The sequence below is a fragment of the Eupeodes corollae genome, chromosome 1 (genome assembly GCF_945859685.1).
Source record: "Eupeodes corollae chromosome 1, idEupCoro1.1, whole genome shotgun sequence".
NCBI classification, from domain to species: domain Eukaryota; kingdom Metazoa; phylum Arthropoda; class Insecta; order Diptera; family Syrphidae; genus Eupeodes; species Eupeodes corollae.
This window is the reverse complement of record NC_079147.1, coordinates 43,238,720-43,310,808: the sequence shown is the minus strand read 5'-3', so window position 1 is coordinate 43,310,808 and position 72,089 is coordinate 43,238,720. Positions and strand designations below refer to the sequence as shown.

The 72,089-nt window shown below is 34.3% G+C and overlaps 4 protein-coding genes across 6 annotated transcripts in view; 3 read left to right on the top strand and 1 right to left on the bottom strand.

Moving 5' to 3' along the window:
• The window catches only part of LOC129938743 (probable phosphoserine aminotransferase), a 1,604-nt gene extending 537 nt beyond the window's left edge, over positions 1-1,067 (top strand). Inside the window, exons 2-3 of the mRNA XM_056046472.1 lie at positions 1-513; positions 573-1,067. The exon at positions 1-513 is cut by the window's left edge and continues 158 nt beyond it. Coding sequence (XP_055902447.1) covers positions 1-513; positions 573-951 — 892 coding nt within the window. The 3' untranslated portion in view covers positions 952-1,067. The remainder of the gene's footprint in view (positions 514-572) is intronic.
• A 19,984-nt stretch (positions 1,068-21,051) lies between these two features.
• Positions 21,052-33,342, top strand: LOC129939531 (probable phosphoserine aminotransferase). The gene is made up of 3 exons (XM_056047573.1): positions 21,052-21,207; positions 21,289-21,962; positions 32,840-33,342. The coding sequence occupies exons 1-3, from the start codon at positions 21,154-21,156 to the stop codon at positions 33,213-33,215; spliced, it is 1,104 nt and encodes a 367-aa protein (XP_055903548.1). The 5' UTR covers positions 21,052-21,153; the 3' UTR covers positions 33,216-33,342.
• LOC129939532 (guanosine-3',5'-bis(diphosphate) 3'-pyrophosphohydrolase MESH1) lies at positions 33,257-34,173 on the bottom strand. The gene is made up of 3 exons (XM_056047574.1): positions 34,015-34,173; positions 33,507-33,931; positions 33,257-33,449 (listed from the first exon to the last, which is right to left on the bottom strand). Exons 2-3 carry the CDS (start codon positions 33,927-33,929, stop codon positions 33,330-33,332), a joined length of 543 nt encoding a protein of 180 aa, XP_055903549.1. The 5' UTR covers positions 33,930-33,931; positions 34,015-34,173; the 3' UTR covers positions 33,257-33,329.
• A 4,047-nt stretch (positions 34,174-38,220) lies between these two features.
• LOC129953704 (pyruvate kinase-like) lies at positions 38,221-67,401 on the top strand. 3 transcript variants are annotated; one of them, XM_056067070.1, is made up of 5 exons: positions 38,229-38,378; positions 44,597-44,691; positions 65,178-66,570; positions 66,639-66,795; positions 66,964-67,401. In XM_056067070.1, the coding sequence occupies exons 3-5, from the start codon at positions 65,178-65,180 to the stop codon at positions 66,974-66,976; spliced, it is 1,563 nt and encodes a 520-aa protein (XP_055923045.1). In that variant the 5' UTR covers positions 38,229-38,378; positions 44,597-44,691; the 3' UTR covers positions 66,977-67,401. The 3 variants fall into 3 exon arrangements, with proteins under 3 accessions (XP_055923044.1, XP_055923045.1, XP_055923043.1); XM_056067069.1 differs by lacking the exon at positions 44,597-44,691 and having other exon boundaries at positions 38,221-38,378; XM_056067068.1 differs by lacking the exons at positions 38,229-38,378; positions 44,597-44,691 and adding an exon at positions 50,953-51,361.
• The last annotated feature ends 4,688 nt before the right edge of the window (positions 67,402-72,089 follow it).

Here is a 72,089-nt window from a genome sequence, read left to right as displayed (position 1 = left end):
CTTTATGCTCGGTGGTGGAACTGGAGTATTTTCGTCTGCCTGCTTGAATCTAATGAATCGAACTGGCACAGCTGATTACCTTGTTACGGGTGCTTGGTCTGAGAAAGCGGCTAAAGAAGCTGCCCATTATGGGACGGTTAATTTGGTTCTACCGAAATTTGAAAAATACACCACAATTCCCAGTCCGGACACTTGGAATCTAAATCCCAACGCATCATTTGTCTATTATTGTGACAATGAGACAGCTGATGGGGTTGAGTTTAGTTTTGTGCCAGAAACCAATGGTGTTCCATTGGTCTGTGATATGTCATCGAATTTTCTATCTCGACCCATTGATGTGACGAAGTTTGGAATAATCTTTGCAGCTCAGAAAAACATTGTTCCAGCAGGTGTGACAGTGGTCATTGTCAGGGAAGATCTGCTGGGCAATCCAATGAAGGTCACACCATCGATCCTGGATTACAATATCGTTGACAAAAATAACTCTATCTACAATACTCCACCGACTTTTATGTGAGTACATGGAACTTATCCTCAATTTATTCTAAATGATGATTTAATGTTGATTTCAGAATTTATGTCATGTGTCTTATATTCAAATGGATTAAACGCAACGGTGGCTTAAAAGAAATGGCCAATAACTCAGCAATTAAATCAAAATTGATCTACGATATTATTGATAAGTCTGACGGGTTTTATGTGTGTCCAGTCGATGAGAAAGACAGATCTCGAATGAATGTATGTTTCAGAATTGGAAGTCGTAGTGGCGATGAAGATTTGGAGAAAGAATTCCTGAGTTTATGCGAGAGTAAACATTTGGTGCAGTTAAATGGACATCGATTAGTTGGAGGTGTTCGAGCATCGATTTACAATGCCATTACCATAGCTGAGGCTCAAATTCTTGCCGATTTAATGGTTAGCTTTATGGAGGAAAAGAAAAATAAAAGTTAAAAGCTAATATTTTATAGGAAAGGAATCAATTGCGAACAAATTAGCAACAAACGCAATTTTGTGTGTGTGCGCTTTTGATTTTTAAACTTTAAATATATTAGTTTCTTAATATATTATGTTTCATTTTCTTAACTTGAATGAAATAATAATTTCTTGAGTGATTTTTATGAAAAAAGTTACAAATATGCCATTTATTTTTAAATTTATTTAATTGTATTACAATTTATTGTTTTGATACTTAAACTAAATCAACTCATTTTTAATTTGTTTTTGTATAACATATATTTTTTTTATTGTTATTTAATTATAATTATTTTTAATTTACAAAAACAAATAAAAACCACACATTGTTTAGAATTTCCTATAATTTGGTAGCGCTGGTATTTGACACCTTCCAAACTCAGCTGTCATTTAAAGAGTTCTAATTACAATACATTTCTGAATCACTTAACAATCGCACAGGTTATTTAAAGAAATTAAAGCTTAGCATTGGCCATTTGGTTTTTACTACTCAAACTTAACGCCTTACATATATCTCGAAAACTATAAATCTTAGCAGTACGTTGTTCATGACTTTTTTGTAGGAAATAGAACTTCCTATAAAATTGTTTCCGACATTTTTTGTGTGACACAAGTAATTTTTGAGATAAAACTAAAAAATTAAAATTTATGATAGAAACGGTTTAGTGACTTATACTACCACGTTGGTGCGAGTTGAGGATAAATATAAGGTATAAGAATTTGCAGGAAAATATCAAATTGTACGTGTATTTTATGGTATTTTGAAAAAAAACTAATTCTTATAAAAGTATTAGGGGAGATCTGCTTAAGATGACATACTTTTTCTATAGAGCTGAAAATAAAAAAATCTAGGACCAATAGCAAATAAAATAAAGTCAATTAAGTTTATTTATTTATTTATAACAAAAAAAAACTTAAAATTATAGAATTCAAACATGTATTAGTATTTTTAAAAAATATTTTAAATTTGGTTCACAGCCCTGTATAAGATGACATATCTTTGGGTAAGATGACATATTACCTTTGGATAAGACGACATACTCTTTTTATTAGCCTTCATTGCAGAGCTCGCAAATGAATTGTTTAATTTTGTGATCGACACCGGCACACAATGCATGACACCATTTAGTGCATGCCTGGCAACATAGCCAATGCTCTCCTGGACGTGAAATGCTGAACAGCTCATTGCAGTTAATGCAAGACACATCGTCATCATCTTCTGAAAAGTCCTGCGGAACATCATCGTCTTGTAATATGGGCCGTTTTGTTACTTTTCGAGCTCTAAGACTCTTCCGATTTTCTTTTTCATTTTTTGCCTGGACCTGGGCTTTAACTTCACTCATATATGGGCTTGAAGTGAGAACTTGAGATCCTGTAGCTGTAGCCTTCCTTTTTTTTCTGGCACTTCCTTGCGAAATAGATTTTGGCAATGGCGAAATAGACTTTAGCATCTGTTCAACGAACGGATAAGATGACAATGTTGTAGGACTTGAAATGTTGGGATGCAATGTTGATGACGATGGAGCTGGAGCTGGAACGTCACATGATTCTGTCGGTCCGGATAATGCTGAAGTAGCTGCGATGGTAAATGATTCTAATTCTTTAGTTGGTGTTGAAGATTTTTGAATTTGAACTGAGTCCACAAGGCCTGTTGATGTTGAAGGTCCTGGCTCATCTGTTGCAGATTGAAGGGGATGTTGTGGACTTGCAACTTCATCCATGTTTAATTCATTTTCTGTTACATCGCTAGGCAAAAACAAATGATCGGGAAAAAATGTTCGGGTTGAATGGATAAATTCCACATTTTTCGAAGCCACTTGTAATGTTGCCCACTGAAGCAGCGCATCCATATGCCTTACCAAACAAAGCGCTAATTTGGTAGAGGCCAACAGTTCTGCCGGGGTGGTTTTAAAGCCATGTTGTCAATTCCCGATTATAGTAACTGTAAAGTGGACCAAAAAATGATACGTCCAGAGGCTGAATTCTATGTGTGCAATGGGGCGCAAGCACAACATGACAACACCATTTGCTTTGGCATATTCCAATGCCTGGAGATTTTTGTGGCTTCCATGGCCATCAAGAATAAGGAAAACTTTATTTTGAAGGCTGCAACCAGTGAACTTTACAAAATTTTCCATCCACTTGCAAAATAGTTCACCCACCATATATCCGCTTTCATAGCACAGCTCTAGTGATCCAACTGGTGCACCATCAAAATATTCCAGTTTGTGATTTTTACTAGGGAATATCAAAGCTGGAGGAACAAAGTTTCCAGTTGCACTTGCGCAGGCTACGCCAGTGACATGTTGGCCTCTTTCGGCACTGGTTAAGACACCAACTTGTTTTTTTCCCTTGAGCGCAAAGATTTTGGGTGGCCTTTGAACTGTGCTTAGTCCAGATTCATCCATATTATATATTCGTTGGGGCGGTATTTCAGTGATTAACGAACTTAGTATTTCAAAAAACTTCATCACCTGTGGCTTATTAAAAGCCTTTGCCCTCGCAGCAGAAGTTGGCTCAGGTGATCTTAAAGTCAGTTTTGGGTTCCGGGATCTAAAACCATCCAGCCAGTCCCAACCAGCCATTTGGGACCTCTTATCAATGTGTATTTAATTTTAAGTTTTTCAGCAAATTCAAATGCTAATTTTCTGACAGTTGTCGTAAAACCGATGAAACGACTCTCGAAATCCAATAAGTGTTGAACCAACTGTTTTTCTATTTCTTCGTTAAACGTTGGTTTGAAGCGCCCCATGTTTTTTGGAATGGCTTTAAAGTGGCTTGTGGCACTTCATACTTTTTAGCGGCAAAAAGCCAGCCACACTTTTTGTTTTTGACATCTTCAATGGCCTTATCCATGTTTTCTTTTGACCAAGAAAGCCTGGTTGATTTCCTTTTGTAATTTGCTGGCATACTGAAATATAAAAAATTCTAAATTAATTTTGAATTTGTTTTTTACTACCTTCCGGGTAAGATGACATATGTCAACTTGGACAGCCGAGCGCCATGTCATCTTGCCCGACACGATCGGAAATGGTTTCAATGTTAAAGGCACAAAAACTACACAATCTGGCACTTAAATAACACAAAAACTTCATAAAACACAAATAACTGTATTCATAAAACACTTCAGACACAACATTGTACTTACTTTAACGGGAATTATACTCGATAGAACTTTTTAGTAAAAAAAAATTTTCGTGAGCAAAATTCTTCTGTCTGCTCCTGTAGAAACACTCTTGCCAACTGAAGAAAGCAACAATAATTGAGAAACTGACATTTTATAACTGCATGTTTTGGCGTGTTTAAAAGAACAGTTAGACTTATGGTTGCTAAGAAAATGCGACTATTTCGTCTTGTCGACTATGTCATCTTAAGCAGATCTCCCCTATTATATTTAATACCACACTTATAAAAAAAACAAAGATTTCGAATAATTTTACAACGCAGGAACAGCCAGAGATAAATAGTGCGTATAGAACAGCTTTTTAGGGGCCACATTGAGCATCAACGGAAATCATTGAAATCAATGTCAATTTTTGATATGGTTATTTGACTTTGTTTCCTTTTGATTAGAAATGAAAATTATACATTCATTGATCGGAAATCATGCAATCATTTTTTGTAATAAGTGGCCCATTATAGCTTTTATTGGTTTTCATCATTGAAACCAGTTGTTGGAATTTCTTTGGCAGGTCGTTTAAAGCGATATTAAAAATATCTCTAGTTGAAATAATATCTAGCAAGAGGATTAAAAAGCGTCAACTAAATTCAAATTCTAAGTCGTGCGATAATATTTCTAGTAATATTCTGAAAAGAATATCTTTTCTAGTTGCAGATATTTTAACTCACATTTTCAATTTAAGCTTACAAAAAGGTATCTTTCCTGATTTTTTGAAAACTGCAGTCTTTATCCCTTTACATAAAAAAGGCGATGCTACTAATTTAAATAATTATCGACCTATATCTCTTTTATCGTCTTTTCTAAAGTTTTCGAAAAGGGGATCAAGTCTAGGATGGTGTCTTTTCTAGACAAAACGAATTTTTTCAGTGACTCAGAGTTTAGCTTTGGAAGTGGTAGATCTACTGAAGACGCTTTGTTAAAGTTATGCAGTGAAATTTATAAAAGTCTTAATGAATCTGTTATACCAGCTACACTATTTATAAACATTACCAAAGCTTTTGAAATGGTTGACCATTATGAAATTATATAATGCTGGATTTAGAGGTTATATACATTAATGGTTTGTATCCTATCTGCATAATCGTAGTCAAACAGTTAACATTAAAAATATCTTAAGTGCTAAAAACTTTATTAACGTTGGTGTACCACAAGGCTCTGTATTAGGATTTGATTGATTTTTGTTAATTCACTTTTCTTGCAACCTTTGAAGGGCACAATAACAGCGTTTGCCGATGACACTGCTTGGACGTCCAACAGTAAATGTTACTTCAACCTTTATTCGACCGTTAACCACGATTTAGAACTGTTGCGAAATTACGAGTAGTTTAATCTTTATAAACTGGTTATTAGCGAAAAAACGAAATTCATGATCTATAATATTATGGGTAATATCATTCTCCTGATTCCGAAAGATTCCGTATGATGCATTCCTTTTTTTTATCATAATTTTATAACTTTTAATTCTAATCCACGGATTGTTTTCCAATTGAGCGAGTAGACATTTTTAAGTATTTGGGTGTAACTTTAGGCTATAGGTTAAAGGGTGATTTTTTTTAAGTTAGGATTTTCATGCATTAGTATTTGACAGATCACGCGAGATTTCAGACATGGTGTCAAAGAGTAAGATGCTCAGTATGCTTTGACATTTCATCATGAATAGACTTACTAACGAGCAATGCTTGCAAATCATTGAATTTTATTACCAAAATCAGTGTTCGGTTCGGTTTTTTATCGACAAATTTTGTTCAGCGATGAGGCTCATTTCTGGTTGAATGGCTACGTAAATAAGCAAAATTGCCGCATTTGGAGTGAAGAGCAACCAGAAGCCGTTCAAGAACTGCCCATGCATCCCGAAAAATGTACTGTTTGGGGTGGTTTGTACGCTGGTGGAATCATTGGACCGTATTTTTTCAAAGATGCTGTTAGACGCAACGTTACGGTGAATGGCGATCGCTATCGTTCAATGCTAACAAACTTTGCCAAAAATAGAAGAACTGAACTTGGTTGACATGTGGTTTCAACAAGATGGCGCTACATGCCACACAGCTCGCGATTCTATGGCCATTTTGAGGGAAAACTTCGGAGAACAATTTATCTCAAGGAATGGACAGGTAAGTTGGCCACCAAGATCATGCGATTTGATGCCTTTAGACTATTTTTTGTGGGGCTACGTCAAGTCTAAAGTCTACACAAATAAGCCAGCAACTATTCCAGCTTTGGAAGACAACATTTCCGAAGAAATTCGGGCTATTCCGGCTGAAATGCTCGAAAGAGTTTCCCAAAATTGGACTTTCCGAATGGACCACCTAAGACGCAGCCGCGGTCAACATTTAAATGAAATTATCTTCAAAAAGTAAATGTCATGGACCAATCTAACGTTTCAAATAAAGAATCGATGAGATTTTGCAAATTTTATGCGTTTTTTTTTAAAGTTTTCAAGCTCTTAAAAAATCACCGTTTAGAACATAAGGGACTTTATTTGCAGTCAATAATGCATTCTTTGAACGCATAGTTTGACGAGGCAACTAGTTAGTTTTTCAAGTGTCATACATATCGAACTTTAAAACTTACTTCACAAACCTAACCCTTCAGTTTATCTTACAAAAACTATCAAAAACATTATTGTCTACAAAACAATCTTGAGCTACGATTTGTATTTTGTTTTGTAAGGAAATTTTACTCATTCATTTTGTAGTTTTTCAATTTGACAAGGAACCCTTTTACACAAAACATATGGAATTGTGCAGAAAATAAGTAAATCATAGAGTAAAAAAGTTAAGCTTCCATTTAAATGATCAATTGTCAGTTTGACATAAGCTAACTTCACTTGATAGTAACTGGCTGAACAGAATGGTGTAGCTGTAGCTGTTGCCTGTAGCACTGTCAAAGTTAAAATATACGAAAATACTATACATCGACACAATGAGAAGCTGTAGCTGTAGCTGCAGCGCAAGTTGGCGGCGGCGCTACAAGCTACATTTCAGATGACAGATGGGGGAAACCCATTTCATTCTTTGACTTTTCACTTTTTTTTGGGAACGTTCAATGCATTTGCGCTACACCATTGTGGGCGACCTTTGCTACATTAGTGAGCATTTTTATTGATAGCTTATACTACAGCGATTTTTTTAGCTACAGTTGCATCTCATTCTGTTCAAGGGGTAAGGGAGATTTTTCTTGACTTACTTTCCAGTCAACTTTTCAAAAAAGTTACTGGAAGCAATTTGGTAGCTGACCACAATCACCTGTTCATTGGAACCGTTCTCATCATTGGAAAACTAAAATTAAACTAAATAAAAGTTCTGGGTTAAACAATTTTTTTTTTAGTAGGAAAAAACCAATAAATGATCAGCTTGGTTTTGATACTGGTCCGTACTTCTTTAAAAATTATGCTGGTTAAAGCTATAATTCGCTTATCAATTTAACAAACATCAAGTGCAGAGGCTATTGTATCAAGAAGATGGCACAACGTGTCACACTTATTGAAAGAAGCACATAGTTTCACGTTACGACCTCGTAAATTGGCCTCCAAGATCTTGCAATTAAACTCTGCACCGCTTCAAATTTTTAGTGGTGGTACTCCTATGTTTGAAATCGCTAACATACGGATGTATGTATGTACATATGTTAGTGAAACGATTGACTACTTGGAGGACAATATTAGCTGCTTTATTAAGAATATATCTATATATAGCCACAAAAGTTGTCAAAATATGGACATTTAGATTAGCCTAAGTTCGGTCATATGCTTGAAATCATATTTAAATTTTAATGCCAAAAGATAACTTTTCTAGTAAATTCAGATTGATGTAAATTCAAAAAATCATCTTTCTTTTATTTCATGTCAAAATTGTATACGTCTAAAAACAAAACAAATCCTTTATGATGGTCGAATTGATTAAGAAATCGATTTAACTAACCATAAAAGTCGTGAAAACAAAAAAATTGCAAAAAAAAACCATACAAAATGAAATGTGGTCCAATTTTACCATTTACAAAAAAAAAGATTCGTCAAAAAACTTAATTTAAAAACAATAATATTGGGCAGGTTCAGTCAACATAAAGGGGATTCCTTTCCAGTCAATTGCATGGTTCGGTGGTATTGATAAAAACCTGCTTTCATATCGCCCAGTAATAATTCGATCAAGCAGCGCGCGTGTAATCGTATTCTACTTCTTCAAAACAGTCTTCTCAACTATCTTTTTATGCTGCTTTACTTCTCAAAAACGATCTTTGGGACCATCTTTGCAACTTTTTTTTAACAGAGTTATATTAAAACGACTTGGTTATAACGATAGTAAATGACAGAATAAATATTTTATTAAAAAATATTTTCTTTATACATAATAGTCAAAACTTGATTACATTGCTTCTTGAGTTGAGGCCGAAAGTGCCATATATTCGGCTTCTGTTGTGGATAATGCAACAGTTGGCTTATGTTTTGTCGCCCAAGACATGGCACCTCCCTGTAAGATACATACATACGTATCCTGTGACAGATCTTTTTTCGTCACAATCGCTTGCCCAATCTGAATCAGAATATATTTGAAATTCAGGATTTCCATTTCTTGAAAATTTCAGTTTGGCCGATTTTGTCACTTTCAGATATCTAAAGAGTCTCTTGACAGCAGTCCAATGTTCTTTGCCAGGACAGTTTTTGAATTTGCTTAATTTGTTGACTGTAAAGCAAATATCCGGTCGAGTGCACTGTGCTGCGAATAATAAGCTTCCAATTGCTTGCTGATAAGGAATCTTAGCCATTTCTTTTTCTTCTTCTGAAGATTTAAGTGACATCTCTTTTGACAGTTTTATGTTGATATCCATAGGAGTTGCTACAGGATTTGACTCCAACCCAATCATCATTTACTGCAAATCCTATTTCATTCAACTTCTGTGCGATCGAAAAGATTTGGCTTACGTAATCTTCTATAGAGGAACATTCTACCAGGACCACTGAGCATAGTTTTTGAAGTAAACCTATGCGCCTGTCCAGACCAGAGTCTTGAAAAAGGTTTTGCAAAGCAGTCCAAACTTCTTTGGAAGTTGTTGCATTCTTAAGATGGACATAAAGACTCTTGTCGATAGCCAGAATCATTTTGCAACGAGCAATCTTGTCCTTAGAAAGATCCAACTCAACGCCAGAAACATTCTCGATACATTTCCATTAATCTTCAAGTTCTAGTTGGGTTTTCATGGCAAAACTCCATGTTGACCAATTTTCAGAACCAGTTAGCTTCTCCATTTGATGGATTCCCAAATTCTGTTGTACAGACATTTTTCTCCAGTATATGTATATATTCCTTGAATCTTGCTATTGTCCTGGGCCCATAACCTTTTAACAGAGTTATATTAAAACGACTTGATTATACGATAGTAAATGACAGAATAAATAGTCAAAACTTGATTACTTAGAGATTTTGATCGCAAGTATAAACTTAACAAGTTTTCCAACATTTTTCATCTCGGTTAAAATTTGTTTGAGTGTTTCACGATTCATACACAGTTCCGAAGCAAATATTTGAAGATTGCGCATTTGCTTCGTCCTGCTCCTCGACCGATCTCCTGTTCCACTCCTCGTCGTCTTAAGTGGTTTAAACTGTTTATTCTTTTCTTTTTTACCCTCATTGATAAATCTTTTAAAACAAGAAATTTATTACCATTTTAAAATAGCTTAAGTTTATTTCGTAGGGTTTTGCAAAATGTAAATCAACAGTAGAGGACGATTCGTCTTATGTTTCAATTTATTTTATTTATCAGAAAATAGGCATGAATAATTTTGGTAAAATATCTTAGGTAGTTTTTATGTTTTATAAAAATCAAATAAGTAAAATCGCTTATGTAAACTTAAGATCATTTGCCACAGAACCTTACTTGCATTTACATTTCTTATATTGACTTAAGATGTTTTACCTTATTTAACAAATAAAAAAAGAATACAAATAAAAACACAATAACGCTTTAACTGACCTAATAACATTAAGGAATACTTATTTAATGAAATACTAACATATGTGTTTCGGTAAAAGTACTTGAGTCAAAAAAAATTGAATAAATTTACTAAATACTGCACTAACAAAATTTAATTTTACTATTTATATAACTCTGTACAATGTACATTACATATACGCTAAAATTACTAAAAACTTTACCTGCATGTACTTTGTAATTTTTGTTAACAAAGTTTCTGAAAAACTATAAAAATAGACTTAGACCCTTTGAACACATAAATGTAGAAAATCACCTAAAAACTCACTCAAGTTTCACAATCGGTCAGAATGAGCCAAACACCTTAATGGCGTTTTCTGTCATTATAACTCTAAGAATTCTATATTTTTCCTTTAAAGACTTTTAAACGTTCCTTTGGGGCCAGTTATTGCTATCATTGAAATCGATCCGGGACATTTTTTAAATTGATATTTGACTGTGACAATTATGTACTGATCGATTGTAATTCACAACAAGAATTTTGTACTTTTCTGTATTTTTCCAGACGGAAATTCATTTTCCTGAACAGCTGATACTTTTATGTTCAAAAGTGAAACGAATTGTTCAACGGATTTGTGTAACAATTTCATAAAATTGCAATGACAGATTTATGTCAGTAAAAGTTTTGCGGAGGATTTCAATCAGTAATTTTTATTCAATGACAGAAATTTTGAATGATAGCTGATTTCAATGGTTTTGGTTGCAAAAATCATATCTCCTAAACAAATTAAGATATTGCTAATTGCTTTGAAGGAAATTTCCAAGGCTATAAAAATTGTGACTTTCAAAAAAAATATTTAGAGGGTGTTTCAGAAATTTGTGTTAAAATAAGAAGTTTTAACAAAGGTGGTAAACAAGGCGGTATTTTAATATGCTATCCTCAAAATCAATTTTTGAAGTAATCTAATTGAATTGAAACAGTAGAGCAAAAAGAAAAAGAACCAATTCGAATGAAAAAGTGGGAAAAAAGTATTTTTTTTTAATTTTAAGGTTTTTTTTTTATTTTCCAGTATCAACAGTAAAACAGTGTATAAACATTAAATTTCTTGGAAACTATCATCTAAGTCCAGGGAAAAGTGTAATAAACTCATCATTCCTGGAGAGTATCGTTCTTTCAGATCTTTTTGGCTTCTCACATGCCTTAAGGAAGAAATAAGTGGATCCGAAGAGGTTGCAAGCATGTTAAATAGGTCCTCATTCTGCCGAATCCTTGAAACTTTACACGTATTCTGATATCGATATTTCTTGTAGTCTTTATTTTTGCATTCTTGGGCTTCTTCTGACAATTCTGCAAGTGGTAGTGTTTGATATTCACTAATATTTTGGCTATGAACCAATAATTTGTGTAGAGTAAGTGTGAGTAGTTTTTCAGGATGCTTTTGTTTTAAAAGCTCTGCCGTTTTCTTAGTATATTCCCCAATTTTAACTGCATTTACTACTGCTCTGCAATTCATACGTTCAATATTACTTTGAGCTTCATTATAACTTCTCCATTGACCCCAGTTTTTCGGGCGGTTGGATCTGACTGTTACAAAATTTTTCTTGCAGTGTTTCCGTCATTAGTGTTTCCAAACCCTTGCTTTGTTTTATCCACATCAAGGCCAAGCTCATCGCAAAAACGCCTTTGGATCTCTTGTTTTCTTCTTTTTTTTTGCCTTTTTGGTCCCAATTGATTAATCAGTACCTTCTCCTTCTTGTGGAAGAGTATACGCAAGCTTCAAAATAAATTCCATGCATCTGATTTTAGAGTGCAGTGCAGAGATTCCATATTCGTAATAATGTTCGTCCACAATTGATTCATCTTTATTGAAGTTATTTGGGGTCCTTTATTTTTTGCTTGTAGGCACTTTGTCCAGATGATCCATCGCAGCCCCATTTACTCTGTAACGTTAGACTTCTTGGAAGTGACATTATTTGATCCTCCGTTTTGCTTTCTATTAGCCGCTTTGCTGTATGATCCATCATGTTTTGAAGTTTCACTCTAGCTAATATTTCCATGACTTCACAGTTTCATATTGAAGGATGGCAAGACATCTATGTTGTGACGTCTTAAAGAAGTTTTTAGGATTTTATATTTTTCTTTTGAGAGTCCCAAATCCATAAACAAAGCTAATGCGTTCTCACTGATGTATTTTATGGGATTGTGTTGGGGAGTGTGAATGCTTTCCTTGACTCTTTTGACACGAAGTTGACTTGCAGAAGATATTGCCTGCATTATGTCACTCTTCCCCTTTTCATGGTCCTTATCGTATCTTATACTCAAAGCTTCAGAAAGATGTTCTGTACATATCTCCTTTGTTGCTTTGATTAGTTTTTGTTTTTTAGTAAATGTTGCGCACTCATTGACTGGCTTCCTTGGTCTTTCTCTTGATGTAGTTGGGAGATCATCCGCTTCTTCTGTTTTTCTGGTATTGATATGCAGAAATAAGAAAAACCATTCTGCATTCTTTTTGAAGTTGTTTCTCGATCTTTTCGCTGCTATCCATTTTCTATCAAGGTTGTAATAAAATTGATTTAATATCTGTTTGACTGCATTTCCATCTGGTAGTTGGTATTCACTTTCCACGGCAGATATAAACTCATTACAAGTGCTACCATTGACAAAAAGTTCAAACAAATCCTCATTCGGAATATCCATTTTAAATTGCTTTGAAAAATAATAGCAACTGCTCAAACTAAAGTCTAATGTTTCATCTTTTTATACCTGAGAGTAAATACCTGCACTCAGGACTCTTTAATCCTTGTATTAATTATACTTAAAGACACCCCAACAAAACTACTGTCTGTCTACCTTTATACTAACATATTCCAAAATTGTCAATAAAAGTACCTGAAAACAAATGCATTATTCAAAACTTTATTACAGGATTTAAAAAATTTGCCATAAAACTCTTGAAAATCTTAGGTAATAAACAAAAAACAAAACAAAAAAAAAGAATTTTCCATAAAAAAAAAGAGGGGGACAAAATTACTGACTTCATCGATTCAAATCTCCCTAGCTCAGTTCGATGCCAAATGACGCAGCTGATCTTTTGGATTTATGTTAAGAAATATGTAAGGATTCTGAATCAGTTGACATCTTAGCACCACTCGTTGAATCTTTTTTTTCTATAAAGTTTGAAGTCAAAAAGTGTGCAAAAAGTAGTGTTTCCAAAAACATTAAATATTAATTATTTATTTATTTAATTTATTTATCGACCGAAATAATGGCAATACATATTATGAAAACAAAAACCAAAAGCATTTCGAAGCCCTTTTTCTAGTTTTTACATTAAAAGTTAAGAAAAAATGTACAAAAATAAAAAAAATCTTCAACTTTGGCCTGCTCTATAAGGCACACGAATAACCCAATTTTACTAATTTTTTCGATTACTGGAGATTCAAATATTTGTGAATCCAGTGAAATAAAAAGTTTTGCATTATAGACCCACTCGAAAAATGAATATAGCAAGCAGTTTTGCTTCTAAAGGTCTCTATAGACAAAGGCGGCATGCGGCGAAAATCTTGAAGGCCTCTGGTGCAACATCGGGGGCTGAAAAGACACCGCAGCAAACCGCTAGCGTCAAATGGGCCAAAAGCATAATTGCTACAACTAGATCCAATAAGGACTCTACGTCCAAAAGAGAAAGATCTCTTGAGGGGGCCGCACCGACACCAAAACGGCCTCGGGTGCATAACACGAGCACCCCCCTCAATCCCATCAGGAAACAATCCAGTTTCAGTGACGTTGCGAAGGGCAAAGTCGTGGTTGCGGTCATTGACAGGAGCGATGATGATGGCACAATATCGGCTGATCGTTGGCAGTTGGTCAAGGTTAAGCTCTCGGATGGCTTTTTGAGCATTTTGAGAGAGCTTCCAGGACCACTCCCTTCCATAAGCGATGGGGGTTGGCATCAAGGCCATGTCAAACTCATGGTTTGTGGCGACCAGAGATCTTGTGACCTTTACAAGCGTGCTGTCAGCCGGTTAGGTGAAGTTTAGAAAGGTGCGAAGCTCGAGTTTGTCGCTGTGGAAGACATTCCCAGCAAACCTTGAGCCCGCATCTGGATACCGATTGAACCTGCTGGTATCGAGGACATTCTCGAGATGGTCAAAGTGTGTAACCCGTCCCTTCCGACGCATAACTGGAAAAAAGCCAAGCTAGAGGAAGTGAAGGGTCTTTATAGGAGCGCCATTGTGGTACTCAATAAAGAATCCTTGGCTCCTCTAGCCCTAAACGAGGGCTCCATAAACTATGGTTTCGAAACCATTAAAATTCGAATATATAAAAAAGATGAGGTTAACGCGGAAAGCGGGCCCCCAAAAACTACCGAAGGTGAACTAGCGGTTCGTGAACCTGGGACGTCGTCTTCTCTCCTAACAGAGGGTGACGATGCACCCTTGTCCTCTCCAATCGCGAATGCACCGTCTACAAAAGTCGTGGGCAGTCCATCCTTAATGGAGACTGAGGACGACCTTAACATGATCCTTCTGAGTGAGGACGAACTCTTGGGTTCATCCTCAGACTCAGAGGAACAAAACAAAACAGTGGTGGAGGTTGATCTGCCTAATGTAGCCAAAATGCTGCAGTTAGTACAGATTAATCTCCAACACTCCATAAAGGCCTCGGCCTCACTTCTTCTCCGTCTGGCGACTAACGGGGAAGATATTGTCCTGATCCAAGAGCCATGGATTGCAGGATCCGTTGTTCGAGGACTCAAGACACCTGCATACTACACACTTTGTGTGACAGATAAAGGTGAACCTAGATCTTGCATACTAGTGAAACGTAGCATTAATGTATTTTAACTCCATCGTTTCAGTGACAAAGATACCACCGTAGCTAGGCTAGAAACAACCAAAGGAAGTTTCTGGCTGGTATCGGCGTATCTTGGGCATGACCACCTTGGCTCTCTCCCTGGAAAAACCCTGGAGAAAGTCGTCGCTGAAGCGGAAAGGCAAAGGATCCGCCTAATTATTGGGAGCGATGCTAACGCTCATCATACTGTATGCAGTACGAATATCAACGACAGAGGTGAGTCTCTTTTTGATTATATTCTTGGTACTAACCTCTTAGTAAGTAATGTTGGAAATGAACCAACCTTCATAACTAAAACTCGACAAGAAGTCTTAGACATAACTGTTGTCTCAGATAGTATACACCATATGATCTTGGACTGGAAAGTATCCAAAGAACACTCGTTCTTTGATCATAGATATATCCAGTTCAATATAAATGTGGATGATAACCCGAGTCCAATGACTTTTCGAAACTATCGGAAAACTGACTGGGCTTTATACAGGAACTCATTACAGAGTTTACTAGAACCTGGACTATCTAGTCCTTCCTCTAACGCTAACGAACTTGACAACAAAGTCAATGACCTTACCTCAGCTATGAACAGATCGCTAGAAATTGCTTGTCCACTTATACACATAAGAGGAAAGAGGAAACCACAATGGTGGGCCTCAGAGCTTGACTCGCTCAGGAAGGAATGCAGGAAACTTTTCAACCGGGCCAAAGCTGCAAGACTAGCCTCTCATTGGGACTCCTACAAAGAATCCCTAAGAATCTACAAGAAGGCACTAAGGAAATCCAAGCGATCTTCTTGGCGATCCTTCTGTGGCATGATAGAAGAAACTTCTGAAGCCTCTAGGTTACGGAAAATTCTTTCAACTAATCCAAGCTGCTTGAAAAATACAGACGGCTCCTGGACAAATTCAAGTAATGAATCGCTGAACTTACTATTGGACACTCATTTTCCTGGTAGTTCTCTTACCGAAACTTGCAACAGTTTTATACGTTCAAGTTCAAATTCAACATATCCACAAGGTCTAATCACAAAGGATAAGCTACAATGGGCTCTCAACAGCTTCAAACCATTTAAAGCTGCAGGACCAGATGGTATAATACCAGTCGAATTACAAAAGGCTTCTGATATAATTGCACCAATCCTTGAGACAATTTTTACCAGCTGTCTTTACCTGGTCCATGTTCCCTCGGCATGGAGAGAAGTTAAAGTTGTTTTTATACCTAAAGCAGGTAAATGCTCCCAAGTCAATCCTAAAGATCTACGACCTATAAGTCTATCATCATTCCTTCTTAAGACCCTGGAAAGATTGATTGGTATCCATTTAAGGGCACGTATCGATACAAGAGTTTCCGCTGTCGGTGGAAACAGCGTTACACACTTTAGTACGCACCATCGAATATTCCCTCCATCATAAAGAGTTCACAATGGTTGCTTTTCTTGACATCGAAGGTTCCTTTAACAACACATCTGCAATCACATCTCTAAATGTACAGAGTTCGTTTCGGGAGTTAATTCATTTAATGCTTACTAGCAGAATAATTAACTCAAAACTGGGGAACTCTTCTTGCAGACGATTCGTTAGTAGAGGGACACCGCAAGGTGGTGTTCTATCCCCTCTCCTCTGGAACCTAGTGGTGAATGAAATTCTAACTAGTCTGGATGCGGAGGGTTTCAGAGTGATAGCTTATGCGGACGACGTTGCTATAGCAGTTTCAGGAAAGCATCTTAATATCCTAAAAGAACTCTTACAAAATGCCTTAGACAAATACTTTGGGCTGATCGGTATGGACTGGGTGTTAACCCACACAAAACTGATCTGGTCTTATTTTCGAGGAGATACAAAATTCCATTTGTCAACCCTCCTTATATTAAAGGAATCCAATTAAAATTCTCAGACGAGGCTAAATACCTGGGTCTTGTCTTAGACAAAAAACTAAATTGGAAACGCAACGTACAGGAAAGAGTCAAAAAAGCTACTGTAGCTCTCTTTTATTGTAAAAAAGTTATTGGTAATAAATGGGGTTTACAGCCCAGAATCACGCATTGGCTATACACATCGGTAATCAGACCGATTTTAACGTACGGTGTGGCAGTATGGTGGACTGCTTTAGAGAAAGGTATAAGCAGTTTTGCATAAACGGGCCACTGGCGCCACTACAGAACCCTAATGCTGTCCAGATATAACAAGCTTTGTAAATTTTAATAAATGACTAGGAAGAAACTCTCTTAGCATAGAAATACATAGGAACTTACGAGTAAATAGTTACTGATTAAAATGCAATTAAATTCGTAGGCAAGGCACATATGTAGGTAACACATACACGGCCAGAAATGAGCAAAATTCTCATTTTACTGCACTTGTGTTTCTTTTTCCCTTAATAATAATGTAAATTTTATATAAAACTGTCCACAGCTAGTTTCCATACTTGTTCTCTTAACTCCTACTATCTGTATGTTTGTGAATCGAACTTATAGCTGTTATCAAATCAGCTAAGTAGGCATAGTAACCAACAACGAACACTGATGACTTGATTACATAGTTTTAATTATTGATCAAGTTTAAAATGAATACGAAAACAAGTCAAAATAAGTGTACATACAACCAGGGTTGCCATGTCTTGAAAAACCAGCAACGATAACCTAATTAAAAAAAAAGAGGCTGGGATGCGACCCACACTGATAACTTCCCATCCCGTCTGTCGATTTGTCTTGCTTAAAAGTTTGTCTATATGTATTTTTACCAAATTTGCGTACTATTTTTTATAGATTTTATTTTTTATGAAAAACGGACAGTCGGATTTTTATATATAGAAATCACTGAATATCGAAAACAATATTTTCTGTAAAATAAAATAAGTTTGAAGCCAATATCTACAATTTTTGAAAAGATATTTGAGTCGAAAATCAATTTTTACCAACTTTTATTCATTTTTTTTAGGTTTTTATTTTTTGTAAGAAAAACTGTCAATTCGATTTTTCTCAAAATTTTATCAGATTTCGAAAACATTATTCTTCGTTGCTCAAAATTGTTTTGGAGATGAAATCATATGTTAGTCTTTAAATTTATTAGGTGACAAATTTTTTTTTTCAGTTTTTTTGATTTAGAAAAAAAAACGTTAAATAGATTTTTTTCAAAAAATATACTTCTTTGTGATCACGTTACAGTTTATTATATAAAATTTAATTCAAGTCTCTAGCGTTTTTGGTTCGTAAGATATTTAGGGTTAACCAAAATTTTTACCTTTTTTTTAAATTGCTATGGTAAAAAAACCACCCACGCAATTTTCTTGAGAGCCCTTTCTGCATCTTTCTGCCTTATTATCTGTATAACAAAATTTATTTGAAGTCGATATCTCTTCTGGTTCTTGAGCTATGGACGACGAAAAAAACGTCGCGAACGTACGGACGTACGGACGTACGAACGTACGTACACACGCGCGCACAGACATCTTTCTAAAAATCTTTTATTTCGACTCTAGGGAACTTGAAACGTCGAGAAATGTCAAAATTTTCAATTTGACAAATCGGACCCATTACAATAACTTCCTATGGGAAGTTAAAAATTGTAGCTCAAAATCAGAGACGAAGAAAAGTGGCCCATAAAATAGCCCAATTTCAATAAGATCTTTAAATATAATTTTCTTTGTATTTAAAAGAAAACCATGGAAGATAAAATATAAATTTTTCGATCATAAAAATAGATGAGGCATCACGCGGTAAACGTTTTTAGCTGTCAAACAGCTGCCTTGATTATTTGAACACAATTTATGCAAGAAAAATGTCTTTTCTTCCAGCGTTGCCGACGTACAAGTTTAAAAATTGTATACAAAATGTTCTCTTTATAGAATTCATCTGTGCAAAATAAAATATCGCCCAAGATAAGATTTGGGATATTTTAAACCCAATTATGATTCAGCTGTCATATTGAAATTAATAGTAATTTGCACATTCACTAATGTAGTCACTACATTGTGAAGTTATTCTATTCATCCTCCGATGAAGTGTTAACTTTTCTTCTACAAACTTAGTCGAGAATGTTTTGACGTTTCGCAATCAGCTGTTCGATAAAGACACAAGAACTCAAAATGAAAATAGAGGCTGGTATGCGGCCCACACTGATAACTTTTTTTTAGGTTTTCGTGTTGGGTTTAAAAAGTTGTTAGTTGAATTATTCTTTCAAATTTTTGAATTACCAACAATATTTTTTATATAAAGAAATATGAAGTTTATTTTGAAAATCAAATTTTGGTAAATAGATTTTTAGTTGAATAAATGTTAAACCAATTTCAGTAGCATTTCTCAAATGTTTACAAATTGGGAACTATTTTTTGTAGATTTTATTTTTTTTATGAAAAAACGGACTGTTGAATATTTATAAAAAAAAAACTACTGAACATCGAAAACAATATTTTCTGTGAAATAAAAAGAGTTTGAAAACATTTTTTTTCAATTTTTGTAAAGCTATTTGAGTCGAAAGTACCTTTTTAGCAAGTTTTATAAAAAATAAATTGGGTGGCGCAACAGTCCTTTGAGAACCAGGGCCTAGTGACTTACAACTCTCAACCATTCCTGTGTGCGAGTAATGTTGTCAGGAATGGAGGGGACCTACAGTTTATATGCCGAATCCGAACGGCTAATTTGAGAAAGCACTTTTTCATGACAAAAGTTACTCTTGGAGAATTTGTCAATTCCTCGCAAGAGGCAGTACCCGTAAAAAGACTTTAGATGGCATAGGCAGGGATCGAACCCAAGACCTCTGGCATGACAGTCCAACGCACTAACCATCATGCCACAGGTACTACTTTAGCAAGTTTTAGTATTCTTTGTTTTAGGTTTTTTATTTTTTGTAAAAAAAACCTGTTAATTAGATTTTCCTCTTAATTTTACTGAGTGTTGACGACAACATTTTTTAAAAGATAAAAGTAGTTTACAGCCTATATCTCAAAATTTTGAGTCGAAAATCAATTTTCACCAAGTTTTATTAATTTTTATTCAGGTTTTTATTTTTTGTAAAAAAAATATCAATTAGAATTTTCTCAAAATTATACTGAATGTTAAAAACAATATTATTTAAATGATAAAAGTAGTTCAAAGCCAATATCTTAATTTTTAGCAAACTTTTATTAATTTTACTGTTTAGGTTTTTATTTTTTGTAAAAAAATGTTAATTCGACTTTTTCGCAAATTTGTTCCGAATGTTGAAAACAATATTTCTTGTAGGTAAGCTGGAAGCCTTGATCTCAAAGTTTGGAAGAGATATTTGAGTCGAAAATCAATTTTTATCAACTTTTGTTAATTTTTTATATTTTATAAAAAAAAATCTGTCAATTCAAATTTTACCAGATGTTAAAAACTTTATTTTTCTTTGCACAAAATTGTTTTGCAGATCAAATTTTTTTATATTCGTAAATTTTTTTTTCAGTTTTCTTGTTTTCTAAAAAAACCGTTAATTGGATTTTTTTTCAAAAAATATACTAGTTTGGTATCAGTTTACAATATTTAATATAAAATTTAATTCAAGTCTCTAGCGTTTTTGGCTGGAAAGATATTTTTAGGGTTAACTAAAGTTTTCACCTTTTTTGAAACTGTTATGTTAAAAAAAACCGCCCACGCAATTTTCTTGAGAGCCTTTCTGCCTTTTTATCTGTATAACAAAATTTATTTGAAGTCGATATCTCTTCTGGTTCTTGAGCTATGGACAACGAAAAAAACGTCGCGCACGTACGGACATACGAACGTATGAAATCATTCAGTATTTAAATACAAACATAACTCACTTAAAGTTCATTTTATTGAATTAAAGAACAAAACAGATTATTTAAAGTTATGAAATACAAAATGTTTCTTATTTTATTTATTTGCATTTGTCAGTACTATGACAGTCCCGGATTGACTAGCTTTGAAGTGCAATTTTTCATTTACAAAGCTGGTTAAATTTTGACTACGTAGATTTATGAAGCAATTTTTAGAAGAAGAGAGGCCAATTTCCCATGAATAGCTCACTCTGGCAAGCCTGCACACAACATACTGATACCACACATTCACTGCCCTAGCCTACCCTACCCTATTCGCTGAGGCAGGCAGACTTTCCATTTCCATAACTTGAGCTTCATAAAATATCACTTTGCCTCCGGAAGATCAGTCAAGAAAAAACTATCGTCGAGTGAGGTCTTACGATTTTAATAATAAAAATAATTATATTCCACGAAAAATATATATAAAATGGCAAAGAAAATCATTAATTTCGGTGCTGGCCCAGCCAAATTACCTGAAGAGGTATGTACCAACCTTGTAGACCTTTTTTATTTATTTTTTTTAAAGTGGTTTCACTTTTATCAATTTATATTTTTACTGTAGGTCTTAAAAGAAGTACAAAAGAACTTGATTGATTATGAGGGAACTGGTCTAAGTGTCATGGAAATGTCACATCGATCGGCTGGTTACTTTAAAATAAACGAAGACGCCTTGAAAGATGTCCGAGAATTGATTGGAGTTCCAGCTAATTATAAAATCCTCTTTATGCAAGGTGGTGGTACCGGAATGTTTTCGGCTGTTGCTCTCAATCTAATGGGTCGCACAGGTACAGCTGATTACGTGGTGACAGGTTCTTGGTCCGCAAAAGCCGCTAAAGAAGCAGCCCAATATGGTTCGGTTAATCTGATTTTGCCAAAGGTACAAAAATACACATCAGTTCCAAGTCAGAGCACATGGAATTTAGATCCAAACGCATCATATGTCTATTATTGTGACAATGAGACAGTTGATGGAGTTGAATTCAATTTTGTACCAGAGACCAAAGGTGTTCCATTAGTCTGTGATATGTCATCGAATTTCCTATCTCGACCGATTGATGTGAGCAAATTTGGTGTGATTTTTGCTGGAGCGCAGAAGAATATCGGAACAGCTGGTATTACTGTGGTAATTGTGAGGGAAGATCTATTGGGCAATCCAATGAAGATAACACCATCAATTCTGGATTTCACCATAACCGAGAAAAACAATTCAATTTACAATACCCCACCGACTTTTATGTGAGTACCTTACATTGAATCTTTTCTACATAACATAATTTATGTAAATTACGTATACAAAAATTAATCAAAACAACATAATCACAATCACATGTTATTAGGGAAGGGACTGACTGATGGAACTTTTTGTGTATTCTATCAACTTTTGTGACGTCAGAATGTTATCACTTGTTTGACGTTGGTTTAATTGTATCAAAAAAATATTTTTGATTCGATTAGGAACTATTTAGTCACTATGAGCAGATTATGTTTGAAGATAACAAACTGAATGCTATTTTAGATAATTATTTTAAAAAACAACTTGCGAACTGTTGCTGTAGATAATAATAGTAACTAGAATTAACTAGCGGTTGATAATGTCAACAAACATAATAAATAAATATTATTGTAATCTATGAGGAGTTAGGATGAGATAAGTTTTAAAATTTGTTTTTATCTTACAAGTTCAATAATATTGATTACAAGAATAAAGTATTTTTAGAAACTCCTAAATTATATCATAAACTATACACAAGTACCTCCTACAGAAGATTTTGTTTTTAAGGTTAGGCCTTATACGGCTTATATAATTGATCAACAAGGTATTCTTACTGTCAATATATTTGCACTTTTATAATGGCCATAATTTAGATCCGGCTTCAAAGGTTTTTGAGTTATTTTTAAAATTTGATAAAAAAAGTGTGCTTTTTGAGGATATCTAAATTTATAAAGTAGCTTTTTCCCAACACAATTCCGAATGGTTTTCCAAACCAATAATCCCTTTCTTCAATATACGGTTAAAACATTAATATTATTTCATATAATATTCGAATAATCTTCATGAGTTGTTAGATTTCACCTGTCAAAAATCTGAATGTAGTTATTCTGCTAAAACGGTTTTCAACAGAAAAAGGTAAAACGATCTGAAAGTAAATTTTGTTCTTGAACCAAATCTGTTATCTAAACAATTCTATTAAATCGAGTTTTGAAATATATTAAAACAAAATTAATAAAAAGAGGCTGGGATGCGACCCACACTGATAACTTCCCATCCCGTCTGTCGATTTGTCTTGCTTAAAAGTTTGTCTTTTTGTACTCGTATCAATTTTTACCAAATTTGGGTACTCTTTTTGTAGATTTTATTTTTTATATGAAAAAACGGACTTGGATTTTTATATAAAAATGACTGAATATCGAAAACAATATTTTCTGTGAAATAAAATAAATTTCAAGCCAATATTTTTAAGTTTTGAAAAGCTATTTTAGTCGAAAGTAAATTTTTACGAAGTTTTAGTATTGTTTTTATTTTAGAGTTTTATTTTTTGTAAAAAAAACTGTCAATTCGATTTTTTTTAAATTTTACCAACAATATTTCTTATGAGATAAAATTACTTTAAAGCCAATACTTAAAATTTTTAAAGAGATTTTGGAGTCAAAAATCAATTTTTACCAACTTTTATACATTTTTTTAGGTTTTTATTTTTTGTAAAAAAAATGTCAATTCGATTTTTTTCAAACTTTAATTGAATGTTGAGAGCAAGATTTTTTGAAAAATAAAAGTAAATTAAAGCCAATATCTCAAAGTTTTGAAAAGATATTTGAGTCGAAAATCAATTTTTACCAACTTTTATACATTTTTTTTTAGGTTTTTATTTTTTGTAAAAAAAACTGTCAATTCGATTTTTTTCAAACTTTAACTGAATGTTGACAACAAGATTTTTTGAAAGATAAAAGTAAATTAAAGCCAATATCTCTAAGTTTTGAAAAGATATTTGAGTCGAAAATCAATTTTTACCAACTTTTATAATTTTTGTTTAGGTTTTTATTTTTTGTAAAAAAAAATGTCAATTCGATTTTTTTCAAACTTTAACTGAATGTTGACAACAAGATTTTTTGAAAGATAAAAGTAAATTAAAGCCAATATCTCAAAGTTTTGAAAAGATATTCGAGTCGAAAATCAATTTTTACCAACTTTTATAAATTTTTGTTTAGGTTTTTATTTTTTGTAAAAAAAACTGTCAATTCGATTTTTCTCAAAATTTTTCAGAATGTTGAAAACAATATTTCTTATAAGATAAAATAAGTTTGAAGCCTAAATTTAATGTTTTTGAAAAGATATTTGAATCGATATTCAATTTTTACGAACTTTGAGTAATGTTTTTTTTAGATTTTTATTTTTTATAAAAAAAACTGTCAATTAGATTTTTCTCAAAATTTTATCAGATGTCAAAAACATTATTCTTCGTTGCACAAAATTGTTTTAGAGATAAAATCATATTTCAGTCGTAAAATTTTGGAGGTGACAAATTTTTTTTTCAGTTTTATTGATTTAAAAAAAAAAACCGTTATATTGATTTTTTTCAAAAAATATACCTGTTTGGTATCACGTTACAATCTATTATATAAAATTTAAATCAAGTCTCTGGCGTTTTTGGTTCGTAAGATATTTAGGGTTAACCAAAATTTTCACCTTTTTTTCAAACTGCTATGCTATGGTAAAAAAAACCACCCACGCAATTTTCTTGAGAGCCCTTTCTGCATCTTTCTGCCTTATTATCTGTATAACAAAATTTATTTGAAGTCGATATCCCTTCTGGTTCTTGAGCTATGGACGACGAAAAAAACGTCGCGAACGTACGGACGTACGGACGTACAAACGTACGTACACACGCACGCACAGACATCTTTCTAAAAATCTTTTATGTCGACTCTAGGGACCTTGAAACGTCGAGAAATGTCAAAATTTTCAATTTGACAAATCGGACCCATTACAATAACTTCCTATGGGAAGTTAATAATGTTGAAGGCGGGTATTTTAAAAAACTTTAGCAAATATTTAAAATTAAAGTTTAGATTGGAATTCAGCACTAAACATTAACACCAAAACTTATTCTTCAAAACTATGAAAGTATCTAATTTAAGGTTTGCTAAAAAATGTATTTAGAGTCAACCAAAGACTAACACCTAATGAGAATTTCCAGAAACTAATTACGATACTGAAATGATTTAAATTTTATCTAAAAGACAAAGATTTGTGCTTTGGAAAATCATTAACAATTTATAGTTAAGAGATATTTCGAGTTTCAATTTAGCCTTAAAAACAGAGTTTTTGATTGTTTTTAACATATTTAAAAGTTCATATTTTAAAAACTTGATGTGATGAAAAAAATTGAGAGGCGATATTTGCATAAAAGTCGTTTTAAAAAGAAATAATAGTGTCGGCCAGAGTAGTCAGTCTTATGTCATATTATTAGGTTTAATCAATGTTAGAAATTTAAACACAAAAAAGAGGGTGGGATGCGATCCACACTGGTAACTTCCCATCCCGTCTGTCGATTTGTCTTGCTTAAAAGGTTTGTAGGTTTTCGTGTTTTGTTACAAAAGGTGTCAGTTGAATTATTTTAAAAAAATTGAAAATAACAACAATATTTTGCATATGACTTTTTTTAAATTTATTTTTAAATTTTTAAATTTATTTCAAAATCTATTTTTGTTAACGAGATTTTATTCGAAAGCCGATATTTTACCAATTTTAGTAGCATTTCTTAAAAGTTTTTATTTCTTATATAAACAAATACAAATTAGATGAATGATATTTATTATTATTGTTTAAAAGATATCGAGAACCGAACATTAATTTTTACCAAATTTGTGTACTATTTTTTGTAGATTTTATTTGTCTATGAAAAAAAACGGACTGTTGAATTTTTATAAGAGATTTACTAAATGTCGAAAACAATATTTTCTGTGAGATGAAATAAGTTTGAAGCCAATATTTTAAATTTTTGGAAAAGATATTTAAGGTGAAAGTAAATTTTTACCAAGTTCTAGTATTGTTTTTTTTTTAGGTTATTATTTTTTGTAAAAAAACTACAATTCGATTTTCTCAAAATTTTACCGAATGTTGAAAACAATATATCTTATAAAATAAAATTAGTTCGAAGCCGTAATTAAAAAGTTTTGAAAAGATATTTGAGTCGAAAGTCAATTTTTACCAAATTTTTGTATTAGTATTTTAAAAAAACTGTCATTTCGATTTTTTTTCTCAAAATTTTACTGAAAGTTGACAATAATATTTTTTAAAATATAAAAGTAGTTTTAAGATAATATCTCAAAGTTTGGAAAAAGATATTTGAGTCGAAAATCAATTTTTATCAACTTTTGTAATTTTTTTTTTTAGTTTTTTGTAAACCTGTCTATTCGATTTTTCTCAAATTTTTTCCGAATGTTAAAAACAATATTTCTTATAAGATAAAATAAGTTATAAGCTATAATCTGTATAGGTTTTTATTTTTTGTTAGAAAATTGTAAAATAGATTTTTTCTCAAAATTTGTCCAAATATTTCTTATAAGATAAAATAAGTTGAAAGCCATTATCTTAAACTTTTGAAAAGATATTTGAGTCGAAAATCAATTTTTACCAACTTTTAGTATTTTTGTTTAAGGTTTTAGTTTTTATAAAAAAGACTGTCAATTCGGTTTTTCTCAAATTTTTTCCGAATGTTAAAAACACTATTTCTATAAGATAAAAGCCAAAAGCTCAAATTTGTGAAAAGGTATTTGATTCGAAAATTTATATTTTACTAACTTTTGTTTATCTTTTTTATCATAAACTGTCCACTAGAATAGATGTCAAAAACGTTATTTCTCGTTGCATACAATTATTTTGGAGATAAAAGTGACAAATATTATTTTTCAGATTTTTTATTTATAAAAAACCGTTAGTTGTATTTTTTTCCAAAAATATGCTAGCTTGGTATTACGGTGCAATATATAACATACAATTTAATTTAAGTCTCTAGCCTTATTGGTTCGTGAGATATTTAGGGTTAACCAAAATTTTAATTTTTTTTTGTAAATTGCTTTGTTAAAAAAACTATCCACTCAATTTTTTTTCGAGAGTCCTTTTTGCATCTTTCTGCCTTATTATCTGTATAACAAAATTTATTTGAAGTCAATATCTCTACTGGTTCTTGAACTATGGAAAATCTTTTATTTCGACTCTAAGGATCTTGAAACGTCGAGAAATGTCAAAATTTTCAATTCGACAAATCAGACCAATTACAATAACTTCCTATTGAAAGTTAAAAATATTTAAAATGAAATTCAAAAGGCTTGATGGAAACAAAGGTGTATAGAGAAATGATCTAGATAGTTATTATTTTTGAAGACCTTTTGCTTAAATAATGCTTTTGTTCATCTTCGTGGCATGACTTTATTCATAGTATTTTTCAGCTCAGTACTGTTTTGTCACTTTAACTACATTGGAACTTCGAAACGAGGAAAAAATACGTTTTTTAAACAAATCTAGAAAGGAAGGCGCACACATAAATTCTACCCCATCAAAATCTAATAACTACCGTCAAAAATGGTTCGACCAAGAATGCTTCACCGCAAGAAAATGCAATAGCTATAGAGCTCTCACTTAGGGGCAGGAAAATTGGCCGAACACTTCAAAATATTGCTGAATCCCTGCCACTTGGAAGACCACAACTTTCACTACGCAGAACCACTTGTCGAAAATAATCTACTTGATAGGGAAATAACTCTAAATGAGCTACAGTTGAGCCTGTATAGCTTTAAGAACCGAAAAGCACCATGTCCTGATCGAATCCCTAACAAAAACAAAAAAAATGCTCCTATCGAGTTCCTAACGCACATGCTTGACGCCTTCAATTTCATCTTCAGAACCGGTATAGTTCCTCAAAAATTTAAAGATGCTGTGTACCCGATCTATAAAAAAGGTGATGTTAATTTGGCATGTAACTACAGGAGTATATTGTTCATGAGCTCAACAGCAAAACATTTTCTCTGCAATTCTACTTAATCGAATAAACGAATGGATAGAAAGAAACGAAGTATTAAATGAGTATCAAGCAGGTTTTGGTAAAGGCTACTCAACAATAGACAACATTTTCACTGTGACTACCATTGCCCATAGTTTTCTGAAACATAATAAAAAAATGTACATGTTTTTTGTCGACTTTTAAGCAGCTTTTGACCCTATTGATCGCAATGCATTGTTCTACAAACTGTCACAGAACGTATTGTCTCCGAAGCTGTTAAAAGTCCTCAGAAATATGTACTAAAATACTCCACAATCGGTGTGGGTTGACAAAAGTATGTCGGAATGGTTTTACACACCATTAGGAGTGAAGCAAGGCTGTCTTCTGAGAGCAATATTGTTTTCACTGTTCATTCTTCTCATCTACCTGCTGGAGTATGCGTAGCAAAAATAAGAATTAAAGTGCTTCTTTATGCTGACGACGTCGTTATGTTTGCTGAATCTCCGCAGAGTCTTTAACTTATGATTAATAAACTCAATACTTATTGTAAAACCTGCAGGCTTGCAATCAATTTAGAAAAATCAAAAATTATAATCATTCGCAACAGGCAAACAAAATTGGGAAACGGCGAAAAATGGTTTCTAGATGGTGAATCAATTGGAACAGTCACGCGATACAAATACCTTGGTGTTAAACTGCAATCAAACATGAAGTTTTCTCTTCACCTTGAGAAAAAACTGATAAATGTTGATTCAACTTAAAATTGCAATACGAAGACCGGGCTGAATTGAAGCAAAATCAGTACAAGTTACTCGAGCTTCACGACACTCATCAGCACAACGAGTGCATTCAACAAGCTACTAACTCTATCAACAGACCGATCTACCCAGAGCTCAGCTTGAGCCTAAACTGCAACAACTATTTTAACGATTCGAATAACATCCCATCGATTTCTTTAATTTGCAAAGCTAGATGTGATATGCTTAATTTAAATGGTTCAAAAAACATAAATATTGAGACACAATGAGAAGACACTTTTCATCTTTTAGCAATATGCCCTATCTACAGAGACTTAAGATGCAATTACTTCGGTGAGTTGACTTTGACTTTGGAACAAACTAAAACCATATTGAATGGTTCTAATTGGGTAGCCCTCAATAGTTATCTTAAAGGTGCACTCAAATATAGACACTACATAAATACTGAATTTACATAGTAGTTACATCATGATCTTGCGACAGGTACTTTTCATCACGATTTTAAATTATTGTTCATTTTCTTCTTGTAAAAGATCCAAAATGTAAATTTCTCTTGTTTTTTCTCTTTTTTGTATTTTGTTTACTTACAAAATTCTGAGTAAGAAGTTTTAATTTTCATTTAAATTACTTTAAAATTATTGTTTTATATTACATACATACAAAATGTTTAACGAATCAATCGGGCAGACGGCAATGCCACGCCCATAACTTTTTATGTACTAAAATTTGAATTGTAAATTTTGTAAACTTTATTATTGGAAAAAATAATAAAATCTAATCTAATCTTGATTAGATTTTCCGCACTAAGCTTTAAAATTAGAAAACTTTTTGTTGTTATTAAAATTGTGTGCTTTCGTTGCAGAAGTTCAAGGCTAACACAATACAATAATTTTAGTTTTTTCAACAAAAAAACTTCGTGACACCTTTTTTTTTGGCTTTAAAAACCATTTTCGCTTTTGTGGCATTAAAACGTCTTTAAGAACTTTTAATTATTATTAGAAAAATAAAGGGGACCCCGTCTTGACTGATACTTAATTACCAATCCATTATAGATAGAGGGTGTTTTATTCGCCTGGTTGTCTTCGCACAAATTTTGGTATACTGACAAATCCAACAAATAAAAAACAAACCTCGAAATATGTATATATAATTTTGTTTTTCGTTAATTATTTAAAGGACTCTAGAAATTCAATAACCAACTTTATTCCAATCTTCAGCAGTGAAATGTTTGTATTCATTGGTGCACTTTAGACGCTTCTTAACCATAAGGGTCATTGGATTTCAATTTGGATTTGGAGCAGATTTACTTTATTTATCAAAATCATAGTCACTTAAATCAGTGGCATGTTTTCGCTATCAAATCTCTGGACTCTGTCTGTACAAATTCTATAACAGTCCATAACTACCGATCATCTCTAATGGCGATGACACAACAGTTTAACATTCACCTTTGCTATGTGCCGGTCAAAGAGACATTCCAGGTCACTGTAAGGCAGGAACGGTACAGTACAGCCCATTCTACCACGTTTGGCAAATGATGACATACCAATCGCTACTTGTAAAATATTGCTAATGCAAGACGCTATGAAGAAGGAAAACACCAGATGAAAAAACATCACCACGCGTCAGTTAACAAGAAACATCTGGCCAACATTAGATTTAAAGCGATCACGGTGCTTGCTTGCATCTCTCTATGCAGATCGCATACAAGGTCGATAATTGGTGTCATAAACGGACACTGTCTAATAGGAAAGCACGCCACGCGGGTATTCTCAAATGACTTTTGCAGTAGCTGTATGGACGATGAGAGGAGAAAACAGTTCTTCACCTTCTCTTTACATGCCTTGCTCTAGCTCAAAAATTCTTTTCTAACGATCTAAATCATATTAACATAATTAACCTCCCACGTTTCGTAAGGGACTCAAACTGGTTCCATTGAGCTTAGGAGAAAGCCTCAAGATTCATGTGCTATCACAATGGGCCATTAAACTGGCCTGAGTGTGTCCGATTCCATGATAATATGCTTACACCTACATCTTAAATGGTTTTAGTGAGTAAACGCAAAGGTAGTTTCCTGTTCTTAAGGCAAACATTTTTTGAAGTTAAAAAGTAAGTAAGTCTTTTTAGAGCTCTAAGGTAGCTGTGTATATTTCCAGCCTTACAATGAAAACACAATAATAATTCATGAGTCTCATTGGCATAGATTCATGACGATATTGCACCCTTAACGGCACCATCATTAAATAACTTCTGATTTTGTTTAAAAAATAAAAACATGATTCAAGCTCGTTAATATGTATTTTTGATTATCGCTGATAATCCACATCAAAAATCGTTAAAACCACGAGTTTTGTTTTATAAATATTTGAAGTTTAAATAAAATAAAGGGTCCAATAGCCCGTTAAGAACTAGGGCCTAGTGACTAACACAACTATACATGTTGACAATCAAATATTCACAACAAAGGCTTTCAGTGCTTTTAATAACATCAGGATGGTATTCCATCTAATTGGTATTTATTTCTCGAATTTCTTACACGAGGAAAGAATTGTGTAACCCTTTATGATCTGGCTGTAATCTGTGTGTTCTTCTTTGTCCAAAACTTGAGTACAATTCGACTTTGCTTTATAATGTTATGGCATCCCCATCGTAATCGTACTGTCGCGAGAAAGATCTCAAAGTACATTAATACGGTGGTTTGGTTCCTATCTCCCTTATGATTCTGAATATGTATTCTAAGCTCGTTCCGAATAGTTGTAAAACAACATTTGATCAGTCAATCAAAAAAAAAAAACAAAATTTCTTAGCTTTTAAATGTGTGGACCTATTTTCTCTTATCGAAAATGTAAGTACTTTCAGTCTCTCCGAAACCCGTCTTTTTCTTTTAAACAATCAATACAAGTTGTTTTGGAGGATATGCACAAGGGATCTGTTTTGTCCTCGATGCCCTTCTTTTTTTATAAATAATCTCCTGTCTGTAAATTATAATTCAATATGGTAATATTCGGCATGGTCCGACAATTGAAACTTATTCACACTTGTAAATAAAACACAATTTTACTTTATTTAAATTGTTTTAAATTTATTTATTGAACACTTTCAAATATTACTTTTTAAAAACTGTCTTTACTTTATCGCAGTTTACAACCAATAATGAACCGCTTCGCTTCCGAGCACCTATTTATATGCCTTAAATCGATTCGAGAATCTACAAGGTTGTTCTCGATGCTTAACGAAGCGAGTTCTCCTCTTAATCACTAGATGTTGCCCTTATTCTACCATAACACGATATTAAAAGAGATAAATAGTGTACACACATTACAATATATTGCTTCGCTGAGTCTTACCTTTTGATATTCATTTCCAGACTCACATCCCTCTTTTTCGGATGTGAGACTGCAACAACAAAATATGGTAAGAGTTTAAAAAAAAAAACCGGCCTTAAAAGCCTTAAAAAACGATGTTGAAGTTAAAATTAAATATACCTACACCCTCGTCATTATTTATAGGTAAAACAAACATCAATGAAATTGAACATCTCGATCTTGTGATGCTCAGTATTTGCATCACAAGGGATTTCGCTCTACTGGCTATTCTGTGAAGTACAGATATTAGTTCTTTAACCATACTAAGCGAATGTCGAATGCATTACAATTCTCATTATTTCCTTGTCAATGCACATGAATATAAAAATAATGCACGTCAAAAACTAATTTCTAACTTCTCCTTTTTTTCTAATGGTCAGCTTACACATCTTTGGTAGCTTTAAGCCATAAAGTACCTTGCCTAAAGATTGCTGTAAAGTTTTATGTCCAGTTGCATTCCCCTCCTCGCCTTCTCAAACAATTTTGGTGTAGCATTCACAGTTTGAGGATTTTTCATAAGTTCACCCATGTGCTCAATTTCTGACGTAATGCTTAGTATAGAAGTTCTTTTTCAGCAGCACATCAAGAATGTCAAAAACAGGACTCTCATTTGCATCAGAATATTCGAGTCCATGTTCTTATCAAAAATAATTTTGATTCAATTCTTAAAAACGTTTCTCAACCTTAAATAAATTCCTTTCAATTTTAAGCTATCTTACTTACTTCAGTCAAAGTCTTCCTCATAAGCGAAAGATTTCAAGTAATTGGTAAATTCGTAAAAATCTATTAATTCTTATGTGAATATATAAACACGGATTTTCATTCCTGACCATTGTACCTTGATTCAAAAAATGAGGACCTACTTGTTGAATAGAAGACGAAATAGTATAAACAGAACTAGATAATTTTTCGCCTATAACTCTCGCTTTAAAGATCCATTTTTTTATAATACTTTAATTTTATTGATTGTCTATGCTTATTTATTTCAGTGTTCACGTTATGAGCCTCGTCTTCAAATGGATCAAACGCAGTGGTGGCCTCCAAGCAATGTACAAAAACTCTCTCATCAAATCCAAACTCATCTACGATATTATTGACAAATCAAACGGCCTATACGTGTGTCCAGTTGAGAAGGAAGTCCGATCCCGCATGAATGTGCCATTCAGAATTGGCAGTGCGGCAGGCGTTGATGACTTGGAAAATGAATTCTTGAAACTATGCGAAAGCAAACATTTGATTCAATTGAAAGGACATCGTTCAGTTGGTGGAATTCGAGCATCTCTATACAATGCCATGACCATTCCTGAGACACAAGTTTTGGCTGATTTAATGGTTAGCTTCCTTGAGAGCAAGAAAAACCATTGAGCAAAATATACACAAACAGAATAATATTAATTTTAAGCAAATTAAAATGTTAATGAGAACATTTATTTGGACAGTCTTAGTTTATTAAAGTAAAACATAAATAACATAAATAAATCATTGAAGTAGATTTTTGTGTCTGAAAATTTCATCAAGTTTTGATTCCAGAATTTCATTGGTTCCACGAAGATTGTCAACAACTTTCTTAGCCCAAACGAAAAATTCTTCACCGCGTTCCTATGAACATAACAATATTACTATCAAATGTTAAATAAGTGAAAATCGGAAGCTCACCTGGGGCCATCCTTCGGGTAGAACAATTTGTAAATCCCTGAGATTATCTAACTTATCAGCTAGTTTGACTAATTTTGCCTTTGTGCTTGAAGTCTTCGCATGTTCGATTTGAAGTTGTTTTCTTTCAAGTTTCGGTAGACTTTTGTCATCGGTTACTTCTCGAACAATATCAGCGACATTCTTTCCAAATGCCGTTTCAATTTCTTCAAAAGTCGTGTCGGTGTCTTCAACGGTATCATGAAGAAGAGCAGCTTGTAGCACTTCCTTATCGTCGATATTAGCTTCAACAGCTAAAATTGTTGCAACGTTAATGGGGTGATTAATGAACGGTGGTTTGCTGGGTTCCTTTCTGCGTTGATCCTTATGTTTGTGAGCAGCAAATTGCACGCATCGCATGAGATCAGCTAAAGGATTCGGGGTCATATCTGAATATGAAATGAATGAAAGTGTATTTAAGCGGTTTAAATTGTTGCATTAGCTGTATTTTGAAAGGTATAAGGTATCAGACCTAAATGCTTCTGCAAAATAATAATAAAATAAATTTAAAATTATAGAAAATGTAGATATTAGATATTTGATAGCGTAACAAAACAAAGCAAACCACGAAACCAAAAATACTCAATTACTAAGATGAAAATCTTAGAGTGACATTTCGGTTTGCCCAAAAGCTGAGGGTTATAAAATGTGAGAATGTATGCGTAAAATGAAACAAAAACCCATTCTTGCATTTTATCGTTAGACCAATCAAGTTTATTCATTTTGAAGGTTTCATGGGAGCGTTCGAAAAAAGAAAGCAGATCTCAATCGGTAACATGGTTTTAAATTGGAAGATTTGTAATTTTAATAAAAATATAAATTGAGAGCGATGTTGAATTTAAAAAATTGAACAAAAATATACATTTTCTAATTATTTATTAGTTTCTTATTTTGTTTATTTAATATCCGCTATAAATGGAAAAGTGTAACAATAAATAAATAAAACTCGAGCTATAATATTATTTCTATCCACTGACGATTGTAAAAGAAGTAAGAGCTATTGTATGTGTTTGCAAGCCGAATTGCAAGTTAATGTAACAAATAGGTCTAGAGGCCTGTAGGTGAACAAATGCAATTGAATCCTGAGCGTATCTATGTACATAGAAGAAATATATTATTGTCTAGAGTCCCGATCCCGACCGGTACCCGTCCTTCCTAAAACACACATCCGGTGAATACACGTGAGTGGTAAAAAAGTAAAATGGGGGATTGGGCTACAAAAACATAGGCTGGGATGCGACCCACATTGATAACTTCCCATCCCGACTATCGATTTGTCTTGCTTAAAAGTTTGTCTATATGTATTAATTTTTGCGTACTTTTTTGTAGATTTTATTTTTGTATGAAAAAAACGGACTGTTGGATTTTTATAAAAAAAATTTCGGAATATCGAAATTAATATTTTCTGTGAAATAAAATAAGTTTGAAGCAAATATTTGTAATTTATGAAAAGCTTTTTGAGTCGAAGTAAATTTTTACAAAGTTTTAGTATTGTTTTTTTTTTAGGTTTTTAATTTTTTGTAAAAAAAACCGTCAATTAGATTAAATTTTACCGAACGTTGAAAACAATATTTTTTATAAGATAAATTAAGTTTGAAGCATTAATCTCAAGTTTTTGAAAAGATATTTGAGTCGAAATTCAATTTTTACCAACTTTGAGTAAAGTTTTTTTTAGGTTTTTATTTTTTATAAAAAAAAACTGTCGATTCGATTTCTCTCAAAATTTTCTCAGATGTCAGAAACATAAACTTAAATATTTAAGTCGTACAATTTTCTAGGTGAACAAATTTTTTTTTAGTTTTTTTGATTTATAAAAAACCATTCATTGGATTTTTGTCGAAAAATATACCTGTTATGCATCACGTTACAATTTAGGATTTAAAATTTAATTCAAGTCTCTAGCGTATTTTGTTTGTAAGATATTTAGGATTAACCAAAATTTGCACCTTTTTTGTCTTATTTGAATGGAACAATATTTTTCATTAAAGTCGCATATTTTTAAACATTTTCCACATTCAGACATTTTGATGTTTTAATCAGAAAATAAAATAATATTCGTAGAAGAAAATTTCGTTATAAGTGTACTTCAAAAATATGGTTGGTGTCTGTGATAATAGTAAAGTATGAGCAATATCATATACACGAACCAACTGATCGAAATTAAATTTAAATAAAGCTTTTGGAGAAGTGTGTCCAGGAGGTGTACAGTGAAACTTGTTGCGGCATGAAAAGAAATCGATACAGGTTGTGTAGCATCAAATTTGCTTCATTGGCAGAACATACACTTATAATGTTGCAACTCACCCAGAGAGACAATAGAAATGGAGAAAGAATATTTTAACGGCAACGATGATGACGATGAGAATTGAGAAAAAAAATCACTCAAGCACTCGATTTTTGATAGATTTAAATCAGAATAGAAATAAATGACAATTTAATTTGTTCAATTTAAAAGAAATAAGGTAAAACACATTTAATGACACAATGATTTTGAATAGATCAGGCATTTATGCAAAAATTATGTTAAAAATCTGAATTTAAAAGAGACTTTAACTAGAAATAAATGTAAAGAACTCAGGAGCAGAAATTAAACACAAGTTGGCTAGATCAAGGAGAATTTCAAAGTGAAACAACTCAAGGTGCATTCATTTGCTTTTGTCATGCTTCGGTCCATGCTTCTGCTAGTTTAGCAGGAAGGGTATGAGAGGGCTTTTCTTTGTTTTCTTTGCCCAAAAAAACACAGGTTAGCAAGAGTAATTGTTCGTTTGATCTTCGACAAAGTCCTTTATCCCTTCAATTGTCCGGCTGTGCATGGTCTTTTAAGGGCTCTAATATTCTACGCGGTACACTTCTATACAGACGGTTCAAAGACCGATTAAGGAGTTGGAAGTGGTATCTATTCGGAACAACTCAATCTCAGTCTATCATACAGACTTCCCAATCAATGTAGTGTTTTCCAGGCAAAAGTAATGGCGATTAAAGAGGCCTACCCTGGCTCAAAGAAAACGTCATATCTTGCAAGGATATACGAATCTTCTCGGACAGCCAGGCCGCTCTTAAATCTCTCGCGTCTGTCTCCACAAAATCTCAACTAGTCCACGATTGTCGATCATCTCTGAATGAGATGACGGAACAGTTTAATATTTACCTCATTTGGGTGCCGGGCCACAAATGGAAAATTGCAAAGCCGATGAGCTCGCCAAAAACGGAACACTTCTGCCTAATGTTAGACAAAAACATAACATAGGAACACCACTTACTACATGCAAATATCTTCTCAAACAATATGCTCTAGAATCAACAAATGCTAGATGGTCACAGAGTACCACCTGCCTAGCAACCAAGCAAATATGGCCAAGCATAGACTTAAAACGGTCAAAAGGCTTGAAATCCCTGAGCAGACAAAGTATAAGCTCTACAATTGGAGTAATAACAGGACACTGCCTCATAGGAAGACATGCTCTGCGGCTAGGGGTCTACACAAATGACTTCTGTAGAAGCTGCATGAACGATGAGGAAGAGGAAATAGTCCTCTATGTACATGTCCAAAATTCTCCATTAGAAGGAATAACTTTCTCGGTAATCCCTTCTTCGATAATACCAGTGAACTGCAACGATTGACACAAAATGTCTCTCTAGCTTCATTAAAAGTACAAAATGGCTTGTTTAAGTTCATTACTCTCCCATGAGTAACCTCATTAGTGGTATCACAATGGACCCTTGAGGTCTAGGTGAGTCAATGGCATCTGAACAGCCACTCCAACCTAACCTAACCTAACATTCTACGCGCACATCTGAAGTTCGTTGTCCTTAAATCGTTTGCGTGGGTTATTAACAGTAAATCCGTCCGTATCCGAAGCTTGTTGGTTTTTCGCAACTAGTTTTTCTTCACGTGTTTAGGAAGTCACCTTGGCGCACAACCTTCAACCTGAAGGACCAGGTCATTTATTTAAACTCCAAAGGTGAGAGCCGGCATACCAGCTCCTTATAGCTCTAAGCACCGAATATATCGTAGTAGCCCTCTAAGGTGTTCAGTAAGTAGTTAAATCTAACTGGAACCGTTGGTTAATTGTTAGATTGACATATTTGTCAAAATGATCGTTCCTTAATTCCAACAATTCTTAACAGAACGCTTGAACAATTTTGTTTAACAATTTAATTGGATTTTCAGAACGCACTAGTTTTTATTTATGTCACCCCTGGTTTGCGAACTGAAAAATCAGTTTAAAATAAAGTTTAAATAACCTTAGGTCAAAAATAAATTATGGCTAAAAATCAAACACGCTACAGCTTCGACTTCGTCTGCGTTACGTTAGGCATGCATCAAGGTTGTTTCGAATGACACTTCCAATATGACATTTCTATAAGTGTTTTGGTTTTGGATAATTTTTTCACCTTGAGTCAATAGAGATGGAGAATCAACAACGGCATCACTTTCTCTTGAGTTATTTTTTCCAGTTCATGGAAAATCAACTGGAAGTGAGTACAAAACCAAGAAAACTTTTATCCAGCTGATTGTATTGTTTTGCTCCAAAGCTTTTTCGCTCTCTCAAATCTCAATTATAAAAGCTTCTCATCATCTATCTCACTCACTCATTAGTTAGCAGACGGTGTGAATTTTAACACTTGCTCTTTCGTACTCATTATTTTTTCGAACTTAAATTCGAAGTTAGACTTTTGGCAAAGTGGCAAACAGCGACGACGACGGTTCATTTGTATTTTCGCGATCATTTCCATTCCAGTTGCCTGAATTTACTTTCTCGCAATAGTTTGTCTCTTAGTGTATTTAAAGATTTCTTTTAAGTGTTAATTTAAAAAAAACTAACAATCAGCAAGGTAATTAAATTAATTTTAGTTATCATTTAATTTTCAATTTCCAGTGCAATTTCAGGGCTTCGGCTTGTGTCTTGAATTTGAATTATTAAAAAATGTTAACCATGTCTAAGCTGAATGCAAACGTTTATCTACAATTTGTATGTCTAATACATCAAACAAAGATATTCCGGCATAGAGGTGAAATAAAAGTCATTTGCTTTGCTGGATGACGATATGTGTTAGCTAGCTAAGCTACTTAGTAGTTTCTATTTTGTTGGTATTTATTTTATGAAAAATATAAAAAATTCCTCTTGTTTTTTAAACAATCTTAAAATAAGAATCATACGACTTTCAGGAGATTTGTTGTGTACTTGTTGTCTTCTTTAGCCACTCATTGGGACCGTGATCCACATTCAGAGGGGGGCTACCTACTATTTGAGTTAATGTAAAGATAAAGATTAATTGACAATCTATGTTTTTTGCGTTTTAAAATAGGATTGGAAATTGTGTGTAAAGTTTTAATTGTTGTTACTTACACGTACTTTTTGAGATTTATTATTTTTCTTTTTAAGAATTATTCTTAAGAATTGAATAGGTATATGCACACCTGAACCGGCATTTTGGTCATTCAACTTATCGGAACCTTGGTTTGATGATATTGAAATTTTAGTTAGGGTACCGGTTCCGGTATTTTTAAAATTTGTCTTGTGCAATTTCATGATGATCGTGATTCATGACGTAGGCATGTTATGTGCACCTATCTATGAGTAGGTATGCTTATAAGGCTGATATGTATGCTCTATCTGCTTAATTGAGGGCATTTGTATATTTCAAAATAATTATTCGTCACAACCTGATGGTTGAGTAAATTATGCAGAATGTTGCATGTTTCTATTCAGCGCTATCTAAAATTAAGCTTGTTTTTTACAAGCATTTTGTTATTTAGGTACCTAGTAGTTCAGATGCAGGGATTCGTTTAAATGAAACAGGTTCTTACACATGAAAAGGAAGGGTTTGATAAGTTCAATAACAAGTTATATTAGATCTTCTGGTTTTTAACAGTCAGAAAAATTGGTAGTTATTTCGATCGGTACTTCACTTCATTTTCAAACTCAACTTGAATGGGCATTGATGAAATATTGATATAATGAAGAACAATGAAAAACGATTAATTATAGATGGGGTGATGTTGTTAGTGTCGGCCAATTTACTTATTATAGTTTGAATCTTCCTCAAATTTAAGATTTTATAAAATTTATTTGTTCTCATTATTTGAAATGTCTTAATGCTGAAACTATTGTTTCTTCCAGTTTATTTCGCATGGCAAAAATAAAAGTGTAAATATTGTTTAGTCGGCCAATTGGGTCTTCACTTCAGTAGTAGGCCCTACATTTTGACCAAAACAAACCATTTTACAAAAAATGTTGTACCTTACTTACTTACTTAAGGTGGCGCTACAGTCAGGGGCGGACCTGGGCCCCAACCAACAAGCGTCTCCAGCCAGCTCGGTCCCTAGCTAGCTGTCTCCAGTTTCGCACGCCAAGTTGGTTGAGGTCCTCTCCCACCTGGGTGCGCCACCTGAGTCGCGGTCTTCCTCTACTGGGCCGTTCCTCGGGATTGGATTCGAAGACCTTCCGGGCTGGAGCGTTGATGTCCATTCGCTCTACATGACCAAGCCATCTAAGCTGTTGGACTTTAATTCTGCTAACTAGGTCAGTGTCGCTGTACAGCCCGTACAGTTTGTCGTTATATCTTCTCCTCAATTCTCCATCTATGCATACGGGACCGAAAATCACCCGAAAAATGTTTCTCTCGAAGCATCCTAAGAAGCTCTCATTTTTCTTTGAGAACCGGGATGATGAGTGTCTTATAGATGGTGATTTAAGATGTTCGAGAGAGGACTTTACTTCTCAATTGCCTTCTTAGTCCAAAGAAGCAGGGATTTGCAAGAGTTATTCTTCGTTTGATTTCAGCGCTGGTGTCGTTGTCTGTGTTTGTAGCGGTGAATAGGTAGACTACGTCCTTATCTACCTTGAAGTTATAGCTGTCCATGGTGACGTTTTGTCCAAGACGTTGTTGTTCAATGTACTTTTTGATGACAGCATATATGTAATTAGTCTTGCCCTCATTAACCCATCTGACATCACGCTCTTCCAATTATGTCAATATCATCTGCGTATCCTAGTTTGCGTATTCGATTTGAAGCTCCTGGTTTTTTTCCAAGAAATGTTGTACCACTTCCTTAATTAACATACTTATTACATAAAAGTTAACAATCAAACTTAAGCTACTTTAAAAATTACTTCATTTATTTATTTAATTATTTAAATGCTTACGTTAAGTTTATAATATTTACTGATTAATTGATGAAGAGGACTAGAGGACTATTTCAATCTAAGTCAGGCTAGCTTAAGAAGGAATTTACTCCTTAAAACCTATTGTTGGCAGCTCGAACTATGGCCCTGTTCGAACTATGGCGCCTCTTTTTATTTATAATTTTGAGTCCGTAGTACCCGTGGCATGATGGTTAGTGCGTTGGACTGTCATGCGAGAGGTCTTGGGTACGATCCCTGCCTGTGCCACCTAAAGTTTTTTTCACGGGTACTGTCTCTTGCGAGGAATTGACAATTTCTCCAAGAGTAATTCTTGTCATGAAAAAGTGCCTTCTCAAATTAGCCGTTCGGATTCGGCATATAAACTGTAGGCCCCCTCCATCCCTGCAATTACTCGCACACAGGAATGGTTAAGAGTTGTAAGTCACTAGGCCCTGGTTCACGACGGACTGTTGCACCACCTAAGTTATTTAATTTTAATTTTGAGTCCAATACAACATCAAGATTAGAAAATCTGGTTTCTCAATTCAAACGTGACGAAATTAACATATAGTCACATAAATTCTTACATTTGTCAGGATTTAAAATCAAAAATTTGTATTGCAGCATTTCCAAAATTGATTTATATCTTCTTGTAGCTCTTAACAATCCTTGATGGAGTTAATTTTAACATCATCTGCATACATAAGCGATACAAAATTATTTGATACAGAAGGCAAATCAGTAATAAATAAAATAAACAGCAATGGACCAAGGTGACTCCCTTGAGGTACACCAGAATTGACTTTAATTTCACATGAAGGGTACTCCCAAACATGACGCTATAATATGTATCTATATTTAAGATATAACGAAATTCAGAATCCACATAATGAAACGGTAGTGAAGTTCAATTTTTTATTAAGAAGAATTTCATGCCTTAATTTTTCAAATCAAAATAAAAAAAAGTAGAGAGTTGTAATAAATTAGAACTTGTAGGTTTTTTTTTTTATTTTCACAATAGAAGAGCATTTAAAAGAAATTATTTCACAGACAAGGGATTCAAACAATTTAGGAATAGCAGTAAATTTCCCTATAGGATGATAATTCGTAACTAGATTTTTAGAATATGTGCAAAGTTCTGAGAACTTAGAAGATTTCAGAGACTCTTTAAATAGAAGAAACAATGGATAGTAAATTGAAGACCACACATTTTTTTAACATAAATGGTGGTATTCCATTAGAAACAGAACTGAAGCACTCATTAAGCTTTCAAATATTGCTTCTAAAATCGTAAAATGTATTGATGTAAAATGACTGTATTCTTGTGTGAAAAGGAACAATAAGAAAAGATGTACTTTCAATTCCTTTCAATCGCAGTAGCTACCATAAGATGGTGATCACGGACAAGACCCCTATCAGCACGTCTTCTATTTCTGAAATCAAACCATCTGCTTTAAAAGTGTCGACTTATCGCGATGTGATATATTTGATTGGAAGAAGCTTGTCTATTCGGCGCCACCCAGCTTATTTTGTGACAAACATGGCACAAGCCTCTCACCATTGTCGTTGCAACGGCTAACTCCATGCTTTACCATGAAGGTCCATAAATCAAAATGTAGACAAAATTATTATTATTTTAAGGAAATATCACATCACTTTGTAAAGGACTACCAATATTTTCTTCTTAAGCAAATTAACGTGTTACACTTCTACTAAAAACTTGACACTAGTGACATTTTTTAAATCGGATACCATCAGTTGCGTTGCCCACATTGTTTGCTATTCGTTGAGGAACAGTGAAGACTTTTAAACAACATAAGTTTTATATGTATATACTGGAGGTGGGAAACCTTAAATCGTTGTGTTGTCCTAATGAAAATAGGTACAGTTTCTGTTTTTTTTTTTAATTAGATTGTCGTGTTTGCATTGTCTATATTGAAGGGGTCTTTCTTTCTTAGTTATGTACATATGTAGATGGAAGGTCTCATATAATATATTATCCTCTCTTTTATTATTTTCCAGCTTCAAAATTGCAACTTTTAAAATTTTAACCAACTTAAGAGTTGGAGGATTATTTCTTATTGCAAGAAAAACTATTAATGCTAAACTTCTCGTACCTGTTCGGGGTATAAGTATTGTTAGATCAATAAATTCCAAATTAAGTTTGGCAAAGGTTCGTAACTTACAAATTTTGAATATTGCTTACAAAAAGGAAAGCTTTTATTTAGTTGTTGGCTGATTACTTATAAAATTTGGTTGTTTAAAGTTAATTCAAAGCTAACCTCAATCATTAACAAAAATAACAACATATAATTAAGACGGTCAAAAGTTTCATAGAGGTTTTTAATGGGCCTTTAAGCAATTTTGCTTCGATAATTTTCTGTACATCCAAAAAAATTGTCTGCGGCATTTTGATTGATTGAATTCTCAATAATAAATTGGATTTTCAACACTAAATTGTCAAATTGATATCCGGCCAATTGACTTCACAGAGTCCAATCACACAATTGATACTAGAACGGTAGTGGCAATTATATATCCGCCACCAAGCTGTTTTGCTGCGAGCAAGTTCTAGAAGATATGGGTCGGTGAATTTTTTTTAATTTTCTAGAAATATAAATATCGAGGTCATAAGAGCAAATTTTTTGAATGAGGTTCTCTTTCGGACATCCAAGTGCTCCTAAATTATTCAATAAAGTGCAATCTTATTAAGTTTTAAGTCTTACTAATTTGTTAACCCTGCTGATAGATAGTATTTATGTATTTTTCTGCCTTCAAATATTATGTTTCGTCTCAAATCTCTGTACTTAACTTTATATTTCCCACTTCAAAACTGTGTGTGTCCATTTTGTATTCATCATAAATGAAAACTCAGAAGAGGAACTCTAAAAAAGGGATTTCTTCCAAATATAGAAAAGGACATAATAGATTTTTATAAGATTTCTTATAAAAAAGAAACGCAATTCTTTCATTCATAATTGGTGGAGATCCTTACCTTTATCTAACACACATGTTAACCTTGAACGACATAAGCTAAGTGATGGTTTTATATATGCACAAAAAGCGGCCTATATACCCTTTTTATCTGTCTTTATCAATTACCAACCTTATGAGGTAATGAATCATAGTTTGTGAAAGCACTTTCATGTTGAAGATTGTCGAAAATTCCATAATGAAAAGCTATGACTAGAAGTTTGTCTCTTGGAAGCTTAATCATGTGATAGTCATTATTTTTTTTCAATGAATTGCCCAAAGACTATTTGAGTGACTAATAATGCTGATTAACTGCTTTTAAATTACCGAAACTTTTCTATAAATAAGCGCTTGAGATATTATTTGTATGTGCACTTCTGTGACATGTTATCTTTGCGTGATTTTCAGGTCTACTTTTTCTATCGCAAAATTGACTTAATTGCAAAATTCCTTCTTAAATTGATACCATAAGTCATCATCTGCATAATCTAATTTTGTTTTTGTATTTATTAGTTAGAATTGAAATGAGCAAATAAATTAATTAAAAACGATGGTAATTGTTTTGATTTTGAAAATATTTTATCACAATTTATCTTGATGAATAGCCAGAACTGATCTTCAGTGATCTTTTAAGTTCGAAAAGATCATTTTTCAATTTGAAGTGACAATTTTCTAATTGATCTTTTAATGTTTTAATATAATTTACTTAAATTTGATGCTATGAGTTGTGACAAACTCAATTCTTTGATACAGAGAAGTAGTTTGGATTATTATGGCCTTTAAAATGAAGTCGTGTTTATAAACATTTTAATACAAAATTAAATATTATTTACTCGTTAGCGAACTCTTATATTTGTTTTTATTAATTTTATTTGTAATATTATTATTTTAATTTTTGTTGTTTTTTGTGTTTCTTTTGTGAATAACTTTTTCTTTAAATAACACTTTCAGCAATTTAAGGATAACTCCGTTTCCTGCTTACAAACAAACAAACTTAAAAAATTCAAAGAAGAACACAATCTTTCCACTGTTTGTGATTAAAATAGGCAAGAATTTTTTGAATAATATTTACGCTTAATTAAGTGTGTCTTCTTGTCTTGTGTTGTCTTGTATTTTTGTTGTCATGATGTCCAAAGCTTGTCTATTTGTCAATAGTATAATGCATGCAAATGCTATTGATTTTATTCTTATCTAATCTACTTTACTTTTTTTTTTATTTTTGCGTATGCATATACCGTTAATGTAAGAACAACCCTTCAGAGCAGCCTGAGGTACTGAATTTAACAATTGAACATATAGAATTAAATTTTTGCCATTGACTTCTAATCCATAATACCGTCCCCACGAGAGGTTTTGTGGTTAGTATATCGTTGAACAGTGCGTGGGAATTGTTTATCAGTGAATTATTTCTATTGAAAGTTAAAAATGGCAATATTGAGGCAGCATTTGTTGGCTCAAGTATGAAATTTATTTCGCTTTTTGTTAAATCGTGCAAAAGCTTGAGTTTTTAATGCATTATCATGAAGTTTTAATACATTTTCTGTTCGCTAAAAGTCTTCTTGTAAAACTCCATTATTCTTTAAGTTAAAACATGTAAATTAATCAAATGCAAATGTAATGCATGTTAATTTTATTAAATTATTTATATTTGGTTAATAATGTCGTAAAAGCCGTAGCATCCGCGCGCCGCCCGCGCCGATATTTTCATATATTTTCAGTCAGTTTGTGTGATCATAAGTAAAAAAAATATGTGTTTTTAATATTAAATGAAGTAAACTATTCTTTTGATTCGGATGCCTGGATGTACATAGGTACAACTATTGAAGTCTAGCCTAAATTTCATCACTGCGGCTAAATTTGTCCAATAAATATATACAATTTTTTCACAGTGTTGAAACTTACATGAGATATTTTTACAATTCTAATCTGCTATTAGATAGGAATGAATATATGAATTTTTCGAATCTCTTACTTTATCAATATTTATTTTTTTTAGTTAGCTTAAGTACTTGAGTTTAAGAAAAGTTTCAAGCTAATTCAATATCAAAAATATGTTATAAAAGTCAAAAATATGTTTGTATCTTTTTATTTAAGGAATGACAATGTATAGGAAATTTTATTTATCTTCGTAATATTTGAAGACGGACATTTTAGTTACACTTTTTTATCTCGTTTTTATAGCCATGAATTAAGCTTTGGGGGATTATGAATTCTTTCTGTATTCGGCACAGTGGTGATAAGCGGGTAGAAGTTATATGACAAAATTGTCGCAAGAATTTGATCTCAAAAGCGGTCGATTACACGACTTGGTGTTGACTTATGCAATAATTCAATTGTTTTTTGCGGCTTTATGAATGTGGTCCAGTCTTATTAAAACCACATGTTGCACGCTAAAATTGGGTAATCATTTCACAATAACAATGATAACGAAGTATTAATTTTTACTGACCTGACAGTCAGCATTTTGGAAAGAGAATAATGAATAACCCTTAAGCCCAAAATCCACACGAAACATTCACGATTTTTGGGTGTATTTTTTTTTAAAACAAATTTTGAAATCAAATTCCATCATTTTAAAGGTTAACAAATCCTTTTCACTGCTTTTGTTAGAGTTGAAAAAATAACAAGCTGTCACATTCCGCGCAAAACTAAATTTTTTGAAAAATAGGCCAGTAACTAGAATCTTTGAAAATGTCTCGTAATAATTACAATGCTAACAAGTCGATTTCAAAAATGAGTACTTGCTTTTATTTACGACTAATTTGGAAGGAAGTATTTTATTATGCATTTATTATAAATGACGAAAATATTGTCGCCGAAATTGCTGTAAGAAACCTAAGAACAGGGGTGGAATCGGCTAAGGTGATAATTGATTATCATATGTTTGGAAGTCAAATTTGATTATCATTTTTATTCCGTCTGATGATTCAAATCAATTCAATTAGATTGAACAATTTAAGATTAAATTGTCAAAATTCATTGTTGCCATGGTGAAATTTAAAATCGAATCCGATAAGACATCTTAATAAAAGAAAAAGTATCAAATCGGCTGTGTTTAAATAATATTCTTACTTTTCTTGATTTTTTTTCGAATCTCGTAAGCTTGGTCGGTCACAGGAATGTGTTTTTTGAACGAAATTAGCTAACTAAGAAAATGTTCCAGTCGTTCGTGTAAGCGTCTGGTAGCTCTATTCAGAATAAACGTATTTGTTTGAGGACGACTTACAATTTTTTGTGACAGCTTTTTAGGTATCAATCTGACTATCACCTTATGAAAATCAAATTCGATCATTTTGATTGTCATTTATTAACAATCACCATAGCCGATTCCACTCTAGAATTTTTATGATTTGATTTCTCAAGAATTTTTTAATCTCTCAATTGAGTCCATTTCGTTCGCGTTTTTTATTTGAGTTTGGCTTAATTTGGACGCCTGAAAGTTGTAATGTAATTTTTGGAAACCAAACCCTTTCTATTGACATTGATTTCAAAACATTAACTCAACTAAACATACAAAACAGCTTAAATTTAAAGTATTCGTTCAGAGGGCTACAAACTTTTTTTTTAATATGTTTACACTCTGTTGATTAGTTTAAAATCCCGCGATTTTAATAGCGTCATTCAGAAGAATGCGGTCACCTACCTGCCCGAGTTTCGAATGAGATCAATTTCAAGTGGTTTTGTAAAAACCTAAAAACGTAAAAAAGAATTCTGCAGGTCAAATGCGGCAACCTACACGTCTATCGAAACCATTTTTGTAATCAGGGAGCCGTAAACGCGGCCACTACGTGCTAGCGGAGGAACTTTTCTGCTCTTAGCATTACTAAAACTACCACCAACTGGTGTATTTGTAAGCTAAAAATTAGTTCTCAGCTCACGGTCTGTGGCTAGTAAAATGTTTCGAGTGAGCTGTTTGAAAAAAAAGACAAAATCTTGTCGAAAAGGTTTTATTTCTTGCAATCAAATTGCACATGGAATTTGATAGATTTAATTCAAATTCGGCTCCAAAATCTCCCTTTGACCTTAGGTTTTTAAAATATTGCTTTTTAAAATTGAAAAAAAAAAACATAATGCTTTTTCAATTGTATCTTATTAGATAGATGCCAAATCAAATCGTTAAATCTAAACCGTGGTTTCAAAACTTGATATAGAGTCAAATGACGACTCATAACTTCCGAGAGTTTCTAAAAAATAAAATAAGGTACTAAAATTATTTAGACTGTATACAGAAGACAAAGATTTATGTTCTATTCTATCTCAGCCCCAAAAGCTATATTTTCAGTTGTCTTTAACATTTTTTTAAAAATACAACTCCCAAAAACCTGATGTAATAAAAATTTTAACCGGAATTCGGATTCAAGGCAGCTTAATCCATGGTGAGACAGGAAAACCCAATATTGCCGTTTATCTGAATGAAGTCAAAGTCAAACTATCGTTGTAGGTTTTTGTTTACTCACTTAAGGTGGCGCTACAGTCCGGGGCGGTTCTGGGCCTCAACCAACAAGCGTCTCCAGCCAGCTCGGTCCCTAGCTAGATGTCTCCAGTTTCGCACGCCAAGTTGGTTGAGGTCCTCTCCCACCTGCGTGCGCCACCTGAGTCGCGGTCTTCCTCTACTGGGCCGTCCCTCGGGATTGGATTCGAAGACCTTCCGGGCTGGAGCGTTGATGTCCATCCGCTCTACATGACCTAGCCATCTAAGCCGTTGGACTTTAATTCTGCTAACTAGGTCAGTGTCGCTGTACAGCCCGTACAGTTCGTCGTTATATCTTCTCCTCCATTCTCCATTTATGCGTACGGGACCAAAAATCATCCGAGGAATTTTTCTCTCGAAGCATCCTAAGACGCTCTCATCTTTCTTTGACAGGGTCCAGGCCTCAGCGCCATAAATGAGAACCGGGATGATGAGTGTTTTATAGATGGTGATTTTACATGCTCGAGAGAGGACTTTACTTCTCAGTTGCCTTCTAAGTCCAAAGAAGCAGCGATTTGCAAGAGTTATTCTTCGTTTGATTTCAGCGCTGGTGTCGTTGTCTGCAATAATAGCGGTGCCTAGGTAGACAAAGTCCTTAACTACCTCAAAGTTATAGCTGTCCATGGTGACGTTTTGTCCCAGACGTCGTCGTTCAGTGTCCTTTTTTGATGACAGCATATACTTGGTCTTGCCCTCATTGACCACTAAACCCATCTTCTTCGCTTCCGTCGCAATGCTCAAAAACGCTCCACTGACATCACGCTTTGATCTTCCAATTATGTTAATATCATCTGCGTATCCTAGTAATTGGATGGAACTTTGGAAGATTGTACCTCTAGTGTTGACGGTTGAGTTTTGCACAATTCTTTCCAGAACGATGTTGAAGAAGTCGCATGACAGTGCATCGCCTTGTCTAAAACCTTTTTTGACATCAAATGCATCGGTAAGATCTTTTCCGACCTTGATAGAGCAGCGTGCATTCTCCATCGTCATTCTGCACAAACGGATAAGTTTGACAGGGATGCCAAAACTAGACATTGCTCGGTAGAGCTCTTCCCTATAGATGCTGTCATACGCGGCTTTAAAATCGATAAAGAGATGGTGGGTATCGATTTGAAGCTCCTGGGTTTTTTCCAAGATCTGCCGTAGTGTGAATATTTGGTCGATAGTGGACTTTCCTGGTCTGAAGCCACACTGATAAGGACCAATCAGGTTGTTGACGAATGGCTTCAGACGTTCACATAATACGGCAGAGAGGATCTTATACGCAATGTTAAGAAGACTGATGCCTCTGTAGTTGGCGCAGTTTAGAGGGTCTCCTTTCTTATGTATCGGGCACACTATGCTGAGATTCCACTCATCGGGCATGCTTTCTTCCGACCAAATTTTGCAGATGAGTTGGTGCATGCTCCCTACCAAGTCATCGCCTGCTGCTTTGAATAGTTCGGCAGCGATGCCGTCAGCTCCAGAGACTCGATCGGAAAACGACATGGCAGTCTCTTGCGATTGTAGCCGTCTAACGTCGAATCTTCTCACAGTACTTCCTTGTTTTGGCTTGGATCGGGGTATCCGTAGCCGTACCTTGGCTACAACGAGGTATAGTGGTCCGAGTCAATGTTGGCCCCTCGGAAAGTTCGAATATTCATTATACTGGAGAAGTGTCGCTCGTCGATCGCAATGTGGTCAATCTGGTTGACGGTTGATTGATTAGGAGATTTCCATGTCCCCTTGTGGATATTGAGATGCGTGAACTGCGTACTAGCTACCAGAACGTCTCGCCCGGCAGCGAAATCGACCAGCCTGAATCCGTTGTCGGAGGTAGTGTCGTGCAGGCTATATCTCCCGATTAACCCACCAAAGATGTCTTCTCTTCCTAGCTTGGCATTAAAATCTCCTAAGACAATTTTAATGTCATAGCCAGGGCACTGCTCATATGTCTTGTCCAAGAGCTCGAAGAATATGTCTTTGGTGTGTTCATCTTTCTCCTCTGTTGGGGCATGCGCGCATATTAGGCTTATGTTGGGCAATTTAGCCTTGATGCGGATTATCGTGATGCGCTCGCTCACACTGTTGAAACTCAAGACTTTTTGCCTGAGCCTAGTTCCAACAACAAATCCACACCCAAATAGACGCTGTCTTTGTTCTCGGTAGCAGTCGCCGTAGTAGATATTGCAGTCTTTTAGTTTGCGTTTGCCCGGTTTTTGTTTATTAGTCGATTATTAGCCCGAAATTCTAAAGTATCATTTCATCTTCTACTTTTTTGTCTTTTACATTATTTGAGTCTCATAATTACCAAAAATAACGTTAGATTCAATATGAGGCTCGTTCTTTGTAAAATACAAGACTTAAATTTCAAAACAAACAAAATAGGTATATTAAAATTAAAATACATACCAACTATTCAGAGATCTTCTTAAATAAACAATTTGATAATGATAAAAAAAAACCAACTGTCAATCAAACTTTAAATTCAAACCTAAATAAACTGAGCGAAAATAACAATTATTATTGCGCATGTTCTTCCCTTAATCAAATTCTTCTAAACTTCTAAAGTAAAACAAAAAAGCTTTTCTCAAAACAATTTGTTTTCTTTTGGAAAAGAGCAAACGAAAATTCAAAACATATCCCACCAACTTGGCATTTTCTCAGCGAAAATAAAAGACCTAAAACAAAAACTTTTAGATGTTTGTATGAAAAATGTCAAATAATTAGAAGAAAAACTTTCCTCACCAAATACACATTTGCACTCAAAACAAGAAAAAAGCAACACCACTTCTCATATTTTACACTTGAACCTCTAAAGTCTAAACCAGTGTAAGCGAAATTATATTTCTCACTTGCTCACCATCAACCGGCGGAAGCAAATCCCCATATTAGACTTTTATCCACCACACCACAGACTCTCTTTTTTCTCAAATTATAAAGAATAAGTCAGAGAACAATTAACAAAATAAAAATAATAATATTTTATCTAAAGACTTAACTACTCGATTATATTTTTGTTTAAACTTAGTGAGTCGGCGGTGCTATTTGAGTCCTCTAAGTGTGTAAAATTGTGAAAAATCAATTTCTCGAAATAAACAAAAATAATTATTACGTTTCGCTTAACTCAGCAACTCATAGTTGGACGGAAGGTTTTCTGTAAATACCGAGTCTTATTGCAAAAATATTCCCGCAAAGAAGTTTCACATAACTTTTTCAAAATGGTTTTCACAACAGCACACGATGAAACACCAAGACTTAAGGTAACAAAATGACAAACTTGATTGTTATAAAATAATAAATAAAATTTTAAAAGTACATAAATAAAATACCTAACTAGTGGAAGAATTTAATGTGTGTTGGAATAAAACTGTGATTATACAATAGAATGTAATATGCATCACGATTTGTCCTTTACCAAGGGCAACGTGTATTCTTAAAGCCTTTTAAGTGTATAACCTAAATCATTCAAAACTTTTAACATACTATGTATATGTACTTTTGCTTTAGTTCTTATTTATGAGTTTGTAGGTTTTTTTGAATGAAAAATATGTCACCAGGTGAAGATTATGAAATTACGCAATTTTTGAAAACTATGTTTTCTATACTCTCACTCTTGCAAAATTAGAAGAACAAAAATTGGCAAAGTACCTACGCTACGTACCGGAGAGTTGTTGAGATGAAGACCTTGATTTGTGTGGACGTATGCACATAATATTGTTCGTCTCTACAAAGCTTAAAAGTTTTTATATTTTTGTTAAATTACAGAATAAATAAATGACGTCATAAGACAGGTGATAACAAGTGTCTTCGTCTCAAAGTAGTTTGTGATTGTATATAATTGTTAACGGTTGCATGAGTTAATTTATTTCTTCTTTTTTTCTTTTTGTTGCAATAGAATGAGATTTTATTTAATTGAAACAATTAAAAGAGACTCTTAGTTGTATCAAGAGTAGGAGTGATTTTGAATTCAACACTACTAAGAGGCAGGGGTTTCTGTCTGGTTTTTTTTTTTTAGCGAGAGAACTTAATATCAATTCGTAGGAAAGTTTTGCCTATGCTCTCTATCCTAGTTATTCATTTGTGCGATAGGCAAGGTCTTTTTATTTTTGCACATTGTGGAAAGTAAAAGACTTAAACTTAAGGATGATACAATACAAAAACTGAACAACAACAATGTTATCTTTTTGATTTTGTAAGTTTAATCTTAGGTTTGTTTGATTAAGTAGTCAAGGTTGAAGAGATTCAACAATCCAAACAATTTTTGGTTGCTATGATTATTAATATGACTCGACTTATGGCTTCCTTCTAAACCGTTTTAGGTCTTTAAATTTAATAATCTAAATCCAAAGCATTGTAATCAAATTTTAAGACAAAATAATTATTCAGTTATGTTAGTTCCCGAAATCGAATGAAATGAAATCGGGATCTAAATTGAAAAATCGAGTGAATAGTTTTCAGAATTCTACCTTACGATTAATTTTATTTACAACTTCGAAATCACTTCAAGTGAATATGGGTGTACTTATATCACGTCAGTCAATACAATATTTTGCTGATTGTCGTAATTTTTAATTTTAGTTTTCCTATGATTTTCAGTTGTCAAAGCATAGTTTTCAAATGTATCTTGAAAGTTTTTGAAAAAACATTGTTCTACTTGAAATGTGATATAGAAGGCTTGATGAAAAATGATTTTTAATGCTTTGTGTGTTGCTTTAAATGCATATTAGAAGCTGCAACTTCAAATGCATTGTTCACAAAAGCTAAGGTTTATTTCCTTTAAGTGAAACTGCTACTTTTTTTAAACTATTTCCCTTTTGCGAATTAAACTCACACCACTTTGATCTAGTCGAATTCAAATCGCTTTATAATCGCAAAAATCCAAGTGAAGAACACGGAAATTTACTTTGTTTTAAGTTCAAAATTAATTTCAATTTTATTTCGAATGAAAGTGAAATGTTGAACTTAGCTGATTAACTTGTGTGTCATGTTGCACCGTCCTGTTGAAACCACATATTCTCCGAATTGACGGTGATACTCGTTCCATCGTTGTTTTCAGAGAAGTAAGGTCCAATCACACCTCGTAATGGCCTTTCTTCAATTACTTGAGGATTCTTAGAACCCCAAATACGAGAATTTTGTTTACCAACATACCCACCGAGTGAGAATCCAGTCTCTTCAAATTCCTTTCCAATTTTGGGAATCGCTTGCGTCGTTGGACGAATATGTGAAACATAATCTCATCTTAAAGCATGTCATGTGGCTATGTCGGAATCTAATTTTTTTTAGGTTTTAACAATTTGTATGGCGATAGTTAAGCGATTCACTTCCGTACATGTCAGACTTTCAACTGCACAAATAATTGGCTTAACGACTTAGACTTGACAGATGTCAAAATCTGATTCATACAAATTTGACAATTTTTTAAAGTTGTAGGAAAATATCCGACAGTGTGAGTTATAAAAAAATTGTCATGACAATGAATTTTCATGTATTCTTTCACAATTGTTAGGAATTTTGCAATAAATTTGTACTGACAATTTTTTTATGAAATTAAAAAAAATATTAAAATTTACATAATTGTCAGAATTTTATAGACAATTCAGACGGAAAACAAATTTTGGGTAAAGTGTTGACAGTGAAAAGACCTTAAATGATAAATGATATATTTGCAAATGAAAGTTGAAGTGGTAGCGACTCTCAGTTAGGTTTCCATTTTAAACAAAGAAAAAATAATGATTTATTCATAAAATGGTATCTCGAAGGTGTTTTCAATTCTTCCTTGAATTCATTGCGTTGAAACCCTTTGCCTGATCTGAGATAGTCTTTCATTTATTAACCTTCATATCATAGCTCAAGGTTTCACGAAATTTTGGCAAATAAAATCTTTATTTTCTAAAGAAACGTTTGTATTTATTTTGAAAATGATACTTCATTTTAAAGTTCTCGATTTTTATTGTGTTTTATTCAAGTCAATTATTAATAATAAAATATGAAAAGGTGTGGCATTTTAAAATTGAAAGAGTTTCAGCGTTCTTTAAATATTAACATCGAAGGGAATGGTGGAGAAACAATGGATTTGATATAAAATGCAAAGTTTTTGTTCCGAATATCATCGTTTTTAAATCATTACACATTTCAAGATTTAGAATAAAATTGTCAGTATATGGCAATAACAAAATAGCCATGACAATTTCTCATTGGCTGCGTTTAATCTTAGTCAGATAGGGTATCCGGATACCTTTTTGTTAGTGTTTTACGTGTAAAATAACAGCTGATCAAAAACAGCTGAGATGTCAAAAAAGGAATCCAAAAGTATCAAAGAATTTCTGGGGTATGTAGGTACCTAAAAGAACAGCTGATTCAACACATGGTTGAATTTCAAGAAACTTGAAAATTAATTTCAGCTTTTTGTATTTGTTGGTAAACAAAAAGATAAAGAATGTTAGTTGAAGATGTATTAAAGGATGTTCTGTTCATAATATACAATGAAGACGCTATTTGCCTCCGAATTTTATTAGGTTATCTCTTATTTATTAAATTGGTACGCACCTATCAATTCGTCATCTTCCGACCAATCAGTTGAATTATCTATTTAATGTTTTATCTTACAACAATTTTGATTTAGAAGCTTAAATGTCTCTCTGATTTTTGTGAACTGCTGAAAGTTGTTTTTATTTTTTGACAGCTATCTCTATACAGCTATCCAACTCGTTCAACAAGGTATCTAAACATCCACCTATCCAAAATAACCTATTCAACGCGAGATTGAACGTGACCATTGTATTTTTCTGAAAAATTGTCACTTGTCAATATTTTATTAAAAGTACAGATTTGTCAGACAAGTGTGACAAATTTGTAGATGTCAATTTTTATGAAATAGGGCACTGGTCGTGCAAGATTATCATGTGACATACCGCAAAATATAGACTACCCAAAATGTACATAAGTATGACTAATATTTATAAATGATATAGTCATTAGCATTTGTAATTGGTCTAAACACAAACAACTTGGGTCCAAGAGTAGCCTGTCTACGACTTAGTTAATTTGTGCTTGCATGTTTGATTTTATGGTTAAACAATCTAGTTATGACAATTGTTTTACAATTTGCATGGACTGTAACATTTCTTAAAGTAATTATTAACTTAATTAACAAAAAATTGGTATACTAAAATTAATACTTGATGAAAAAAACATATTGTAAGTTGAACACTGCAATGGATTGCTGTCGTTTTGGTTTTATTTAAACAAAAACCGGAGATTATTTGTATAGTACGCCGCGCCGCTCCAACTATTTCTTTGAGCAAAACATATTTCTAATTAATTATGACTTATAGCAAGTAAAATAAATGTTGACAAAACGTCAAAAATACCTCATGCCCTTCGGTGAACAAGGAACCCTGCATTTTTATAAATCTTTTTTTCTCTTTGTAAAAATGATAAATACAAAATCCAATCGCTGATATTTTAAGGCATTTGTTAGCTGAAAATCGTTCGCAAAACCGTATCATGAAAATGCAAACCGTACAAGCCAGTTAAGACAATTTTGAAAACCCAAATCACTAAACCGGTGGGTCACCTACCACTATATCCAAATTGACAACGAACCTTATTGCACTAAACATTAGATGAAATTGTGCAGAGAATAAATACATCGTAGAGTAATAAAGTTCAGCTTTCAAAAAACATGATCAAAAACAAACCAAAAACATGATTAACTGTCATTTTGACATACATAAGTAGACTTGGCTTTATAGTTATTGATATTTTTCTTGATTAACTCAGTCAATAGAGTTTCTGTCATTGAAAAAAAATCTTAATACGTCCAAATTGGTAAAACATTTAGTTTTTAATGTCATTAAGGCAACCAATTTGTAAGTTGGCAGTTAGGAGTCGACATCTATTTAGTTCTCCTGGGCTCTGTTTCACTAAACATTTTTCACTTTACAACTTTGCACTTTAATTTTGCAAGTTGAGTTTCCCAAAAGCAAATTTGCAAAGAGCTAAATATTGAATTCAAACGTTTTCCTCTTTGAAAATTACGTTTGAAAATTGAATAGTTTTGTTATTTTTCAAAGTATTTGTTCTTTTTGTTTCACCAAACAATAAACTTTGCAAAATATATTTAGAATTTTGAAAAGCTTTCCACTAATATGCCAAGAGCAATTTTTGGTATTTTGTTTTCAAAAGTTGTCGAAAACTAATACAATAATATATAACCTGTTTTGAAAACGTTATGTATATACTATGAAAATATGTTGTTAATAAAACGAAGAATTTAAAAAAAAGTGACCAAAGAGAAGTGAAACTACGAATTAACATCAATGTCGGAAAAAAATTTCAACAAAAGAGAGTTTTCGATTAAAGTAATCAAATTGAAGTTTTGTTGTCTAAAATTGAAGATGAACTACAATACAAGGAACATTTGTTTTAAGTCTCTGGCAAGAACTTTTGTGCATACATTACATTTGGCTGGGAAAGGAACCGAATAGCACGGTGTTGCATCTATGCACGGAATAAGCAAATCAACCGTCCGCAGAGTAGTTTATCGAGTGGTGAATATTATCATTGTTGAATTTCTCTTTAACATTATTTATTGCCACAAAATTAGACAGACATAGCCCCGCAAATTTTGTTCTTAAAGAGGATTTCCTTTTGTAGCTAGAAGTATAGAAGTATAACGGTATACCATGGTAGATGTTGATTCACCAAATTTTTTTCAATGCATATTTGATCTTAGTAAACACAATCTAAAATTAACTTTGCAAGTTTTCGAACAATAAATTCATTGCAAAGTTGTATTTCAAATTTTTCACGTTCCAAAAAAAGTTTGAAAAATTTAAAAGAAAAATGCCTTTTATGAAAGCACTTTACTTTAAAAAGTGTTTGGTGAAATAGGTTTTATATGTACATTAAAATGTTGAGTGAATTCAGGGTGGACTTTAGTAACATTCGTGGTTTAAGAAAGAATTCCTATGCCACATATGTCCACATTGCATCAAACAGGCCAGCTGTTTTGGCATTGAGTGAAACTCAAATAGGTGAAGATTCCGGTCATTCGGAATCCAATCTAAATGGGTATAACTTAGTGCCATTATTTTTTCCTCATCATGGATTAGCCGAATTGTTGCCCATTATCCTCACACTGAAATTGTCATTGCGGGCGATTTCAATATACACAATTCTTCTTGGCTTCGTTATTCTGGTCAGTCAACACCGGAAGGAAGGTATGTTGAGATCTTTGCTGAGTTTAATCAATTAACCCAGCTTGTCGATGAGCCAACTCGAATCCCTGACGTTGCAAGTCAATCCGCCAACACCCTAGACTTGTTTCTTACCTCTGACCCTAATAAATACACAATTAGTGTATTACCGCCTCTAGGCACATCAGACCATTGTATCATATCTTCAAAATTCTCATGTCGAAAAAACCCAGTTAAAGAAAAAACTCCTATGAGAACCGTTTGGCAATATGAGAAAGCCAACTGGGACGGTCTCAATGAATTCTTCAGGAACTTTAACTGGTCACTATGCTTCCTCGATAGTGACGTGGATTCCAGCGCAGATATGGTTACAAATTTAATTCTTTGTGGAATGAGAAATTTTATCCCGAACAGGGTAAAATCTATCAAACCCAAAGAGAACTCATGGTTTGAATGGAGCTGTAAAGAGATTATTAGGATCAGAGATGTTAGTTTCCGTTGTTACAAAGCCAACCCGACTGAGGAAAACCGGAATAAGTTCAAACAAGCTAGAAAGACATGTAATGGTCATATTCGTCGAACCAAATTTTTGCATGATCAGAAATTAAGGCAAAAAATACTACAATGTCCCAAAGGTAGTAAAAATTTCTGGTCATTTGTAAAAAACGTACGAAACACCACGTCATCGTCGGTTCCAACGTTCGTCCACAATGACACTCCCTATGTAAGCTCGATTGATAAAGCCAATTTGCTTGCAGCACAGTTTGCTGTTAATTCGACGCTACCGGAAAGTTTCATGAGTCCTCCTGTTCTTGAGAGCGTAAATGATTCAATGAGACGAATCTTCTTTCGCACTCGTGCAGTTGCAAGAGTACTGAAATACCTTGACATACACAAATCCGCTGGCCCGGATAGTATCTCCCCAATTGTTCTGAAGAGGTGTTCTTCATTGCTGGCAAAACCACTGCGTAAACTTTTTCATCTTTCCTACTCGACAGGTCTCTTTCCGAGCGGATGGAAAATAGCATTTGTTCAGCCTGTCCCTAAAAAAGGCGAATCCTCCTCTCCCTCTAACTATCGTCCAATAGCACTCACGTCCCTTCTTTCCAAGGTCATGGAAACGCTGATTAATTATCAGCTCAAGAAATATCTCAAAGAACGGAGGCTTCTTAATGACCGACAGTATGGTTTTCGTAACAATAGGTCCACTGGTGATCTATTGGTTCATCTCACCGAACAGTGGAACAAATCTTTACATCGTTTTGGAGAAAGTAAGATTATTGCACTTGATATTTCAAAAGAATTTGATAGAGTTTGGCACCAAGCTCTCTTATCGAAAATGCGTGCTTTTGGTATTGATGAAACTCTTCTTCGTTGGATTAGAAATTACCTTTCTAACCGTTCAATACAAGTTGTATTGGATGGTTACAAGTCTGAAATTCATAAAATAAATGCTGGTGTTCCTCATGGCTCCGGTTTGTCTCCGACACTCTTTCTTATATTCATAAATGATCTTATATCTGCCACTTCTAATCTATTAACCTGTTTCGCCGACGACAGTAACCTCAGCTTCTCATACTCGTTTATAGATTCACATCCTTGTCCTTCGGATGTGGAACTTCAACGGCAGCGTATGATAAGCTCATTAAATTCTGACCTTGACAGCATTGTACAATGGGGAATCAAAAACCGTGTAGAATTTAATGCTTCGAAAACTCAATGCTGTCTCCTGTTGTTAGTGCGTAACACACCCCCGATGCCACTATCTGTGGCACTTGCATCCAAGAAACTAATCAACTGTCAGTACTTGGTATGTGTATCACAGATCACCTTTTATGGAACGATCATATATTTGATATTGCCAAAATTGCTGCCAAGTGCTTAGGATTTCTCCGACGGTGCAAGAAATTTTTCACCCCTTCTGATCTGGCTGTAATTTACAAAGCCTTCATCCGTCCAAAGCTTGAATATAATTCGCATATCTGTACAGGTGCCCCCAAAACAAGTTTAAATCTCTTGGATAGAATACAAAAACGGGCTTTAAAAATGATAGGCGATAGAACTATAATCGAAACATTTACATCGCTAGAACACCGCGGCAATGATTCATGCATTTCGTTGTTTTATCGATATTTTTACAAACAATGTTCTGTTGAACTAGCCAGTTGCATTCCACCCCTTAAACGGTTCAGCCGTAATACTCGCACTTCTAGGAATGCTCATCAGTTTACCCTTGAGCTCAATTTCGGGCGTACTGTCAAGTATAGAGATTCTTTCTTAAATCGCACATCGAGAATGTGGAATGCTTTACCCAACTCTGTTTTTCCCTCCCATTTTGATGTTCAGAACTTTAAGACCAATGTGCACCGGTATCTCCTTTTTAATCCTTCACTATTTTCCTAATGCTCGCACTGTGTTTAAATATAAACATATAAAGGGTACTAATAACGCCTTGTGTGCCTGCAAATTATTAGAAAAAAAAAAAGATGCTATGTTAACGTCCCAACGGTGACGTCAATTATACATCGTTGATGACTGGCTTCACGCAAGAAGAATTTTCTAACTATTTTATGAAGGGTAGATTTTGTTTTGAAAAATCTGTGTTGACTAATTCCAAAAGCTATTTTATCAGACTAAGACCTTATATTCAACTCTTAATTAAGTCAGTTTTTTGAGACTAGAAAATGTCAGCAAACAAATTTAAAAACAGCGTGCTCAAGTAGTTATTAAGTTGCGAAATTATTAAATTAGATTTGGAAAAGGTTTCCATGCTTTTTGAAAGAAACATATGTTGATGTAGAGGTCACTTTTCGATTCGTTAAACAAGCTTTTTATATTGCTTAAGGTAAACCTAAAGCCCCGTAGATCTTTTGATCTGTTGTTTATGATTTGCCTGTAATAAGTCTACGCTGATATAAGACCGATAACGATTCAGTACTCCTTCCAAAATGCCCAACCTACTATTTAATACTTTCTATGAATCTATTTTTAGTTTCTTTTTATTTTTGCCCTAGATACGCATCAGACAGAAACTATGTGAGTTCATTCATTATTTATTATTGCACCCATTTAAAAAACTCAGGTTTCAATTCCAGTGTGTCATTTCATTTTTGTATGGCTTCCATTTCATCCAATTACTTACACAATACATATTGATAAATAATATAATAAAATAAACAAAATGCAACGAGAAACAAAATACGAACCAAACCTTTTTGTTTGAAAAATTGCACATTTTGTCCACAGTGTGAAATTATTGTTATTTTATTTATATTTTTACGTATGTGCGGATTTACTCGTTCTATAAATATTTATACACTGAGATACAAAAAAAAGTGTCGAACTTTGAAATTTCTCAATAATTTTAAATATATAAAGAATTTTGTTTTTATTCAGAATTGTTTATTAACATTTAATGTTATAAATGTATGTAAAAAATAAACAAATGGGAACAAACTTCTAAATAAAACATAAAATAAATGAGTTTTTGATCACTAAGTAGAGCCCATTGCATCCTCTAACATTTATTAAAGCCTTAATTCGCTTTGGCATACCTTGAGTAAGGTTTTTTTACGATCGCGTCGTCTAGACTATCCCACTCCTCAATCTGAACAAATCTAAGCACACTTAGTGTCTGGGGAAGAGCAGGTCTCCTCTTTATCATTTTTTTCAGAAGATGGCAAATATGTTTGATGGGATTCATGTCCGGGATCATGGCAGGCCAAGCCCTCAAATCTATTTGTACTTCTTTGAAGTAGTCCGTGACGCACCTGGCAACTTGAGGTTTCGCATTTTCTTGCACTATCAAGAAAGGAACCACATATTCATCCAAAATGTCAGTGATGGTAATAATTTCAGTTCACCGATCATTCTAATATGCTTCCTATTATTATTCCGTGCACGGAAATTCCTGCCCACACTATGACGTCACCTACTAGATATTTTCCCTCTGGCAGCTGTTGTCAAATTGCATCCCCACCTGATCTTCTTCACAATCTTTTAGGTCCATCTGGTGATTGTAGAGAAAACCAGGACTTATCAGTGAAGAGAACTTTAGTCGGCCCGCTTCAATCTTGGTGAAGGCAAACAAATTCCATTCACTCGTGCAGTATCGTTACTCTTGGTATACGACCACACCACTCTCCACTAAACGCACGCCGCCGTTCGGTACCAACGTTTGAGCACTCACATTGATGCCCTTTACTGATTAAATTGTGTGAGACATTTAAACCGCTATTTGATGACGATCTCGAAGGCTTTGAAGCACCAAATATCTCTGCAAAAATAAATCTCTATACTATCAAAATAATATCAACGCATCATAAAATATGACTGCACCACTTTTTTGTAACTCAGTGTATTTAAGTTCTCGATTATGAGATAGAAATCAATCGCTACATAGGTTAAGGTATTGTTTATTTAGCTAACTTTATAAAAAACCAAAGAAGAACATTTATTAGAGTTGTCGTTTTTGTAAACAACAGCTTGATCAAGACTGTTTATTGTTTTTCCTATAAATCTTCTCACTATATAGAGGTTTTCTCTGTTTTTGGCATTGAATAAATTATAAACAAATGCACAATTTCACATTGTTCAATATCAAATGTGCTTGGTTGGGTTAGGTGGAGGGCAATTGCATTGCGTCAAACGATCATTAGTTTTATGATTTTATTTATAGGTTAAGTCCAAGGCAATACATAATAAGGACTTCCTTCTTTTGATGCATATGCTGTGAATTTGTTTTGTTTTGTCAGCAATATAAATAGATTACGGAACTTTTCAAAATTTGTTGATTTTAGTGAAGAATTTTGTATTTTGTTTTCGGTTTTTATTAAAAATCTTTTAAACACCCCTCAATGAATGAATATTTATGCTGTTAAATTTGCTAAATCACTATTAAAAACACATTTTTTGATCCAGAGCTGTTTTTAAAGGATTTAAGCAATCGTTTTTGGCACAACCGGCCTCCGAATCTACGGCAGTGAGTATTGTGAGGGATACCCTGCTTTGCTGCATGCTCTCCTGTCTTTCGATGTGCGGTACATATTGCAGTGACCCTGGCTATATCATGCCAGAGTCTGCATAAATGTTCGACATAACGGTTTTGTTATAGGTAGGCTATATTTTGCTGGTTATGGTACAATCCGTTAATCTGTTCCTCCTGCTGTTAGATTCTGTCAGAAAAATTGGGAACGTTTTGCCCTTCATAGCTCCAAGAGGAATATTAACGCTTTCCGCAAGTGAGCTATGAAGGGCCAACTCATCAGCCTGTTCATATCTATTAATGCCACTATGATCTGGAACCCAAATAACAGTGACACGGAGGTTGATGTTGAGTGTATCCCGACATTGTTGGGCCAGTATAGATGATGTTGTGGCCGAATTGCGCTGTCAGTGCGCTTGGCTGTCAGTGCGGTTAGTGGTGTTTTTATTTTGGTTTGATTTCGATTTGAGTAATTTGTACGCTTCTCCCATTGCTAGTTATTCCGATTGAAATACACTGGCACAATCAATTAGCCGAAAAGACTTAAGAGACATTTAAGGACTCAGAGAAGATTCCAACCCCAACTACACACTCCATCTTTGGTATTCAAGTCTTTCGTAACCATGCCATCCTACCAATCCCTTCTGGCAGGAAAGATGAATTTAAAATCTTTGCTGAGGTTCAAACTGGAATTAGTTCGTTACTGTTGCCATGTTCATAGGGTCTAGAAAACCACCAGATTGATCCTTTAAGCCTTAGCGCGCTGCACGATATTTATTTATTTATTATGTAGGTCTTCATGTAGGAAGCGCAGAATATCATTTAAGGCATCCATTGGGCAGGATCCAAGGGCCCCTGTAGTGTCGACACTAGTCAACCTTCCTTAGTTTCTTGATATTGTATTTCTTGTTAAGCAAAGGCAATAGAGAATAGATTCGTAGAAAAAAAATAGGTAGTACAAAGGCTGCGTACGTCCAAGAAATGATTTTCGATTGAAGGCCAAAAGTTTTCTTTTAGGAAAAGTTCAAATCATTTAAGTAACTTAAATTGATTCTGAAAATTCTTATTAGTTTTGAAACGCCTTGAATTTATTGCTTTTTTAGTTTTGGAAAATACGTTGAAGTTAATTTGTATTGCTGATTTCGAATCCGTAGTCCTATTTTAATTATTTAAGAATTTGTTTTGAGCAACCATCGTAGGATCCATTTTTTTAAAGGCTCGGCCACGCCACTATTTTGCTTTTAACGTTGGCTTAAGCTCTTACAACGTAGCGTCGTCGACTTGTTAGTATAAACCAATGACTTAATGTAGTCCCAAATAAAGTAGTTTAGTAGCTTTTAATCACATCAACGAGGCGCACACGCTCATCAAACGTAAATTGTTGTGCGTGGCTTGTGGCACCACATTCAAAATAAACCACATGTTGTCCAATTCCATATCAATTTGGGTCAAAATAATCGGTTATTAAAGTAACAGTAACGTAACGATCGTTATCGTCGACAAAAAAATTTAACCGGCATTTATTTTTTGTGGATGAAGTGTTGATTCATGAAAGAAATGTTATTTATCACTCGACCAATAACGAATATTTCGGTTATACACAATTCCATTGAGCCAAAAATGATAAGCCAAACGTTGCTCGCTAATGATCCAAATGCAATGGATTAAAGGTGACCTACAGTTTGTATGTCTATTTTGAACGACTAATTCGAGAAGCACTTTTTCATGAAAGGAATTTGTCTTGGAGCGTTTGTCAATTGCACGAAAGCTTTAGTACCTGCGAAAACAAAACTTTTAACAGGTACAGGCGCTAACTACCACGCTTCAGATACTACTTGCCATTGGGATAGTCAAAATCTATTCTAGCACTACGCTCTCATAATCTTTTATATTCGTTAATATTTGTGCGAAAGCCGCTATAATCAAGCGCCAATTTATCACAATAATTTCATAGATAACTTATCAGTTTATTGGCCCTCATTATTATCAAAACGTAGTTATAGCTAATATTTAATAGCTTTACTAAACTTATATCTTGAGCATTAGGCTACTGATTGGATATGAAATATTGATTAAATTAAAGAATAGCTAATAAATAAGTTTACATGCGTGTTATCTAGTCGCATTTCATTTAACGCTTTATTCAACCGTCGTCAGGATGAACCTGAGCTGTGCCAACAATCTTCTCGAAATGTCACTAATTTTGCGCGTCAAATAAGTTCTTTCTTATCTGGACTCTAGACCCACAAGTTAGCGACATCTATGCCGATAAGTTACTAATGATTTGACTTGGGTTCTTCCTTAAATAAAGACCAATTGAAAATTGACTCTTTTAAGCATAAAGCTTCTGTTCCACTCGACAGGAAGAAGCTCAGCTTGGTGAAAGAATGTTGTGCTTTCTTTATTAAGGTTTCTAGGTTGAAGTCTTCTTAATTGAAAATAATGAGCCTTGACTTTCAGTTCATGTAAATTATTTCTTTAGAAGCTATAGAGGATGAAGAGGAGGAAGAGGCATCCTCTCATTTTCTATGCATAAATCCTAGGCTATCATAAAGACGAAGGTACCTCTTCCTCTGAGGAGACTTCTTCTACAACAAATCAAGTGATGAACAAATTCTGACATTAGTTGCCTCATTCATTCCTTATAAGGAGCTCTAAATGGTTAAGCGAGCCACAAACCATTCACTTGTTAGATATTCCTAACCTAAATTTTTAAAAGTTTATATACAGTTTAAATAAAAAAAATAAAAATAGTTTGGAAGCATTCAAAATCTCAGTAACCCTTGGCCAGGTCCTCTTCAATGTCCATCAATTCCAAGATTGGAATTTCCTAACGCTTTTATTTTGTTGTAGTTTTTTTAATATCCATTTTTTAAAATCTAATTTCAGATGAGTGAAGTCCCACAAATGATGGCCGCTGAAGCTGAAACCCAACTCGAGCACATGTGCCGCTTGGACTTTGATTCACCAGCACCGCAAGTCCGTTTGTCTGGTATCATTTGTACCATCGGCCCCGTTTCGCGCAGCGTTGAAATGCTCGAGAAACTAATGGCCACTGGCATGAACATTGCCCGTATGAATTTCTCACATGGTTCCCACGAATACCATGCCGAGACAATTGCCAATGTTCGTCAAGCTGGCAAAAACTACTCGGCCAAATTGGGCTACACTTATCCAATTGCTGTTGCCTTAGATACCAAGGGACCTGAAATTCGTACCGGTTTGATTGAGGGCAGTGGATCTGGTGAAGTTGAATTGAAGAAGAACGAGACCATCAAGTTGTCAACAAGCAAGGACTTTTTGGAGAAGGGCAACAAGGACTGCATCTATGTGGACTACCCAAATATTGTGAATGTTGTTAAGCCAGGCAATCGGGTGTTCGTTGATGATGGTTTGATTTCTTTGATTGTTTCCGAGATCGACGGAGACACTTTGGTTTGCAAGATCGAGAACGGTGGTGCTTTGGGATCCCGCAAGGGTGTCAATTTACCCGGTGTGCCAGTTGATTTGCCAGCCGTCTCCGAGAAGGACAAGTCTGACTTGAAATTCGGTGTTGAACAGGAAGTCGACATGATCTTTGCTTCGTTCATCCGTAACGCAGCCGCTTTGACCGAAATCCGTGGTGTTTTGGGAGAGAAGGGCAAGAACATTAAAATCATTTCCAAGATCGAAAACCAACAGGGTATGCAAAATTTGGATTCGATCATCGAAGCCTCCGATGGTATTATGGTTGCCCGTGGTGATTTGGGTATTGAAATTCCCCCAGAGAAGGTGTTCATTGCCCAAAAGGCTATGATCGCCCGTTGCAACAAAGCTGGCAAGCCAGTTATCTGTGCCACACAGATGTTGGAGTCCATGGTTAAGAAGCCACGTCCAACTCGTGCTGAAATCTCTGATGTTGCCAACGCTGTTTTAGACGGCGCCGATTGTGTGATGTTGTCCGGAGAGACCGCCAAGGGTGAATACCCCTTGGAGTGTGTGTTGTGCATGGCCAAGACATGCAAGGAAGCCGAAGCTGCCTTGTGGCACAAGAATTTGTTCTCCGATCTGGTATCGAAGAACCCAAGCACCACTGATGCCGCTCATGCCGTAGCAATTGCTGCTGTTGAGGCCGCTTCAAAGAGCACAGCTGCCGCTATCATTGTCATCACCACAAGTGGCCGATCTGCTCACTATCTGAGCAAGTACAAGCCAAGATGCCCCATCATCGCTGTGACCAGGTATGGACAGATCGCCAGACAAGCTCACTTATACCGTGGTATTCTTCCATTAGTTTATGCAGGTTGGTATTTCTTTGAGATGAATGGAATTGAATAGAGAGACTCATAATATTTTATGTTTTTTTTTTAGAACCCGCCGTCGGTGATTGGTTGAAGGATGTTGATGCCCGAGTACAATTCGGTATCCAAGTTGGCAAGAAGAACGGTTTCATCAAGTCTGGAAACTCAGTTGTCATTGTTACTGGCTGGAAGCAAGGATCCGGCTTCACAAACACCATGCGCATTATGTATGCATTTTTTGAATCAGATTCTATTGATAATATTCATTGTATTTTGAAAAATGATATTGATTGATAGTAATAAATGAATGAATGAATGATTGAGATAATTGAATGAGTGAAAATGTTCAAGGATTCAACTAATTTTTGTTTGTTTTGCTTTTATTTTTCTTCCAGAACTGTCGAATAAATTAAATCTTACACACAAATTACCTCATGTTAAGTGCCCTAAACACCACATCCCAGCGCACATCAAACACATCTGTAGAACAGATATAATAAATATTTTATTTTAGACCTTAAAGGAAAGTGAAAAGTTATTTAAAAAATAAAACAATAAATATAACTCAAAAGTATGTATCTTCATCTTGATGTCGTCACAACTCACATGAAGGTCCTTTTGATAAGGATCTCAATTATATTGGTTTACGTTTATTAAAATATTAATTTATGAAAATTCATTATAACCAAGTTTAAAAAAATTTAATTCAAAGAAATACCAACAAAAATGTTAAGTGTTCTTTTAGAAATTGTTGATAGAAATATACAAAAGTCGTATAAATGAACAAAAGCTTAATAATAAAACCATTAAATGTAAACAAATTAAATAATGTATATTTTTTGCATGTTTCTATTCGTTGATTTGATTCCTAAGCATCCACGAATGTCTTCTATTTTCTACAGCCCAGTTACTATCCTTTCAGTCACCTTGGCTATATGGTCAGCATCTTTCATAGCTTAGTTTTTAAATTGCACAATCAATTAAATCCGAGAACTGGCATTCGAAGAACCTCTTGGTAATGGTATTGATGACCTTTTACTCGATGAGATGATTGCTTGCAATATATTCACATCATTGGACAGGTTCAGACGACATAAGGGACTTGAAAGTTAAACAAATTTCTAGTATGTAATTGGCCAGCTGCCAAAAAACTACCTTCCAATCCAAACAACTATAGGGGAATATCCTTCATAAACGTATCGTACAAAATTTTTACGACAATTTTACAATGGCGCCTTACATCTTGAATCAACCACAAAGAGGGATACTCAACTTTCGACCACATTTTTTGTACTTCGCAATGTAGCTGAATATTTTGCAGCGCAGGGAAAGAAATTATACGCGTTCTTTGTGGATTTCAAGGCTGCATTCGACACAGTCGATAGAATATCGTTGATGTACAAATTGTACTGCAAGGGAATGTCTCACAAATTTGGAAGAGTCAGAAAATCTGCTGGAAGATACATGGGCTGCTGTCTGGGATGGTGAAGTAGTATCAGAATGGTTTGAAACGAAAATTGGAGTGAGGCAAGGTTGTACTGTAAGCACTTTGCTGTTTGCGCTATTTATCAGCAGGGGTGGAATCGGCTAAGGTGATTGTTGATAAATGACAATCAAAATGATATAATTTAATCTACATAAAGTGATAGTCAAATTGATACCTAAAAAGCTATCACAAAAAAATGTGATAGTCGTTTTCAAACAAATTTGTTTATTCCGAATAGAGCTACCAGACGCTTACACAAACGACTGGAACATTTTCTTAGTTCACTTTGTTTCTTTTAAGAAAACACATTCCTGTGACCGACAAAGCTTACGACATTCGAAAAAAGCAAGAAAAGTAAGAATTTTATTCAAAATCAGCCAATTTGAAACTTTTATTTAGATATTTTATAAGAATCAATTTAAAATTTCACCAAGGCAACAACGAATTTTGACAATTTGAATCTGAAATTGTTCAATCGAATTGAATTGAGTTGAATCATCTTACGCAGACGAAATGAAAATGATAGTCAATTTGACTATCAAAAAATTGATAGTCAACAATCACCTTAGCCGATTCCACCCCAGTACTACTATCAAAGCACTTCAATTACCGGAAACGCTACAACTGATGATCAACCGATAATGCGAATACTGTGCCAAATGGAACCTAGTGGTCAACCAAGAGAAGTCGAAGATCAATATCTTCAATAGAGGAAAAGGCAGCCTACGAACAAATGAGAAGTGGCACTGCAATAACGAAAGACTTGAAGTTGTCAAAGAATACAAGTACCTTGGAGTGATCTTCACCTGCAAATTAAAAATGGAAAAGCAAAAACTGCAATAAACTCAACTTGGAAAATGTGTTTCTCCAACAAATATTTAAACCATAGCACGAAATTTAAATTTTTTGAATCTGTTGCAGAATCAATCATGCTTTACGCAGCGCGAGTGTGGGGAGGTCAGCAATATGATGAAGTTGAAAAACTTTTACGCTTCTAATTAAAACGCATCTCCAAACTACCATCGAACACACCAAACTATACGTTGAACCTATAAACTGGATTATCACCGTTATACACAAAAACACTAAAATTACAGTTTGATTACATTATAAAGGTCTTAAACATGGATGAAGCGACTTCTGAAGAAGATCATGATGATAACAATGAGCAGAAAAGTTGGATGGTGTGATGAGTGCTTTGATGAGTGTAATTTCGATCTAAACCAAGACCAAGAGCCTCCCAATAACTGGAAACAAAGACTCTACAAGATCATTTCCAACACAGATATAAACTGCAGAAAGGAGTATGAAAGTGAAGCAAGAGGATCCCTTTACAAATCTGTGTACAGTACACTCAACTATAACCTTCAACATGCAAACTACTTCAGAGACGAACTAGGCGTAGAATCCATCTCAATGATGCTAAGGGCGAAGGTAGAACTTCTTCCGCTTAATTATAGGCCACACCGAGATGACATTCCAATATTGTGCAATATATGTAACATAGCAGAAAGAGAAGACTTATTTCATTTTATGGGTAGATGTCCGAATCTTCGTGAAACAAGGCGACATTTCTTCGGTAAAGATACGCTTTCAACGAAACAAGTTCGGAATATATTGAACGAATTGTCAGAATGTTGATATCACGTTTTCTTTGAGCCAGGGCAAGACTTCCCTTATCGCCAAAAGTTCCGCCTGGAACACGCTACAATGATTGGGAAGGCGGAATGAGAGACTTAATTTCAGTCGTTCAGAGTACACCCCTCCACCAACCCCTTCTTTTGCTTTTGACCCATCTGTGTAAAAATGGATTGACTCATCCTCCAAGAATGTCCTATCCTCCCAAAAAGATCTGGGAGGTATAGAAATCTGGAAGTTTCTGTCGAATTGCAGTTGGGGAATGGTGTAGTCTGTGTGCTTTGGAATTGATTCTAAATACCTAAGAATTATGAAGTGGGCAATGTTGTTGTTAGTCCACTGCGACGAAGCTTTGAGGCGAATAACAGAGCTTGCAGCTATTTGTTTGCTAAATATGTCAAGAGGTGTAAGGTAGAGTAAGGTGTCCAGTGCCGCAGACAGAGTCGTGCCAAGCAATCCGCTTATACACAGGCATGCTGAACGTTGGACTTTATTTAGTTTATCCGTGTTTATACCTTTCTCTAAAGCAGTCCACCATACTGCCACACCGTACGTTAAAATCGGTCTGAATACCGATGTAAGCCCCATTTATTACAAATAGCTTATTGCAAGAAAAGAGAGCTACAGTAGCCTTTTTGACTCTTTCCTGTACGTTGCGTTTCCAATTTAGTTTTTTGTCTAAGACAAGACCCATGTCTTTAGCCTCGTCTGGAAATTTTAATTGGATTTCTTTAATATAAGGAGGGTACACAAATGGAATTTTGTATCTTCTTTAAAATAAGACCGATCAGCCCAAAGTATTAGTCTGTCCAAGGCATTTTGTAAGAGTTCTTTTAGGATGCTAAGATGCTTTCCTGAAACTGTTATAGCAACGTCGTCCGCATAGGCTATCACTCTGAAACCCTCCGCATCCAGACAAGTTAGGATTTCATTCACCACTAGGTTCCAGAGGAGAGTGGATAGAACACCACCTTGCGGTGTCCTTCTATGTCAAGGAAAGCAGCCATAGTGAACTCTTTATGATGGAGGGAATATTCGATGGTGCGTACTAAAGTGTGTAACGCTGTTCCACCGATTTACCCTTACAGTAGGCATGTTGAGACGAAGACAGAAGTCTTGTATCGATACGTGCCCTTAAATGGATATCAATCAATCTTTCCAAAGTCTAAGGAAGGTATGATGATAGACTTTAAGTCGTAGATCTTTAGGATTGACTTGGGAGCATTTACCTGCTTTGGGTATAAAAACAACTTTAACTTCTCTCCATGCCGAGGGAACATGGACCAGGTAAAGACAGCTGGTAAAAATTGCCCCAAGGATTGTTGCAATTATATCAGAAGCTTTTTGTAATTTGGCTGGTATTATTCCATCTGGTCCTGCAGCTTTAAATGTTTTGAAGGTATTGAGAGCCCATTGTAGCTTATCCTTTGTGATCAGACTTTGTGGATATGTTGTATTTGAACTTGAACGTGTAAAATTTGTCCAGGAGCCGTCTGTATTTTTCAAGCAGCTTGGCATAGCTGGATTAATTGAAAGAATTTTCCGTAACCTAGAGGCTTCAGAAGTTTCTTCTATCATGCCACAGAAGGATCGCCAAGAAGATCGCTTGGATTTCCTTAGTGCCTTCTTGAAGATTCTTAGGGATTCTTTGTAGGAGTCGCAATGAGAGGCTAGTCTTGCAGCTTTGGCTCGGTTGAAAAGTTTCCTGCATTCCTTCCTGAGCGAGTCAAGTTCTGAGGCCCACCATTGTGGTTTCCTCTTTCCTCTTATGTGTATAAGTGAGGTCATTGACTTTGTTGTCAAGTTCGTTAGCGTTAGAGGAAGGACTAGATAGTCCAGGTTCTAGTAAACTTTGTAATGAGTTCCTGTATGAATCCCAGTCAGTTTTCCGATAGTTTCGAAAAGTCAATGGACTCGGGTTATCATCCACATTTATATTGAACTGGATATATCTATGATCAGAGAACGATCATAGATATATCCTGGATACTTTCCAGTCCAAGATCATATGGTGTATACTATCTGAGACAAGAGTTATGTCTAAGACTTCTTGTCGAGTTTTAGTTATGAAGGTTGGTTCATTACCAACATTACTTACTAAGAGGTTAGCACCAAGAATATAATCAAAAAGAGACTCACCTCTGTCATTGATATTCGTGCTACCCCGTACAGTATGATGAGCGTTAGCATCGCTCCCAATAATTAGGCAGATCCTTTGCTTTTCCGCTTCAGCGATGACTTTCTCCAGGGTTTTTCCAGGGAGAGGGCCAAGGTGGTGGAATAAAAATACATTAATGCTACGTTTCATTAGTATGCAAGATCTAGGTTCACCTTTATCTGATCCCACAATCCATGGCTCTTGGATCAGGACAATGTCTTCCCCGTTTCTTGCCAGTC

Coding starts and splice junctions, on each gene's coding strand:
- LOC129939531 (XM_056047573.1), top strand. CDS start 21,154: ATGGCAAAGAAAATCATTAATTTCGGTGCTGGCCCAGCCAAATTACCT. Junction 21,208..21,288: donor CAGCCAAATTACCTGAAGAG/GTATGTACCAAC, acceptor TTTTTACTGTAG/GTCTTAAAAGAAGTACAAAA. Junction 21,963..32,839: donor AATACCCCACCGACTTTTAT/GTGAGTACCTTA, acceptor TATTTATTTCAG/TGTTCACGTTATGAGCCTCG.
- LOC129939532 (XM_056047574.1), bottom strand. CDS start 33,929: ATGACCCCGAATCCTTTAGCTGATCTCATGCGATGCGTGCAATTTGCT. Junction 33,450..33,506: donor TACCCGAAGGATGGCCCCAG/GTGAGCTTCCGA, acceptor TTATGTTCATAG/GAACGCGGTGAAGAATTTTT.
- LOC129953704 (XM_056067068.1), top strand. CDS start 51,320: ATGGTTTTCACAACAGCACACGATGAAACACCAAGACTTAAG. Junction 51,362..65,177: donor ATGAAACACCAAGACTTAAG/GTAACAAAATGA, acceptor ATCTAATTTCAG/ATGAGTGAAGTCCCACAAAT. Junction 66,571..66,638: donor TCTTCCATTAGTTTATGCAG/GTTGGTATTTCT, acceptor TTTTTTTTTTAG/AACCCGCCGTCGGTGATTGG.